This window comes from Urtica dioica, chromosome 5, assembly GCF_054948205.1.
Source record: "Urtica dioica subsp. dioica isolate 48M chromosome 5, U.dioica_male_clone48M_v1_H2, whole genome shotgun sequence".
Classification (NCBI taxonomy): Eukaryota; Viridiplantae; Streptophyta; class Magnoliopsida; order Rosales; family Urticaceae; genus Urtica; species Urtica dioica.
The window spans coordinates 40,726,819-40,796,455 of NC_142760.1; the positions used below are offsets into that span (position 1 = coordinate 40,726,819).

General features: G+C 36.7%; 7 protein-coding genes across 12 annotated transcripts; 3 read left to right on the top strand and 4 right to left on the bottom strand.

Annotated features, from left to right (window-relative positions):
* Positions 1-6,529: 6,529 nt before the first annotated feature.
* LOC149398528 (uncharacterized) lies at positions 6,530-11,538 on the top strand. The gene is made up of 7 exons (XM_089615569.1): positions 6,530-7,008; positions 8,188-8,328; positions 8,431-8,796; positions 9,128-9,373; positions 9,587-9,679; positions 10,029-10,229; positions 11,045-11,538. Exons 1-7 carry the CDS (start codon positions 6,667-6,669, stop codon positions 11,258-11,260), a joined length of 1,605 nt encoding a protein of 534 aa, XP_089471695.1. The 5' UTR covers positions 6,530-6,666; the 3' UTR covers positions 11,261-11,538.
* A 5,916-nt stretch (positions 11,539-17,454) lies between these two features.
* On the bottom strand, positions 17,455-19,608 carry LOC149398529 (Transmembrane proteins 14C). The gene is made up of 3 exons (XM_089615286.1): positions 19,289-19,608; positions 18,544-18,631; positions 17,455-17,829 (listed from the first exon to the last, which is right to left on the bottom strand). Exons 1-3 carry the CDS (start codon positions 19,485-19,487, stop codon positions 17,757-17,759), a joined length of 360 nt encoding a protein of 119 aa, XP_089471412.1. The 5' UTR covers positions 19,488-19,608; the 3' UTR covers positions 17,455-17,756.
* Positions 19,609-19,841: 233 nt separating this feature from the next.
* On the bottom strand, positions 19,842-30,473 carry EMB2788 (ribosome 60S biogenesis amino-terminal protein). The gene is made up of 13 exons (XM_089614755.1): positions 29,172-30,473; positions 28,205-28,916; positions 27,591-28,077; positions 26,929-27,077; positions 23,487-26,843; positions 23,187-23,399; positions 22,881-23,087; positions 22,593-22,796; positions 22,264-22,422; positions 21,792-22,145; positions 21,054-21,441; positions 20,388-20,463; positions 19,842-20,264 (listed from the first exon to the last, which is right to left on the bottom strand). The coding sequence occupies exons 1-13, from the start codon at positions 30,338-30,340 to the stop codon at positions 20,045-20,047; spliced, it is 7,695 nt and encodes a 2,564-aa protein (XP_089470881.1). The 5' UTR covers positions 30,341-30,473; the 3' UTR covers positions 19,842-20,044.
* A 318-nt stretch (positions 30,474-30,791) lies between these two features.
* Positions 30,792-35,169, top strand: ATRBP45C (RNA-binding (RRM/RBD/RNP motifs) family protein). Of its 4 annotated transcripts, XM_089614684.1 has the most exons (7): positions 30,793-31,127; positions 31,797-32,277; positions 33,587-33,645; positions 33,730-33,860; positions 33,953-34,049; positions 34,556-34,759; positions 34,830-35,169. In XM_089614684.1, the coding sequence occupies exons 1-7, from the start codon at positions 30,903-30,905 to the stop codon at positions 34,830-34,832; spliced, it is 1,200 nt and encodes a 399-aa protein (XP_089470810.1). In that variant the 5' UTR covers positions 30,793-30,902; the 3' UTR covers positions 34,833-35,169. The 4 variants fall into 4 exon arrangements, with proteins under 4 accessions (XP_089470811.1, XP_089470812.1, XP_089470810.1 ...); XM_089614683.1 differs by having other exon boundaries at positions 34,556-35,169; XM_089614685.1 differs by lacking the exons at positions 33,953-34,049; positions 34,556-34,759; positions 34,830-35,169 and having other exon boundaries at positions 30,792-31,127; positions 33,730-33,864.
* A 5,200-nt stretch (positions 35,170-40,369) lies between these two features.
* LOC149398532 (protein METABOLIC NETWORK MODULATOR 1-like) lies at positions 40,370-44,606 on the bottom strand. 3 transcript variants are annotated; one of them, XM_089614090.1, is made up of 4 exons: positions 44,450-44,606; positions 42,114-42,669; positions 41,086-41,585; positions 40,370-40,998 (listed from the first exon to the last, which is right to left on the bottom strand). In XM_089614090.1, the coding sequence occupies exons 2-4, from the start codon at positions 42,598-42,600 to the stop codon at positions 40,912-40,914; spliced, it is 1,074 nt and encodes a 357-aa protein (XP_089470216.1). In that variant the 5' UTR covers positions 42,601-42,669; positions 44,450-44,606; the 3' UTR covers positions 40,370-40,911. The 3 variants fall into 3 exon arrangements, with proteins under 3 accessions (XP_089470216.1, XP_089470215.1, XP_089470214.1); XM_089614089.1 differs by lacking the exon at positions 44,450-44,606 and adding an exon at positions 43,476-43,494 and having other exon boundaries at positions 40,382-41,007; XM_089614088.1 differs by having other exon boundaries at positions 40,383-41,007; positions 44,450-44,605.
* A 17,208-nt stretch (positions 44,607-61,814) lies between these two features.
* On the top strand, positions 61,815-64,251 carry LOC149398533 (uncharacterized). The gene is made up of 5 exons (XM_089614612.1): positions 61,815-62,133; positions 62,272-62,473; positions 62,548-62,623; positions 62,719-63,670; positions 64,242-64,251. Exons 1-5 carry the CDS (start codon positions 61,832-61,834, stop codon positions 64,249-64,251), a joined length of 1,542 nt encoding a protein of 513 aa, XP_089470738.1. The 5' UTR covers positions 61,815-61,831.
* Positions 64,252-65,170: 919 nt separating this feature from the next.
* Positions 65,171-69,066, bottom strand: LOC149398534 (actin cytoskeleton-regulatory complex pan-like protein). The gene is made up of 3 exons (XM_089615007.1): positions 68,391-69,066; positions 67,403-67,522; positions 65,171-66,994 (listed from the first exon to the last, which is right to left on the bottom strand). The coding sequence occupies exons 1-3, from the start codon at positions 68,850-68,852 to the stop codon at positions 65,582-65,584; spliced, it is 1,995 nt and encodes a 664-aa protein (XP_089471133.1). The 5' UTR covers positions 68,853-69,066; the 3' UTR covers positions 65,171-65,581.
* Between the last annotated feature and the right edge of the window lie 571 nt (positions 69,067-69,637).

The window sequence follows — 69,637 nt, forward strand, 5'->3', positions numbered from 1 at the left end:
TGACATTCTCGGGCTTTCTCCAAGCAGCATTGGCACGGCCGTTCCGTTCCCGAATCCCCTCTGCTTCCCAAATCTCTTTCCGGTCTCCATGATCTTCCCAAGCGCGTTGAATAAGTTTATAGAAAAGGTTTAGAAAGTAAGAAATACTGATAACAAATGGCATCATCATTCAAGTGATTACAACATGACCTTGTGCATTCAAGTAGAAGATATATACAAGGTGACTTTCAACCAAAAATTAGGAGTAAACCTCACCCAATAATATTTCAATACCTAACACCTTAAGTATCACAAGTGAACTTTTTCTTTAAAAAAAAAAAAACATGGTCCATTAGAAACGTCACTAAGTATCATTTTCGCTCAAACTCTATTCTCACTCCTTGGCTCTCCTATCTCCTCCACCACAATCTTCATCTCCATCGTAGAAATTAAAAAAGAAATAAAGAAAGAACAAAGAGCCACGAGTTTCTAATAACATAATAACACCCAAATGAGTACCTAATAACATCCAAAAGGAGTACATATAATATCATCCAAAAGATTCTCTCACTAAAGAAGAAACCAACCTCTTCATTAGGGCCTTTTTGTTTGTTGGTCATGTTCCTCCACTCTTCAACAGTGATCGAGGACCTCTTCGAATAATAAAAACACATAGATGGGCTGTTTCACACCGTAGGTATGGCTTCAAATTCCGTGGGCCAATATGAAGTCAGCATCTTCAACATCTTCCTCAAGTTGAAGCCGTAAACCCTGCCCACCCGCACAACAAAATTCGCTCGTTTATTTACTCAAACATGTTGATGTGAGGGTAAATAGCTACGCTCTAACCGTGGCGAGATGTCAAAAAATTTGATACATTCAAGAAGAGGTGGTAGAAATTGTTGTATAAACTATCACTTTCTACAACAGTTTATGTAAAGCCGTTGTAGAAAGTGAGTTTTTACAATGTTCTACTTTATCGATATAAAGAGTACCACATTATACAAGAGTTAAGAAAAACCGTTATAGAAACTAACTTTCTAAATTGATTTTTTGTAAACCATTGTAAAATTCATAGTTTATCGTAGTGTCCCCATGGACAGGCAAGAAGCCACTAGGTGCCCAGGGTGGGCTATAGCTCCGCCCAAAAAATATTATTTGTATTTTTACCAGCTTTTAATATATATTTTTTTTTACATTGTTTACCCCTCTAAACGTTTTTTTTTTTTGCATATTAGCCCCCTTACTTTAGATTTTTGGCTTCGTCCCTGCCCACAGATATGACGTGGAACAAATTAATGTGTCGTGGAGGTCTTCGAGGAAGATTATAAATTTATTTGTTTGTGAAAATATTTCGAGAACCGGTGTCAAAACAAATATACATCCTACAGTTTATTCAAATCAGTATGTGGTTCATGTTTTTTTTTTTTTTTTTTTTTTTTTTTTTTTTTTTTTTTTTTTTTTTTTTTATGTTTGTCGATGGCTGATTACTAGGCTGTAACACGTGGTTAATAAAGACTTACTTATAAAATTATAATTTAAAATTAATCAAGAATTCTTGGCTGATATATGCTGGGATTTTAATTGCCGAATTATCTCTCTAATCAGAAGACGAAATAAAGAATAACAAAGAACAAGACACAAGAACTTATAGTGATTTAATCTCAACGTGAGAACTACGTCCACTTTACTACTGTAAATTCACTATAAACTCAATTGAGAAATGTGTTTACAATACTCGTTCTCTCTTTTCTCTCTGTATCGACTCTCTCTTTTGTTTTTCTACACAAACAAAAGTGGCGGTTGCAATATATTTGAAATTCTGTGTGGTTAGAGAGACAAGATGTCGCACACAATGTATCTGACAACTTGCTTAACACAGACAATGAATAATTAACAAGAAGTGCGATAAAGAAAAGACACACAATATGGTTACTCAGTTCGGTGCAATGTCACCTACGTCTGGGGGCTCACAGCCAGTGGAAAGAAATTCACTATCACGTAGTCAATAGTACAAGCAAGGTCTTATATGATTACAACAACAAATCAAAGCCCTAGAAACTATTACCACGAGTGAATGCCAAGTGCAGGGACTCCCCCTGAATTTGAGACCCCTCTCAATTCCACTCTTCAAGCAAACGCCAATGCTTGGACGACTTTAGTCTTCAACGATCGTGAATCTTCAATCATGTAAGCACAGAACCCAAATCTCTCAAACACTCAATCTTCTCGAATAGTATTTGATGAATAACACCGCTCAAAACAAACCAACAAGTTTACCAATCCGCCAATCTTTCACGTCTAGGAACCCTAATTGTTTCGTCAAAAGTGTCAAGACTGCTAAAGGTGGAGCACTCGGATTTTATAGCAGTCATACAATTCTGGAAGAGAAACTATGGTTTCCTTACCCGAACTCACAAGAGAATCACTCAATAAAGTCACCAGCGAGGCAATCCAGCAAAACCGGAAACTTGAAGAAAAAAAAAACAGTTTGCGCACAAGAGGTAGGATGTCTAGACAGAGGCAGGAACATGAAGACTGACATATTTCCTCACAACTTGCGCTAAAAAATAAAACTAATGACGTAACAATAATATTTATAGAGAAACATCTGAGACAACAGATAGGCATGAATACCATAAATACCCTTGAACTAATTTCTTGACCAAAATGACATACACACTGTCATCTGGTCTCTAGTTCGATGCGGACTGCTCGGCGCATGATCAATCCCAGCTCGGTGATAAACCTCGGTATTCAACATTCCAACTCGTTAGCTTGGCGATCAATTAGGCTCCACACCTTCAACAATATAATCTAAAGCGTATGATCTACCTAATTTTAAAGTTCCTTATGGAACAAAAAATTAAAACCAAAGTTAAAAAAATAGTAGTGAAGTCTTTGTAAACACATTATCTTATCAAAAATAGAATACTCTCTCTCTCTCTCTCTCTCTCTCTCTCTCTCTCTCTCTCTCTCTCTCTCTCTCTCTTCGACTGATGGATCTGACGTGGAATGCCGCCTCTGCGAGGATGATGATCGACTACGCAAAGCCATTTAACAACTGTAGCGTGGAGATCGTCGAGGAAGATTATCAATTTAATGTATTTGAATTAATTATTTGTATTGCTTGGAGTGAAGCAAATATACATGCTAATTTTTATTATATTACATTTCTCTTTTAATGATGCATGTAGCCAATGCTTGAAATTCAAATCATTGTGTGGTTCATATATAATTTTTTTTTTTCGCTATGAAACTTTGGCTATATGCGACTCCAACCTGTGTTTTCATATTATTGCGTTTTAAATAGATAAAAGAAATAGTCAAATATTATAATATTTAGTTTGGTCTGGTGGTAATTTTAGACCATCTCCATAATGGAAGTCTTGGGTTCGATCTCCATCGGCAGCAAAATTTCTTAAAAAAAAAATTGGAGATCCAAATATGAAGAAAGTGCGCCGGTGTTGGTGATTGATATTATAAATATATAATATAATATGCTATTATTAAATTGTAGGTTTGAAATTTTGAATTAGATACAATTTTCTTAAGCTCGATACGCAATTATAAACAACTATAAATTATATATATATATATATATATATATATATATATATATATATATATGTTCTTTGTTCCGTTGACGAACTCATTAAGTTTAACCACCATATGATTTATAACAATGATATCAACCGTCATAAACCATTATAAACAAGGTTATGAATTCTATAATTTTTTTACATGATGTTTTGAAGAAGAAGAACATGGGAAGAAGAATAACAGGAAGAAGAATAACACGTAGAGAGGGGATATATATATATATATATATATATATATATATATATATATATATATATATATATATATATATTAGAAATAACTAATTTCTAAACTAAAGTAAAATGAAATCAGCAGTCAATTTATAAAACATCGAATAAAAAAAGTAATATACACTGCAAAGGTTAATTTCTAGATATAATTTTTATTTTTCTAAATATCACGTTCACGTATAGGTCATCTGATTGTTTTCTTAAAATTCGTCAAACAAACGTAGATTAATTTGCAAAACTTGAGTTTTAGATTGGCTAATTAGCTAGAGATAGAAATAATAAATTTGATTTTAAACAAAAAAAAACTACTTATTTTCTGAATAAATATATAAATCTACATTTTTTATTGGCACATTTATTTGCAATTCTAGTTTTTTATACTAATATTTAATACAATATTTTTTTGTATGTGAATCTATTACGAAGTAGGCTTAATTTGATGTCAAGCATCACAACAAGGGACACTAACATTTTTTGCATTGTCACACTAATGGCCTAGCTTGAATGGTACTACGTCGTTCTTATAAGGTTATTTATTGGTTTTGCTAATGATTGCTTAGATATTGTGACATGAATTCTAAGATCCCATATTTTTGACACTAGAGCCGGCTTGCATAGCCCTAAAGAGACGGCGAGTCGACATAGGTAGAAAAATTCCTGAAAATACCAAATCAAACTCACATCTTGTCTCCATCTCAAGAATTCACAACACAAGTGGAATCTTTTACGCAATACTCTATATGTCGATTCCAAGCCAGAACTATTGTTGAGACTTCCAAGTGTTTCTAAACCCCAAAACCGAAGAGGACGCCCGTTCACTGCGACCGAAGCAAACGCTAACCACAAAGTTGAATAATCACGATATGTCGGCAACATTGATGTCGACTTCACAATTGACATGGCGAATAACATGTTTGAGTCGTTGTGCTTGTTCAATGCTAATTTTGACAAATTGTATGATGTGGTGAAAATGTTCAATTCCCGTCATCTTTTCCTTTTTCAAACTGAGGAAGAGCTCACCAACAACGGACACATCCCAAAGATGTTGATTTGCAAAGTCAACCTTGTCATGTAGTCCATGGAAGTCGCCTAGGGAACGTATGGTCAAGCTAGACGAAGCTTTCTAGGACCTAGATCGACTCAAGGCACGGGTTTAATTAACAGGCTAAAAAAAAAATAGCAAATGGATGCGGCCGGAGGCAATATTTTTTTTGGTCTCTTAAATATATTTCAGTTTAACGAGTCATATTTTTTTAAAAAAATTATACTTTCAAAATGAAAGGAAAAAAAAAATCAAATTTAATATGTTATTAGTCATACTTTTTATGAAAAACATTTTAATTTACACGGTGCATTCTATTTTCGTGTTTCAAATGATAATTTTTTCAGACAATAGTATGATCATAAACTTCAACCAAATACATAAGAGAATATATAAAGCAGCATCAAATTTCGATTAAACTTAACTTATTATCAAAATATTTTATTTTATTTTCAGTAAATATGAAATCATTTTTATATGACATGAGTTCTCTTTTAATTTTAAAAGAGAACTGATTTTTCTTCAGTTAAAAATCATTTTTCGTTCCAAAAATGATATCCCATTCCCACCTTCTATATTATCTTTATCAAACATTTATTGTAATCATCTTCCCAATATACCTTGCCCCACATAATCTTGATAAAACGTGTGACCAAAAATCAACTTTATCTTAGAAGTACAAGGTAGATCAAATGATTCACGGAATTCCAAATAATAGAAAAGTCCTTGAGACAAGTTACAACGATAGGCTTCATATCACAAAGAAACAACGATTGACTTCATACAATTCTGAATGGAATTGATTTAACATCTGATTAATTATAGTGATACTTTTGACAATTTTTTAATTTTAACTTTTACAATTTTGAATCATCTTAATTACTCAAAAATAAATAACAAAATGTTAGCATATATATTTATTTGTATAGGATTAAGAATAGCCCATCTTAATTAAAAATACAATAATAAAAAGTATTTAACTCTTTACGAGTACATGAAGAAATCAGCAAAATCAGAGACAAGCTAGAAGGGAAACACTTATTTATTATTGAAAAATATTGTAATATACGAATGAGGAAAAGCATAATATTTTTGGAGTGTAGCATTTTTAAAATAATAAATATTTTAAATTTTAATTTATATAGTATTTTTATTTAACGATAACCAATTATTTGAGATTATTTTCTTATAAATAAAACGTGTAAACAATAAATGAAATTAAAAGACAATTAGTCCAATAATTCAATAATCCATCTTCCTTTTAAAAAATAGTCAAAATTTCATTTTGTTATAAAAAATAATTCATCAGGTACACAGTAAATTAATTAACTAAATTATAAATTTAATTAAATTTTCAATTAATTAAATTTACTATTTAGCTCATTAATTTATTACGAGCTTGATGTATTATTTTTTAAATAAAATAAAATTTTATCTAAAATCTTAAAAAGAGTTAAAAGAATGAAACAAATTTTTGCAACATTAAATAGACCCAAAAAAAAAATAGTTTTAAGAAAATCTAATTTGTCTTGAATTTCTCAAATTAAAGTTTTAAACGGCCAAAAAAACTAAAGAAAGATGGATTTATTTGTCCCTGGTATATTCCTAAGTTCCAAACATATATAGATATATAATATTGCGGTTATAATATGTTTTAGAGAAAAAAAAAAAAAAAAAAAAAAAAAAAAAAAAAAAAAAAAAAGTCGCTTCCATAGAAAGAAAGAAAAGGGAAATGAATATTGTGAAGAAACGAGTTCCACGTTGGGAGTGAGAGTTTGTTTCTCTCTCAGCTTCTTTCAAATCCATCCATCCATGGCTTCTTCTTCTTCATCGTCGTCGTCGTTTCGGTCTCGTTCTCTGATCGTCGTCTTCTTGTCAGCCATTGCTCTCGCTGCTCTGATTTCCGGCTCCTGGCGGCCGAAGCTTCCGATCGATCCTCGGGACGCGATTCCTCTGCTTCCGCGGAGACTCTCGCTTCCGATCATCAAATCGCTCAACACCGCCGTGGATATCCTGCCGAGCTTCGTCGGCTCCGCCGCGGAAGGAGGCGCCGAAGTCGAATGGAAAGGAGCGTGCTTCTACGAGAACACGGCATGGCTCGAGCTCCACAATAAATCCGGGACCGAGTTCGGTGGTGGAACTCTTCACATCAAGGTTGTGCATATATCTACAAATTTTTTATTTTTGTGTACGTTTGTTGTGTTTTTTGAGCTAGCTCAGTTTGTTGTTGAAAATGGAAAAGGACAATATGTTGGATTTGACTTTGAGTGTAGTGTACGTTGCTTTGTACTAGGGATACAAAAATACGTAGACTTGGCTCTATTGAATCATTATTCATTTTCTTTAACTGAAAATGAAAAGAAAGAAAAAAAAAATAACTTTGTTGAATTTGATTTGAGTGTAGTTTTTAGGATGTTTTATACTGATGATACTAGAATGGGGAACCTGGCTGTTTTGGATTATTATGAATACTGTAGCTGATATAGTACTTGAACTGTGTTTGAGTTGGATTGAAATCAGAGTTAAGTATTGGATATGTTATTAGTGCAAGATCAGGTTAGTGTTATTGATAGTACTTCTATTAGTTTGATTTTGTTATTTTCTGAAGTTTACAGTGTTTTGTACATGGAAAAGAAAAACAGATTTTTGTCTTTCCTGTGGCTGATATTTGTGGCGTTTCTTCTGTGAAAACCAGGCATGTTTTGCTGTGTTTGAGCTTGCTCAGTTTTTCTAGTATTGATACTGTCTAGTAAAGTATATGTTTTATTTGATTAGTTTTGATATTAGTTGGCCAGAAGTTTGAGATGTACCGTATTCAATAAAAAAAAAATGTTTTCTGAAATTTGAAGGTGGTGGTATTTGACTTTCTAAAGCAATAACTCAGTTTGATCTGTCATTATAAATACAAAACTTTTGCTTACTCTGACTCGTGGAATTGGAATTTGACTTCAATTAGTGAGGTTAAGTGTAATTCTACTTTTTTTCTACCTGGAAAGTTGAGATTTTTGTGGACCCTGTTCTGATATCTGACTTATGGAAGATTCTTGATGGGATGGTTTGTTGGTTTGTGGCTTTTGAGATTTCTAATTAGTCTTCGAAATTGTGATTATTGTTCCTTTTCCTTCCTACTGGCTAACCATGGTACAAAAATTTCAGCATAAATAATGGAAATTCGTAATCTCATAAATTATAGGGAATACATAATGGGACGTGATGTTCGTGAAATAGTTGCCTATAGGAAGAGTTGACCGAAACACATTTAATGCATTTTTTGAGAATCTCTTTCTATTATATGTCTAAAAGAAAATAAATATTATGTGTGTTCTGATTCAGGTAAGCAAGGCCCATAGTTGGACATGCATGGATTTATACGTCTTTGCAACTCCGTACCGTGTAACATGGGATTACTACTTTATATCCCGAGACCATACGTTGGAGCTCAAAGAATGGGAAGGGAAAGCCGAGTACGAATATGTGAGTATTTACTTCTTTTTTTTTTTTTAAGCAGACTTGTCCAAATATAAATTTAAGGCTTTCATTTTGTTGACATCCGATATTTGCCTTCATATATTTCAGGTTAAAAACAAGGGGGTTTCCATTTTTCTCATGCAAGCGGGGATGTTGGGAACACTTTCAGCGTTGTGGGATGTCTTTCCTTTGTTCACAAACACTCAATGGGGCGAGAACTCCAATGTCGCGTTTCTCAAGAAGCATATGGGGGCCACGTTCGATCAGCGTCCTAAGCCATGGATCACAGACATTAATACCGATGACATTCACTCAGGAGATTTCCTTGCACTATCAAAGATCCGTGGACGATGGGGTGGTTTCGAGTCCCTGGAGAAGTGGGTTAGTGGATCTTATGCCGGCCATTCCGCTGTTTGCTTGAGAGATTCGGAAGGAAAACTGTGGGTGGGTGAATCTGGGCATGACAACGATCAGGTAGCCATATCTAAATCCTAAAATAGTGGACAATGAATGAGTTAGGACCTTAAGGGTAGTATCGTAATTAGAAATCGATTGTTACGCAATTACTGAATGAAATTTTGGGATGTTTCCCGAGGGAGAGAACAAGCCTCACAAAAGCTTATGATACCTTGTATTTCCCTATTTGTGAGTAATGATAGATTCAGGGTCTTACCAGTGTGATAGTTGTTGTTGCATAAGTGTGGTATTTATGATTCAACGAGCCTTATCACCGTTTGTGTCGCTGGGGTTTGGTCCAAGGGAATGAGAAAACTGATTAAGATGGATCGTTCGTTGATGTTTATAGGGAGAAGATGTTATTGCTGTGCTACCATGGGATGAGTGGTGGGATTTCGAGGTGAATGAGGATGATTCCAATCCTCATATCGCATTGCTTCCTTTACACCCTGATTTGCGTGCGAAATTCAACGAGACCGCTGCTTGGGAGTACGCGAGGAGTATGGATGGAAAACCGTATGGATACCATAACTTGTTATTTGCATGGATCGATACAAAAAATGGAAACTATCCTCCTCCATTGGATGCACATTTGGTATGAATCTCTGATCTTGATTTTATAGTTGGTGCTGATTCTTTTTTTGTGCAATGATCCAATGCTAGAATCTTTTGTCGTAATTACTTGATTTTGACCTTGTTACATTTTGATTGTCTTTTATCACTTGCTCGCGACGGAGATCTAGATCTTAAAACCTTTTATTGTTCTACTGGGTCTCAGAGGTTTTTTTTTTTCTTTTCCAAATTGTAGATCGCATCATTTATGACAGTTTGGAACCAGATAAAGCCTTTATACGCTGCTAACTTGTGGAATGAAGCGTTGAACAAGAGACTTGGGACTCAGGTATTGCAAGTTGCAACTATCGAATTTGAATGCTGTAGCAATTTATTTAGGTATTGTTTGATGATGTTTTTGTCAACTCATTTTGTAAATGGTTCCTAAGTAACAGAAATGACCTTCACCTTCATTTTGTTTACAATAAAAAAATGATCTACCGGGACCTGATTTTCTGTGAAAAGGATTTGTACACCACATCCAAATGGCATCTACTGAGCAAACAATCTGAAAACTTATTTTTGGCTGAAAGAAAGAAAAAAAATTAAGGAAGGGATTCTCATCTTCGTAGGTATTCGTTTACTTTAATCCCTACTCCATTAAAGGCACATTCATATCTTGTATATATTTCATACAGGACCTCGATCTTCCTGAAATTCTGGTTGAAACAGAGAGACGCGGGTCCTCTTTTGATGAACTGTTGGCGCTTCCCGAGCAGGATGATTGGCTGTACACTGATGGGAGATCGACATCTTGTGTTGCCTACATTCTAGAAATGTATAAGGCAGCCGGACTTTTTGGTCCAATTTCTAGCTCTATCCAAGTCACAGAATTTACGGTTAGTTTACTTTATCCAGAATAACTCCAGGGTCATATATTTATATAATTCCGTATTGCTACTAGAAATGTTTGCGGAAACACACCCCCGTTCATTATTGTTGATTGTGTCAGCTGTCAATTGAGTAATCCTCATCATAATATTTGAGGATGTGCGAAAAAATCGGAAAAACCATAAGCCGGACCATACCACCGGTTTTTTAAATCCACCACTCCGGTTTAAAACGATTTTTATCCAATCCGGTCCGATTTTTTAGAGTGGTCTAAAATGTTCCGATCTGGTTTCAAAATATGAGACCGCGGTTTAGGCGACTGGACGGACCTCCTTAAATTTTTATGGATTTTTTTTTTTTTTTTTGTATGAAAAAAATCGAAGACATTTAAACCTACTCATTTTCGTTGGACATCTTAATTTATAGATATGTATTTTTTTTTTTTTTTTTTTTTTTTTTAAATTCCATTCTCTTATCAAATTAGGCCTAAAAAAAAACAATTCAAACCGGTCTAAAACGGTTTCGTCCTGTTTAGTTTATTTTCTTAAACGGTCTGGTCTAATCTAGCTTTTTTAACCTTTTTAAACGGTCTGGTCTGGTTTGGAGACTGGTTTTAAATTGGACTAGACCGTGCACACCATATCTAGCGCATCATACGAAAAACCCTAAAAAAGAAATTGATTTTGTAGATATCCAACAAATATATGCTACTTCTGATTCCTGAATATGTAGAAAAAGAATTTCATTCTAGTGAGATTTTTTATTTTTTTCTCCAGGAGACGGGTTTGTTTTTAGTACTGATTTATGGTTCCTAAAAATTCAGATAAAGGATGCGTACAGCCTCAAGTTCTTCGAGGACGATCCGAGCCGGTTGCCAAAGTGGTGCAATGACAATGACGATGTGAAAATGCCGTACTGTCAGATTCTCGGGAAGTATCGAATGGAATTACCTAAATACAACACCATGGAACCCTACCCGCACATGAACGAAAGATGTCCTTCACTGCCTCCAAAGTACACAAGACAACCAAATTGCTGAACCGATTGAAAACCCCTCGCGATGGTTATTTCTTTTTACTCATCGTCGTCGCCGATTCTGGTTCATTGATAATGATGCTATGTCCCTAAAACTGTTGCATAGTAGTTTGAACCTATTGTCCCTTGTAAATATGATAGTCAGTCATAGGGTTTGTAGTACTATTTTTCTTTATTAAAAGAACCCGGTTAAATAACTTCACGAGCCACGCTTATGCAATAGAAAGAAAGAACTGTGTTCTTTTCTTAGCAGATGGAGAATTGAATGCCCTTTTGTTTTCACTGTTCGCATTTTAATCTGAAACGTAGTTTGAGAGTAGAATTTTGTTGACATTTAGTTACAGAGACTGAGTTTCGGTGGGGGTTTTCTTCTTCCTCTTCTGTTTGATTTGACATTGCATTTCGTTGAAACGCTGTCGGTTTTCCATGGAAATTCCACAAAAAAGAGGCCAAATTTTGTCAAATTCGGTGGGTTTTTTTTTTTTTTTTAATCGACATTCAAACCACGAAAGAAACAAAATTACTGGCTTCGTACACGTATTTTGAGTATGTCTTCTCAAAAGTAATATTTTTTTTCTTGAGCAATCTTAAGCTTTCGTATGATTAAAGAAGAGAGAATTATTTACCAGTGATTCGTTGCTTGGATTCCCAATGTGTTTCGAGGTAAATTATGATCTCTTCTTTTTGCTTCGGCGACTCGGGCTTCAGGAACAGTATAAACGTGCTTCTGACCCGCGTATGGTCATCACCGCTAAGCTCCAACATACACCAATTTCCCAAAATCATCTTCTTGGAATTGGTTTGACTGTTTTCAGTGACGCTATCGTCGCCGGTGAATATGAACTTGGAAAGTACTTAATTCTCTCTCCGAGCCATTTCTCTGATGTGTTGCCCCGATAAAAGGAAGATAAAATGCTGAATAGAATACCGATGGTTCTTTGTGTGTATCGTATAGAGCTCGAAAGAGGGTCTTTAAGAGGATTGAACCCTCAAGTTACAAGAGCTGTATATTTTTATATAAGTCATTTCTGGGTTTTTTTTTTTTTTTTTTTTTCTTTTGGTACTAGGCAATGGTTTTTCTTGCTCCTTTTGGGCAGGAAGATTCCCTCTTTCTCTTGTTTGTGTCTGTTTTTATTCAAATCATTGGATTCTCGATGAACATTGTCATGGGGTCAGTTTGCTCAATCGAATTCGTCAAATGCTTGAAAGACTAGACATGTTGTCATCTTCTGGACCGAGTGTTTTCAGTTTTTGCTCGGTTAAGTTCGTTGTTTTGGAGGTATTCTAGACTTGTGTTTCTTTAACCGAAGTATTCGAGTTCATTCGACTGAAAAAAAAAAACTACACAACCATGTTTCTTTAAGAAAAAAAGAATGCTCATCTTATGGTTTGTGATTTTTGGTTTAACCTTTTCTCTCATATAATCCATGACACGTTCGAGCAATTCTTCTTTGTTCCAGTCTGTTCTTGGACTTCATTTGCCGGTCTGTGACAGTTTTATCGAAGCCTGATACTTCAAAATATGATCCTACTTTTATTTTTATTAATAAATATGATCCATGAAACTTGATGTAAAAAAGATCATATTAATAAATAAATAAAAGCTTGAAACGAATCTGTAAGACTCCTTGTTTGCCTATATGCTGAAAATTTATCCCTTCCCTTTTTATTATTATCATGCACCAGCTTCTTCCCATGTTATATTTTTCTTATTTTGAGGAATTCATGTTATATCTCTAAGAGAATGGGACTAGTTCAAAGTTCAAACTTCAAGGTGGGTTAGTTAATATAGACTACTAAGTATAGACCCCCTAAACAAACTCGAAAAAAAAAATATTGCTAGTGAATGTTCTACCAGCATTGAATAAATTTATAATTGCAATTAATCCGGAGTATTATGTATTTATGATTAATTTTTTTAATTGTATAATCTATTCTTCATTTTGTATAAACAATAAAACTAATTACCTAACATTATCAACTTCGTTTTTTTATATCTATAACATTATAAGTCTATATTAGTTTTAGCCCTCATTGACACGATAATTCATGACTTCATCCCTGTTTGCTTGTGTTTACTTTTCAAATCCTAAAAAAAGAAAAAGAAAAAGAAAAAAAAGACAAGATTGGCTACAGGGCCGGCCAAAACTCACCGGGGGCTCTCGGCGATTCAATATTTTGGGCCCTATAATAATAATAAAAATTTAAATTTTCAGGGTAAAAAATGTAAATTTTTTAGAAAATGGGTCAAAAATGTAAATTTTTAAGGTAAAAAATGTAAATTTTCTTAAAAATAGGCAAAAAGTATAAATGTTTTGGGGCTCATCCACATATGGGGCCCTAGGCCTGGGCCTAACGATGCATTTGTTGATAATAAACAGAGTGACATCTTTAATTTAATTTCTATGTTAGTCAAGAAAGACTTGCTTGTGTTTACTTTTCAAACCTAGAAAAGACTGGAGACTTGATGGAAAAATGTATTGGTTGGCTAGTGAATGTACTATATCAGCAATTAAGTAAAAATGTCGTTTCTTGATAATGGGTGTCATATCAGTTTAACAACTTGATAATGCCATACGACGACAATTTTGTCCGTAAGTGACCTATGAGTATAACTAAATTTATGTTGGTCACAGACTTGTTTGTGTTTACTTTTCAAATCCGAAAAACTTCATAGAAAATTGTTTTGGCTGGTTACTGACCGTTCAATAAGGATTAATATGACTTGGACCACATCTTTAACGTGATGATTACATGGTGATTAAAAACTTCATTCAAAACTAGACGTTTCAATACTTGCTTGTGTTAATTTTTTTGGCCAGCTCAGCTAAGACCAACGACTTCATAAATTTTTTTTTATTAATTGTCATGTCAGTTTCACAAGTTGATAGAAGAAAGACGGAAAAAAAAAACATCGTTATTGTGTAAACTTGACTGCGTCTATAAGACTATAACCACAATAAATAAGGAAGTATTTCATATTGTTTTTATTTTTATATACAAAATAAATATATTATGTGTGTTTTAATATTATCATTAATACCACAACACAGAAGTTGCACGCGTCAAATATAATTTAGAATTGAGCCCAGCTCTAAAATTTTTGAGGCTAAAGCAAATTTATTTTCATAAGTTTTTAAATTTTTATTTACACTATTTAATATATTCGGGCCTAAATAATATATATTTTAAACTTAAAATATATTAAATTTAGATATTTTTCTATATAATTTAAACCTAAAATATATTAAATTTAGATATAAACGTTTATTTAGAGGAGACTTAAAGCAATTGCTTGACTTCCCCTAGAGATTAAGTTGGACTTTTAGATTCCTGAGTAAAAACAAAAGACTAACTTTATTAGTTCCTTCATTTCTTATTATTGTTATATTGTAAATACTACCATTTTCGTTTATTTTTTACAAAAAAAATAATAATAATTTGAACTCCACAAAACACCCTTAATAGAATATATATTTATTTACTATTATATTAAAAAAATCAAAACTTCTCTTTAAAAAAAATCCTTAACTTTTTGTAAAGAAAGTTTTTTATTTAATTTTTTTTATATATGAATAGAAATTATAGAGTTCTTTCATTAAGGGTATTTTAGAGAGTTCAATTTTTTTTTTTTTTTGGTAAAAAATAAACGAAAAAGTGGTATTTGCAATATAACACATTTATGGGGGAGATATATGTCATTTATATTAAGCTGAAAGAATATGTCCGAAAAATTGAGAGTATAAATTGCGCACTTCGATTCAACAAAATACCAATGAAATTTCAAAAAAAATAGCTATATGAGCCACCTAAACTGTAGAAATTGTGAATTAGCCAACTTTTAGTAAATATTCCATAAATAGTCACTGTGCATACGTGGCATCTTATTAACTTCTTAATTTTTACATTTTTGCCCTTCTTAATTTCGGCCACCTGTTTTTTATTAGGCATTTAAAAAAAAATTGAATCAAATATGAAACCGATTAGGAAGTTTCAATTTGAATAACCAGCGATATTCAAAAATTTAACCGCTTGCTTAATTTGAATTAGTTTCTATTTTCAGAAATTAGCAGTAAATTGAGTTCCCGAATATTTTCCCATTTATTAGCAATCTGTTATTTATTTTCGGAATAGTTATTGATACCTTTTGAAATTCAAATTGAATTCCTTTTCAGCGTTCTTCCTAAAATTCCAGAATTTTAGGACGTCCAAAATAATCTACTTTATTTTACGACTTATTTACTATAAAGTATCCTGAATAGGGGGAGTATATGTTGAGCATTCTTGTTAATTGCTATAATTTCCTGCTATAATTTACTGATTTACATCTACCCAAGCATAACGATTGCAAGTTGTTATGTTCTGTAAATAATAGATTTACTGAGCATAACGTCATATTTCAACCAACAAAAATTACACCATTCCTACATACAGGTTAATCTATGCATCCAAAAAATTTCCTACACGCTCGTGTCGGCCGATCTTTTGACGGGGTGCGGAATCGGCACCTTCTTTGGTATCTTTTTTTGGCAGAGTAGGATCAACTTCGGGCTTGTCAAGGGCATGTCCATTCACAATTTATTAACAGTTAATAACTGGAAAAAAAAAATTTCAAGACCAACAATTTTTCAGAATTACAAACCCATACCGAAACAAAATTTATAAACTCATTTCAATCTTTCACTCGAAACTGATTTTCACACCTTTAAACGACAGCCATTTCTATTTTCTATTTCGTCCCCAAACAATCGTAACCCAAAACTGTAACCCACTTCCCGAAATAAAGCAAATGGTTTTTCGATGAATAAAAATCTCGGAACAACCAAAATTCTTAAAAATTGTTGTCGCATGTAAGTAAATCGTTCATGCATACCTTCTTCTGAGCCGTCTGGTTTGAACTCGGTCTTAGATCTTCAAACGCCGGTCAGATTTTTCCTTTGATTTCGAATCGCCGCTTAGGGTTTGTCTCTGGGGTTTTTTTTTTTTTTTTTTTTTTATAGAGATTCGGGTTACGTGTGATGGTTTATTTCTGGTGTAAATGAATATCCCTCGATATCCGCGCGAGCAGTTAAGGCCGAAATTTGATTTTCTTTTTTAATTAATGGGCTAATAATATCGGGTGGGAAACGCCTGAGATATAAGTGTCTTTTCGTCTATTGTAAATAAGTGACTCTGGCTATTTACAGCATATTAACGAAAGGTGTGCTGTTTTAGAAAACCACTATAGCGCTATGGCTATATAGCTTAATAACCTTAAAAATAAACTAATTATACATAAAATTTCATATTCTACAACTAATTTAACAAAAAAAAAGTAAAAGACACATTCAAATCTAAATCCTAGTTTCCAATGTTACAAAAAAAATTGAAAAAAATTGGATGCAAACTCCAATTAAAGTTTAAATGCAATAATGAAGTTAGAAAACTAAGAATTTGAATTAAATCATCAAAAACTAATGACAAATTTCGTGAGGAACACTAAATATCATCATATTTTAAGAATTATCGGTATTTGACCACTTACCGATAAGTTTTCGTCGGAATGCGTGAAAATTTGCCTAAAGACAACCGAAAAGTTGACGGTTTCCTCGGAATCCAAGAAAAAACGGAAAGTGAACGGTTTTGTACATACCGGTACCGGGACTTTGAAAAAACGATTTCTAGACCGGTTTCTTCTCTTTTTATTTATTTTAATTAATGCCGTTTGTTTCTATTTTATTTGTTTGGAAACGACAAAAGGACCTAACTTTGCGTCCCCCCACGTCTCTATACTTTTTTGAAAGGACCTACACGTCTCTATACACTCCAATGATTCGTTGACTCATTTTCAGCTTTCTGTTGGGGATTTAGAAACTTTTTTTTTTTTTTTTTTTTTTGAAATGCATGTTGATCTGGTACATCTGGTTATAGTCCATTTTTTTTAATGAAGTGGTTATGTTATACATGAAAGACTTAAATGCTGGGACGGTCCCAACTTAATTATAAGTTTTCTAATTTTAGTGTCTATTTCTTTTTTGTTGCTGAAATTGTTCGATCCATGATTTTTCTTTATAGCTGAAACAGTTTCATCTAGTTTTTATTTTTAGTAACAATATGGTCTTTAAAGTTGGTGACTACATGCATATCACTTGACTTAAAAATCACTAAAGAAGAAGCCAAAATTTCGGCAATACGTAAATTGGAAATAAGGGAAAACTCTCGTCCAAGGAAGATGATATATAACATATTGTCAACAAGACGACAGGACAGGTTAATACAGAAAAAAAAAAAATATCAAATCAAATTGACTACAAACTTCGAGTTAAATATCCTATCATTAACACCTATCACTTGTATAGGTTCATAGAAAATTACAGAAGAATTTCGGCATACAACAGCAAAGCCGCGTGTAGTGTAACAGAAAAAAAAAAAAAAAAAAAAAGCCATTATCGGCTGTTTTTCACGGAGCTAAGAGCAGTGCATGAACGTTAGAAAGTGTGATAGATTTGCTGAGAGTCGTATCACTCGGCTTTGGCCGGAAAATGGTTGCCACCAGTTGCGATTTTGAATAAGTAAAATGCAGTCATGACACCACTGCAAAATAAATAAACAAAATCATATGGGGTTGTAAATGCAAATTAAAAGAAATTTTTTTCTGAGTCCATCTAGTTCATGTCCCTCATTGAGTTAATAAACCTCATTCAAAACACTTCAAATGCCTCAAAATCGAAATGAGTTTTTTTTTTCTTCTATGATTTAGCATGTTGGTGAACATTTATTGGCTGGGTCAATAGGCAAAACAATTTAGAAATATAAAACAAAAGGTTAAGCGATTGTTACAGAATCCACCTGAAACTAATTCTGTAACGAACGCGCAGATTAAGTAATTTCATAGTATATACAGGTGAGCTGGTTAAAAAAAATATTATCTTTATATCTAGGCTTTTTAACGCAAATAGTTTCTAGAACTATTTAGCAGGTGGCATTTTGGTCCTTGAACAAGTTTTCTTATCGAAATAGTCTTAAGCAATTAAATTTGTAGGATTTTAGTCATTTAAAAAAATAATAATAATATTTCTAAAATGCAACAAAATTAATAGTTTGAGTACCGTTTTTGCTCGAAAATTTTTTTCAGGAACCAAAGTGAGACCACACACACTAAGAACCCATATTTAGGAAAATCAAAAGGCAAACCAGAGTGAGAACAAAGATATTAGAGTTCTAACTTAATGTTCTATGTTTCTCTAAAAGAGGGTTATGCTAAGAAACAGTGTGTCGGAGAAGAATAATAAGAACGATTCAAATTACCTGATACCAGCAACGATACCAGCCGGCATAATCTTGGAACTCTGCAAATAACGCTGTCCCATCACTATCGCCAACGCTGCTGCACAAACTGGTTTTTTTTTTTTTTTTTTTTTTTTTTTTTTTTTTTTTTTGTTTACCAAAGATAATAAATTTAGTGTTGTAATTAGATAAAATTGTAGTAACAAGAATGAACGAACCAGGGAAGCTGTACAAGCAACTTGAATTGCAATAACCTTTTTAATTAGTTGTTGTTCAATGTACAATATTAAATACAAATAAACTGTATAACTCATCATAGGCACTTTTTTCTGAAATGAAAAGTTTATAGCAGAGCTATGATTCCCCAGATTGTGCCATGAAAACAAACTCTACATTATCAGATCTCCTTTGAGCTAAAATAAAAAACCAAAGAAAACGTTTTTTTTTTGTTTTTTTCAGTTGAATTTTAGAATTTTGACTAGTAAAGAAAATGAAAACCTTTCAAAAAGTCAAAAGCATTTAAAGGAAAACAATAATCAGGATATTCTATTGTTAACAGAACAAAATCAGTTTTAAGCTACAAAACTACGCAAACAGAATTATCGATTTCAGAAGACAAATCAAATACGATTAAAAAAAAGAAAAAAAAAAAAAAAAAAAAAAAAAAACAAACAAACAAACAAACAAACTAAACTAAACTCAAATTTTGAAGCACGTTAATGCCGATCGAATCAAAGGAGAGTAAGAGATGCGAATTCAGATTTACCGGTCTCGAGAATGAAAGCGAAGTAGGAATTCTTCCGCTTCTTGAAGGCGTTGAGGCTGAGATAACCGGCGAGAATGAGAGCGAAGCCGGTGCCGAGACCTCCGCCGAGAGAAGCCGCGCTTCCTTTCTTCAGGAATCCGATCAGTCCTCCGACCGCCACAATCAGGCCGTACGGGATCGTGAAGCAGAAATCGTGCATTTTTTTTTTCTTTTCGCTTCTGTTTGGTTCCCGGGAAAATTCTCAGATTTTCTCAGGGAATATGGATCAGAAACGCAGATAGAGAGAGAGAGAGAGAGAGAGAGAGGGATTTTGGTCAAAAGTTTCACGAGTCAACGACTATTTGGCGCGTGGAAAGAGTGCTCTGGTCAAAAGGGGCTACTTTTAGTCTGGATTTCCGATTATGCCCCTCGTAATTTAATCTCAGAAATGCCCTTTCACTGGTGGAAATACCGACTAAAATATGGTAAGAATCTGAAAGGCCGGCAAAAAGTCACCGGGAATTTAAAATGCCAGCAATATATCGACAGTTTTTTTGTTGCTCGAATAATTAAAATTTCTTAGAGAACCAACAATAATTAAGAAGTTCAAGAATGATTTTCACGGAGAAAAATATAAATAAATAAAAATTGAACGTATAATACAGCTTTGATCTAAATTCTATGAAATTTATATGTACAGTTTCATCCAAAATTGCTAAATTAATCAAAACTTCTTTTCAGTTAATTTTTGTTTTTCTTTAGTTTTCTTTTGGGTCCCTAATCTTCGTGACATTCTTCAGCCAAAATACGGCTTTCCCATTCAAAGGCAGTAATTTTCTGAACATCTTCTACGGTCAAACTCGGCAACAATCGTGATCCTGTGCTTCCGAGAGTATTTGAAACGAAAAAAAGAATGGCTTGACAAGCGTTGATTTCGTCGATCCTCTGCGGATCGGATTGATCCAATGTGTGATCTTTCCATGCTTGGTAATATGTCCTGCAAAAGAATAAAGAGACAACATTTACTTAACGTCTTTTTCTCTTCTCAAATTCTCTAAAATTTGTAGTCGCAGTGAAACAATATCCGATGATATAAAAAGAACATGAAAATATGTTTTACCATCTCCAAGAAGGATTGGCCTCTGCAACGCAGCGTACGTTCGACCATAGTGAACCCAAGTTACTGTTAAGACCATCTATCGCACACAAAAAATATAAATAAATAAATAATATATATATTTATAGAACTTTACACTATGTTGAGGTAATTACCATGGAAAGAGAAGTAGAATGAAAGAAAAGACAATGGAAATGATAGAAATATAAATTAGTTTTCTTTTGTCTCTTCTGTATGAAAAGAAAAATATGCGATATACATAATTATGATAAATAATAAAATACTTTAAATTTTGAACTATAGTAATTGATAGAATTAAAAAAATTAGTGCTGTGATGGAAAATAAAAGTATACATGTTTGGCAGACTAAGAAATTGGATGGAAAAAAAAAATTGATGGAAAAAGATCTTAACTTTCTGGGCACTTTCTTAGCAAAGATATATAAACACAATAACTATGACTAATTAAAATCTGCATGGTTATGATAAATAATTAAATATTCTATATTTGAAACTATGAATAAACGAGTAATTGATAAAATAGTAATTGATAAAATTTTCTTTTCCATACACCATTTTCAATTTTTTTTGTTCATTTCCACTCTATCAAACATAGTGTACGCTTGAATTTATTGAGCATCATTAATCGAGCGAATCGAATTTTTTTTACCTGAAGTTGAGGCATTATGAAGTAGAATACTGAGAGCAGACACAACCGATGGCAGAGCGTCGTAATTTGTGGTGACAAGCTGTTGGAGAAAGAGAATCACCGAAGCTAAAAACTCCTCGCAACCGACTCTATCTTGGCTTCTTTTTTCTTGGGCCAATGAACTCATCAGGTCCTCGAGGCTCGAACCCGTCTTCAGATCTGAGCCGTCGGATCGTTTGGCAAGGCTTCCAAGGATCACAGAAGCAGAGAGCCAGCGGAGGAGTTTGGACACTAGAGATTCATCGAGCTGTTCTTCCCCTGATGCTTTGCTTCGAGGCGGTTTCGCAGATTCTGCTCGCAGAGCAGACGAGATCGCCCATAGGAGAAAAGTTCGAAGCTTTTCTTGTCCCTGGAACACATCAGAACACGTTTCAATAGATCATCAGAGAAACACAATCAAATTGGTTCTCTCAATTTATGCACATTTGCAAGAAATTCTTTAAAAAAAAAATTATGCAAGTAGCATTTTAGTCCCTAAACTATTTTTTTTAGCAAAATGGTCTCCAAATTAATGATTTTGTAGCATTTCAGTCCCCTTTTTCATGAAAACATTCGACCCATTTCTGCTTACTATCTATTTGCAGTAAAAGGGCAAAGAAAAAATTGATAACGGGTCATTTAGTTCTCAAAAGTGGGTAATAATTGAAGAGTTGCTAGTACACACAGTAATATATAACATTTACGGAGAGATGAGAGTACCAGTGAGAAAATTTCCGATGAGGGTATGCTCATGAGTACGGCTTTGAGCCCGAACTTGAAAGTACTACCGTAATTTGCAGAACCATCGTCCTCGCTGATAACCTCACACATTCGATACAAGCCATCAATTGAGATGTTGAAATGGGGCTGATATACCTTCCTTTTATGCGATAGCTTCAGCGTCGATGCTATTATTTCGAGAATGTAATCGACCAATTTAGTGTGCTCATTCGCCGATACTACACCGTCGACCAAGAATCTATAGAGGTGAGAGGTGAGTTCCGTGAGCTGCTCAAGTGCCTCTTTTTGCAGCCACTCATTGACGTTTCGCAAGGAAATGGCATCATCGACAATCTATAACAAGCTCAAAAGTTGGACAATGGAGTAATTAGACCTCGACTTTTAGGAAGAAAAAAGAAAGTACAACAGAGTAGAGTGTACAAGAAAAAAGGGGGTTTATTTGTTTATTAACCTGTAGCAGCAAAGTCAATTGCGTAATGGAAAATTCTTTTTCCTCTGTAGAACTCGTCTTATTTGAGATCAAGAGAACGGATGAGAGCCATGAAAAGAGACCACAGTTTTCAACCAGATGCCGAGTCAATTTATATGACTTGATGGACTTTTTCACCACCTGAAGAAAATAAAAGTATATTTACTTATTTACAATCCTTGAAAGCTTGCCGCAATAATGTGTCAAACTATATTTATGCACAATATTAAATTAAGAATCACATAAGAGGCCGAGTGATGTTCTAAATAACTAAATTAACTCGTCATGACAAGCTAAGAAGTGATTATTACCTGAAGAATGAGATGGTTCGACTCATTTTCTGACAGTGGAGAGAAGTAAAAGCCCATTAATGTCTCGAGAATGGAGTTCCTGATGTAAATATGGGCATCATCGTCCAAGTTTAGTCCGACATAAAGTAAGCGAAGTATCCACAACCTTTCTGCTTTAAAATTAACAGACACACTCCAGAAAAATTCATTGAACACCGGAACATTCTGAAATAATGAAAAGAAAAAGGATAATGAGAACCCAATAAAAAAAAAAAAAAACCGGGGGAGTACTCTAGTTCATACACATACCTTCATACTCATCTTAGATAGATTCATCAAATGCCTACTTAAGGTTGCATAATGGTCGTGTGAAGAATCCAACAGAATAAACGATGCCTCAGCAGCAAAAACTGCAACAATTGAGGGAACCCTCTGCCACGGCTCTTCTATTCCGTTTTGCAAAGAAGTCAACAAAAGTCGAATGTGTGTAACGTCTTTCTTCTTTTTCTTACATTGCTGCCAAAGACAGTTTAAACCTCGGTTAGGAAAAAAAATGCTCAACAGAGATGTGAAAGCAATATGTCAAGACAGAACCTTAAGAGTATCATTTATTACCTCTAATGCATTTTTAAATTTCTCGAGCGTGCTATAGGCCAATCTTCTTATCCCCTCATCGGGCGACGATATGCTAACAAATGCAACGGCAAGCAAGCCTAGACCAGCGAACTCCATGGGTTCGATATAACCCACCGACAAACAATATAGTGAGAAGCGCAAAATGAAAACAGGATCATATCGTTCTGGGTCTCCAACCGCAAGAGATTGTGCCTGTGTATTATTCATCAGTTGATCAGTGGGAACGTATTGGATCAAATAAGACACAAGAAAGATTACAATATTACTAAATACACGTACCTCAAGTGAAGAGGTAAAAGTTCCAGACTGAAACTTGTCAAAAGAGACTTGCTTGGGAGATGTGGTTCTGTCATAGGGAAAATATAGAACCGTAGATGCACAAATTTTCGGGTCAATGGGAAGGTTGTCTCTAAATTGACTCCTGCGACGCTCTCTAATAGCTTCAGCATCGTTCATGATATTAGCCGTATCACGTTCCAGAACTTGTTCTTTTTCAATTTTTGAAGCAGCATTACCCCAAAGGCAATCCAATCCACAGATATTCTCAGCCTCCACACCGTCTATAGATTCAATTGCAGACAAAAGATTGTACATTTCCAGATCCAGCGCGCTGAGAGTTGCACCGTAAGATGACAAAAGCAACAAATGCAAAGTTCGGAACTTTATACCTAAACTGTTTCCAAACTCCAGAGCGGATTGATCAGATTCGAACGAAAAGAGTGTCCGCAGTAATTTAATAACGCCCAACTGCTTTAAGTATGGATTGGAATCACTGGCTGATGCCTTCTCGTCAGCTGTGCGGAAAGAAATATATCTCAGGATTCCAGGCATTGGCTTCAGAACTACCCCGATGCCACAAGATCGTTTTGAAGCCGAGACCGAGCGAATGGTAGACTCAAACTGAGAGTGAGCAAGTAGGAGCTGAAGATAGAAGTCACGAGCAAATTTCCCTTCGACCAATACAGTTAGGATGTCCTGAAGCACTTTCAAAGTTTCGGGATCTTCGTATCTATATCTGAGGGCTGATTTTGTCAACTGCTCTAAGAAGGGAATATTTTCCTGCTGTACAAGAATACCGCGCAGCTCTGTGGCTAGTTCAAGGATACTTCTCAGTACGTAATCTTCCAAGTATCTGTACAGAGAGAAATTGCTTGTGCTTTTCTCAGAGTTATCAGACACTGAAGGAAATTTCTGAATAACTAATTGCCAAATATCCACTAGAACTTTTATAAACTGTATACGTGAGCATGCCTCTTTGCTAGTATCTTTCAAATCATCGTCTTCTTTTGGCAGAGATTTTATTCGATTAGAGTTGGGAAACAACAACATCCTGCAAAATGATATCTTCGCAACAAGTCTATTCAAATGGTTCAGTGACTGGTTGAGTGAAAAAGATTCAAGCGCACCAAAATCACAGTCTAGCAGATCATCATCTGCACCAGAAATCGGGAATATGGAGATATATAGCTTCAAACGTTTCTTCATTTTCATTGAATCTCCCTCAAAAGCAAAGTGACGTTGCAACATTCGAATAGACTTTCCAAGAAGGCTATCATTTACAAGATTGAGGAGTTCTTGGCAAGATTTCGGCAAGAAGTTCCCGTATTGCTCTTCAAACATCTCACTATGTGCAAAGCTCTTCCATTGACTGAAGCCCTCGATAATAATGGCCGAATAAAATGAAGGTATCCTTTTGAAATTCTCGTAATACTTCGTCCCGAATTTTGAGAAAGCATAATTTAAGTACGACAAAGCAGCAGGTAGAAGCATCATATAGTCTTCGTCAGAGAGAGTAATCTGCAAATTCTTTTCCTCCATCATTTTGTCTCTCTGAAGTAGATCATTGCTCACAGAACCCAAAAATAAGTCCCCGAACTTTGAAAGATGAATAGAACTCAAATCACTTAAAAGATATAATAACTTGGCTTTGGTCCTGCTTGTTCCGCTAATGCAATGGGAAACCATTTCCACACAAGTCTTTGAAACAATTCTCGACAACACCAAACTCAGTTGATGAAAATTATGATGCAGCGTTTGATTTTGTCTCTGTGCAGTATTTACGGCTTCAAGCAGGCACACATTCACATAATCATTTTCAGAAATCAAGGCAAGCCGAGTCATTTGAATGTAGATTTCCTCAACAATGTTAAAATCCTTAAATTCTTCTATTCTCCAAAACATGTCGTACGTCCTTCTCTTCGAGAGAGGTTGCATCAGATAACTTGACAGATTTCTAAAAGCCCCAATAGCAATACGAACCCCAAACGAAGCAGCTGCCTTTTCGCTTGATTCCTGATTTGTAAATTTCTCGATTTCAACTTCCTTGAAAACCCACTTCACCAGTTCAAGCAGCTCGAAAGGGGATATAGAACGAATCATCGCTTGTAAGGCATGGTATGGTGGGAGGAGAAGCATCAGATCTCCCGAGCGAATCCCTTCCTTGAATTTTTCCTTCACTTCGCTAAGAACCCGCTGCGTCAGCGAATTGAAAACCTTCACAAGCTTTTTACTGGCGCCATTATCAGCTTTGATCTTAAAACTGGGATCACCACAAAGAGAAAATAGGAACTCAGTGGTTGTTCCTAAAATATCCCAAACATGTTGATCTAGCTTATGGACGCCCAGACTGGAGTTGATGACTGCCTCCAAGTCATCGACCGAGTTTGACTTTGTGAAGCCCGTGTCACAGCCCAAAGGATGAGAGATCGATGTTACCAGAACTGGATGACAGAAGATAGTCTCGACCACTTCTTGAATTTCTTGGGTCGACAAGTTTCGAGCCTGTGAGTCAAACAGCTGAACCAGTAGCTCCTTTAAGAGAATGAAGCAAATCTCAGAAAGTTCCTCTAATTTTGTTGATGTATCAACTCTGTTAGATGATTGTATCTTATGAACCCAGAATAGTAAAAGGGATAGATAGGAGATATGACTGTGATCGAATTTCCACTCTGACAGCTTAGCCAAAAGCAGGTGTTTCATCTTCATGGGCTCGGGTGAATATGGGCCGTCGATGCTCATAATGGAGTGTAATAAAACATGGAAAGGTGTCTCCTTTAAAATGAAGCTAAAGATATCAGTAGCTGAAGCAGCTTCTTTCGTGGAAAAATCTTTGTTACCCATTTCTTTTTGGGCAACCAAAGCAACATCTTTTCCATCTTCGCAAAATGTACGAGACACAGCCATTTCCAAGCCGTCGATAAATACCTCTGGACAGGAATGAGAAACACAATTCAGGAGCCCTTGTTGAAGAAACAATACTGAAGGCATAAGATATGCGAGAACGCCGGGAAGCTTCTGTGAAGTGGTCATTACTGATGGAAATCTTTTTACTATCTCTTCAGGCATTGCACAAATGAGTGAGGAAGAGAAGGCATTGATTATTTCCCCGGTTTCACTGCCATGGACACCCTCAAGTGAACTTTCGATATCACTCAGTGCAAGCTCAAGAGACCCATCGCCTAAAATGGCCTTCTTATCCGTAGGAAATACACATATCTGTGATTGCAAAATGCTTCGAGTAAAAAGAGCCAGATTCTTCAAAGGTATCCACTCACAGAGAGGGGCCTCGGAATTTGTTTCACCAAGTCTCTCAGATAAGATTAAATCGATTACTGAAGCTAGCAATCTCGCTTCTACCTACCAAATATCAAATTAAGTTCACATATCAGATAAATTTTAAAACACAATAAAAATTAAGACAAAGTTCCGAAACTCTTGTTACCTGAGTTTGCAATATATATGTTAACGTATTACTGACATATAACGATATCATGGATTTTTCGGGTGAGCCAGTTTCAGATTTTGAGTCAAGCAACCTTAGACACTTCTGCAGAATGCACACTACTAGTGGGCTGAAACCAAGTGACGCATCTGCAAGCAAAAATATATATTTATAAAAAAATAAAATAAATGGGTGATAAAGAAATGGAAACAAACGCATCCATGGTTTTATTCCTTTTTAATTGCATTCACGTAAAGGAAAGACGCTTTGTTTTCCTTTCATATGAATCAGAACAATCAAGCAATTATGCATCCAAGTAACAGAAATCATAATAAAAGGACATGAGAAGTTTCAGCATAAAGATACTTCTTTTACTTTTAATGACAAAAAGAAATACGGCAAAGTATTGCATCCACTATTTACACATAACAGTATAAACATATTTGGCCGAGCGTTAGTAGAAACCAAATATGTAAAGCTTCATATTTTGTAATGAATCTACAAGCTTCTGTAAACTGAAAGTTCAACGAAACAAACATGAAAATATTCAAAATTCCAACAAAACTATGAAATGATTCATATACATTATCCTTTAACCTAGAAAACCTCTAGGATATGATCTAGTGGATAAAAGTATTACGTTTCATGTAAATCATGGTTACCTTTAAGATCTTTTGAATTGCGGGTATGACTCCTCACGATGTCCCAATACTTGAATAAACTATTTCCCACGGTAGAAACTGCATCACAAAAGAATTTGACAACTTGGAAGCTCTGAAACAATTCCAACCCTTGAACATGAGATGAAGATTTTCTTCTATCATAACCCGGTAGAAACAAGAACCATGATCCAATTTCATGATGATTTCTATCGAATGCACCGGTACTCAACATAGCTGCTCGTGCCAGATAATATGCTTTACTCTTTACATCGCTGATTGGTGAAAAAATCAGCAAGTTTATGAACGATTGAAGATGTTTATACATCAATGGTGGCACGCTAATGGGGATTCCAGTTGGGGACCATCCAACATATTCAACTAAATAAGATAGTAGAGATTTCTGTAAATTAGTATGAAGTGCCAACGGATCTTTCAAGAGTTTTGTAAGGAACATGAACAATTTCTCCAACTCAGCTGGCATTATTTTCTGCAACATAAAAAAAAAACATAAATTCAATAAACGAAAATAATAGTCATTAAAAACAGCGCAGTTATTCTAATTGATACTTCAATTTAAGTAAGATAAACTTAAAATAATGGAAGGGTTAACTTACGAAATAAGTTTTGAGTGCATCAAGAAGCTTAGACTGAAAATATATCTCTGCTTCCTCTGCACATAAGGCCGAGCCCCAGATATCATGAAGAACATTCTCAAATTCCTTCGCAGTGTCAAGATCATCAGCCTCAGTTGTATTTCCAACTTTTTCACTGTCCTCGTGCTCCGCAATGTCCATTAAATCACTGATTCCACCTATAACAATGTCCGAGTCCTTATCGTCGAGTTTTTCTTTCTTTAATCTTTTCCCACCATCCCTACCTCGCTCGGTGGAGCTTTCGGACTCTGCTTTCCTCTTTAGACTCGTGTCCCGAGTTTTCGATTGACTACTCAAGGACGAGAGCAGAGTCACCAGAACTTGAGGATCGGGAAGAGAGGTTCTAATCTCATTCAGAATTTCTTGCTTAAGAGACACGTAAGAAGATTGCGAGCCGATTTGACTATCTAAGGAACCAATCAACGGATCCAACAACTTCAATGCCTCCAAAAGAAGCCGCAAAGTTCCATGCTTCACCAGAAAATCTGAATGTAGCAAACCCCTAGTGATCACCGACTGGGAAAACGAACGAGGAAACGAGCACTTCATTAAACTCTCTATAGATGCGCTACACTCCGAACTCGGATCGTGATGATGAGAAACGACGGAATCGAAATCGACGCCCCTCCCCACCGAGGAAAGCAAGTTCGCCGCAAGAGTCGCAATAGCAAACCTAAAAAAAAAAAAAAAATAATAAAAACACCATCAATCACAAAAAGTAAACGACGAGCCGACATTAATTACAAATAAATAGCCAACGTTTTATAAGTTTTAGGTAAATAGCCAATGTTTTGATAGAGTATTTCAGTCAATCTACGCATATAAATACTTGGCCATGGCTATTTACCAAAAAATTTACTAAAAGGTTGGTTAAATGGCAAACCAAAATTGTAAATAAGGCTATATATCTAATGGACTCTGATCTAACCAGTTAGGCGACGTGAAATCTTCTAGGCTGTAAGGAAAATCCTCCATGTACGCTGCCCCGAGAGCCGGCCTCCCACAAACGATAGCCAAAAGAAGATCTCGATGATACGCCGAGTCCGTTGCCTTGAGCTTATTCATCAACCCCAAGAGCCTTCTCTGATTACCCCTCAGCGGGCTCGGGCGTCTCGTGAGATCGGGCATCAACCCGTTGGAAGGGTCGGTACAAACCGAAACGAGAACGTTATAGGCCAACTCCGAAGCGTAGCCCCCGTTTTCCCTCCCCGAAATCTCCACGAGCCGTTCCAGAGTCGCGCTCCCGAAGAGGACGCTCCTGAGCCCCGGCGGGACCAGAGACTCCTCCACGAGAACCTTGTCCCTCAGAACGGACAGAACGAGAATGACGATCTCGTCCTCGTCTTCTTCTTCTTCTTCCTCGTCCCCGAGGGCACGGAGGACCCCGGAATACATTTCCCTCTGCTGCAAAACCCACCTCAGCAATCCCGGCTTTCCGACTTCTAAAAACGACATCGCGAATTTCACGAAAGCCTTCCTCGGAGACCGACTCTTCGCTCTCTTCTTCATATTCTTCTTCTCGTCCCGTCTCTTCTTGATCGCGGCCATGTTCGCGAAGCCCTTGAGCTTGAAATCGAAGCTCTTCGCGACCTCCGACGCCAGAACCGAACCCCGTCTCACGATCGAAGCCAAGAGCAAGAGAGCCGCTCTTTGGCTCCTCAATTCCCTGCCGTTTATCTCCTTGTACACGTCCTGCAAGTGATTCTCGACGATCGACCTAGCGAACTTATCCAAAACCCTACTGATAGTGATCCCGTTCTTGTCGTTCGGTCTATATATACCATCGGGATGATTCAAAACAGCGGAGATTAACTTAAATACGTACGAAATCCCGGTCTTTCCTTGCCGAAGCTTCCAAGCGCCGAGAAGCTCGGAGCACTGCGACGAACTTGTGACGTAATGACGGAGCAATTCGCCGCCGGAACCTCCTTTTAGCAACTTTATGAACTCTTTCGTAGCGTCTGAACATAGCTTGATTTCGACCGAATTGATTCTGTGCAATAGCTCGTTGAGCTTCGCTTCGTAGTTTACTTTAATCTCTAGATTTGGAACCTGCTTATCTTCGACCTCGCTGTCGTAATCTCCATCGTCAACCATGGCTGCAAAATATAAATTAAATAGCAGTTAAGAAACAAATTCGGCGAAGATTTTCGCGGAGCTTTGCGGCGGCGAACGGCATACAGTGAGAGTGAGATGGTGCGAGAGAGAGAGAGAGAAATAAAATATGTTTGGCAACGGAATTTTCTTAATTTTTCTTGCTGTCTTCTTTCTAAAATAGTTTGGCTCTACTTAACTAAAAATATGTTTTTACCATTTATAAATAGTTATTTTATGAAGGATTTAAAATAGAAGTTATTTTTGAAATCCCCCAGAAATAACCACGCCCCTTCGGCCAAGCCCAAACCAACTACGTGACCGGACTAGGTCACCGTATCAAAAACCCATAGCCCAATACTCTATCTACACGTGTCACTATCGCACAAAAAAGAACTCAAAACTAAATCAATTAAATAAATAAAAAAAGACATAGCCTTATATATAAATCCCCTCATTATCATTACATCTCTCTCTCTCTCTCTCTCATCAGAGCCCATTCCTCTGAAGAAGAAATCAGAGGTTTCTCTTTTTTTATTTCGTTCTCTCTCCTAGGGTTTCGACGATGATGCAACAACCAGGAGATCAGCAACAGTACGGACAGGCTCAGCAGCAACAGTGGATGATGCAGCCTCAAGGAGGAGCGCCGCCGCAGCAAGGCGGAGCCGGTTGGGCTGCTCCGGCGGCGGCGGCCGGAGGCTCCGAGGAGATCCGGTCGCTGTGGATCGGAGACTTGCAACAGTGGATGGACGAGAACTACCTCATGAATGTCTTCGCTCAGTCCGGAGAGGTACGCGAATCGATGATAATTATTTGGTTTTTTTTTTTTGGAGTGCTTTTGTTTTTCGATTTCGTCTAGGGTTTCTCTATGGAAGTTATTGATGAATTTGTGTCGTGTTTGTGTTTTTATTTATTTATAAATCTGGAAAATGAAATCGTGGAGTGTCGTATTTTATTGTGATGTAACAGCAAAGACTGTGTTTTTTTATATTGTGTTTTGTTCGGAATCATATTACCTGTATACGACTTTGCTCCCATGCGTTGCAGATTGTTTGTAATGATTTGAACTTAACCATATAAAGACCTAGAAAGAAGGGGATAGGATTTACCTTATCTTCAGGAAAACTTAATCTTGTTTTGTAAATCCTCGATTAGTACTATAAAGATAGTTACTTTCCAGTAAATAGGGTTCGGTTCATTTTTCGGCTATTAATGCCTGCATTGATAACAATGTATAACAACCCAACAATTGGGCATTCTATCCTGGAATGTAAAGGGTTTATGCCATCTGTCTTACACACTTCTTAACAATATATGAGTTAACCAGGTAGTCTTTCTGTGAAAATGATGTTTCGTTTTATTTTATTTTACTGAAGTAATTCCATCGCACACTGTACTGTGTCACATAGTAAATTGTTATTCCCTTGTCTGATTGTTTTTGGGCCTCATGCATTGGCAGGCTGTCACGGCGAAGGTCATTCGTAGTAAGCAAACGGGTCTGCCAGAAGGATATGGTTTTATTGAGTTTGCTTCTCGGGCTTCAGCGGATAGGGCATTGCAAACATATAACGGCTCACTTATGCCAAACACCGATCAGAATTTCCGGTTGAACTGGGCCACGCTTGGCGCTGGTGAGAGGCGTCAAGATGACGGGCCCGAGCACACGATTTTTGTTGGTGATCTGGCGGCCGATGTCACCGATTACACACTTCAAGAGACGTTTAGGGCCGTGTATCAGTCTGTTAAGGGTGCCAAAGTCGTTACCGATAGAACCACTGGTCGCTCAAAAGGATATGGGTTTGTTAGGTTTGGTGACGAGAGTGAACAAATGCGTGCGATGACTGAAATGAATGGTCAATATTGTTCAACTAGGCCCATGAGAGTCGGTCCTGCTGCTACTAAGAAACCTATCGGAGGAGGCGGACAGCAATACCAGAAAGGTATATATAGATGTATATTATGGGTAGTTCTTCTAGCTAACTCTTGTGTGATAAATGCTTTTTTTTGTTTGGAGTGAACCTTGCTTAATTGTTTTTGTTATGCTTTATGTCTTTTCTTTCATGCTCTTGGTCTTGTTATGTTTGAATAAGCTATGGAATTGTAAGTTAATGTTTTCTAGACTAGATTGCAGAGCTTAAAACTTAAAATCCTTCTCAGTCCTTCACTTGAAGATGGGCGGCACTAGAGTCATTTCCTTCCGCTATTTACCTTTGTAAACTTCGGCACATTTAATTCTGATAAAACTCTAAACAATCAAAACTCATATAAAACTCATGTTGTAGCAGGATGCCAAGAGGCTCTCATATTCGGGGGCCTGGAAATGATTCCCGCTGAAATGATTCCACTTTAATGCGTGGCCTCATTTTAGGTCAGTCATTTTGTATATGTCATAAGCTCATTACGCTACTTAAACGAATTTCAGTTTCCAGTTCCTTCGCTTTGAAGAGTTACCCTATAGTATTAATATATATTTCTTTACTTACAAAGTCTATATTACTTCTCCGCATACCCTTTAAGCGTACGTTAGTCGTTGAAGAACCTTTTTATTATTTTTCCTTCACAGTGGATGAGTTCCCATGTCTTCTGAACATAGATTTAAGTTACTTTCCAAGTCATGAGTGTGGCTTTTGTGTCAGAGTTTCAATATTTCCATAATTTTCCTATCTTTTTGTTTTCTTATATTCCATGTCTGTGACATATGTCAATCCCGGCTGAAGGACTGACATCTCCGGGACGGATCAGCTACCTCAGTCAAACTTCTGTATATTTGATGTTCCTAGTGTTCTTCTTCTTATTATTAATTATTATTATTATTATTACAATAATAATAAAAAAAATACCGTGTTTGAATGTTACATGATTTTATTTTATTCCCATGGAATTTAGATTTAAAATTACACAAGGTAGAGTCTTTGTTTTAGGGAGTGTTATTTAGTTTATCTAGTTTGAGCTGTATAGATTTCTAGTTTACTTTGACTTGCATTTTTTGTGTATTCCACTTTTGCAGACTGACTCTAATTGTGTTTTATCAGAACCACATTCTGAAATTCTCTCTGGTCGATTTCCTATCATTCTGCTTGATGATTAGTATTCTTTTCTGACCTAGTAATTCAATATGTTGTTTATGTTGAATCGTATGGAACTAACTACACATGAAGGAGAGTGGAAGTTTCTCTAATTCCTGTTGGATCGTCGGTGACTGGTCTTTATAATTGCATAAGCTTATTCTCATGCATTTATTATTTGCAGCTGCCTATGGTACAAGCAGTGAAGGAAACCAGGGCGAGTCCGATCCAAACAACACAACCGTGCGTAGCATTTTCAAATCGCCGATAAAACTTATTTTTCTTTATTATGTTGGTGTGACTTCATACATACATTCTTGAGTGCAGATTTTTGTAGGGGGTTTAGACGCTAGCATCAACGATGATATGCTAAGACAAGTGTTTGGTCAATTTGGCGACCTAGTACATGTGAAAATACCCTTGGGCAAGCGCTGTGGGTTTGTTCAATATGTTAACAGGTAAATCTAATAACGTAAAAAATATCACTCGCTGCCTCTAAACAACGACTCGTCTCACACTCTCGTTTCTATCTTCTTTATTCCCACTTCAGGGCTCACGCGGAGCAAGCAATATCGGTCTTAAACGGAACCCAGCTAGGAGGTCAGAGTATCCGACTCTCGTGGGGTCGTAGTCCTACAAACAAGCAGGTACTTCATTTGCAACGGGATCTGATACAATCTAACTTGAACATTAAAGGCTCAAGTATTCTTTGTTGAAAAATAATTTATTAATAAAAGAAAAGACCTATTCATATAGTCATATGAGTAAACCAGGCTTTTCTCAAATGGGCGGCTATAACTAATTAATCCTAAAAATAAAAAGGAAAATTGTACAAAATAGCCATTTGAAGTAGCCAAATTTACGTTCCAAGATTAAAATTTATGACAACTATTATAAGCAATTTTTCTTGGGGTCAAAAAAAAAATTTGAAACCAGATTGCAGCATATTTTTGCTATTTCACTAAATTAAGACATATCTTGGCTATTTTTGCAAATTCATAACTTTAAATTGGATATTTAGCTACATCACCCAAATAAAAAATACATAGAAGCGGGCTTTTGCAATCTTTTCGTTGGTAATGTTTACCAAGGAGTATCTCTATTATGGATTTCCTTTAAGCATAATATACGTTTTTTTTTTTATTCTGTTTAGGGTGCGTCGGAACAGAGCCAGTGGAACGGCGGCGGGGGCGGTGGAGCCGGAGGTGGTTACTATGGTTACGCTCCTCAAGGGTACGAGGCATATGGGTACGGAGCTCCACCGGCCCAAGACCCGAGCATGTACTATGGAGGCTATCCGGGCTATGGGGGATATCAGCAACCCGGCGCTTACCAACAGCCTCAACAGCCACAACAGGTAAAAAGGTTCTCTCCCTTTTGATTGTTGCGGCGGCTGAAACAACAACGCGTTTCTTTACAATTTGTAGTGAAATCTCCTGCCGAGGCTCATCTCCATGGTGGTGTGATATTTTAGCCGTCGTCTTGCTCTTTCGGTGGAAGAGCTTTTTGATGTTTTATCTGTAACCAGAGTTTTCATTACTGTCTCTGTCCACATTAATTTGGTGGTGTTTATGTTTATCTCTCTCTCTCTCTCTCTCTCTCTCTCTCTCTCTCTCTGTCAATCTCTCTCGAACAATGTCCGTGACCTCCTTTGACTGTGCTATGAGGCCACTAGACTTGGGATTTCAATTTGTGTTATTTTTCTTTCTTTCAAATGCAAACAACCGAATTATTATGATATAATGCCCAATCTTGTGTGTTTTGCTCTCTCTTATTATTGATGCTTTTCTTGACTTTGCGCAAATGACCTGTTTATGAGTCGTAGACGTGAACAAAAAATGATTGAATAGTCTGACATACTTGGACAGATTGGTCTAGAATATTGATACTTGCAAAATATTAGGGAAGAGCAAACATGGGTCAAAATTCACTAAAACCTAAGTTTGATAATTTTATGTTTTTGAGCATTATGTCCCTTGGAAATTGGGTTCAAACTTGAGCAGTAGTGTTTTGGTACATGCAAGTCCGTTGGAATCCTATTCTTCGTGCACACAATCTCGACCTTGCCTCTGCAAAGTGAGACACGATGATCTACAACTTGTTCGGTATTGAAGATACAGAGAGGTCATCGTGTGACCATGAACTCCAAATCTTCAAGCGCGCCTCTTGGGCAGACGAGGCTTTAGGTACACCATCCAAGTTGTAGAGAGTTTTAATTCGTGCGAGCATGAACGCCGTGGGCTCGGTTTGCTGCCGAATTCATAATAACCACTTGGGGACCTCGTCTTCTCTTGCCTCGACAGGCTTTGGTCCCCTTGTGAGTTCGAGTTTTTGTTGGCATGTATGGAATAACATGACAAATATGGCGATTGGGAAAAATATGGCGATTTGGTCACTCCTCATGAGTTTGAAGGTTCGGAATCACCGAGAGAGGGTTCCTCTTCTTCCCCGACGGAGCTGATGTTGTCGTACTTGTGAGTTTCGAAGCCGATGTGCGTCCTTTGAGGTGGGATGTGTTGCCCGGGATTACAACGGGAATGTCCTATGCTCTCAAATTGATGCCGACCGGACAGAATCTCTTACTAACATTTGGTCTGAGTTTGCGAAAATAAAAATAAATAAATGACATATTTTATAGAAAATGTGAAATTTCTTAAGATGTGTGGACAGTATTATTGTCTCTTTAAATCCTATGATTTAGTTGTACTTATTATGTTGTTCAAATGTGAGTATGTATGAAGTATGAACCGACTTGATAAATTAAGAAACATTAAAAACTTCTTTTTTATTTTTTAAAAAATTAAATTTTATATGCCTCTAGCTCTCTCTCTCTCTCTCTACCACGCCAGAAGTGTATTCTAATTGAGAAATTTCATTTTCTAGATCCTAAAGTAATGAAAATATCTCAATTAGACCCACTAGTTAAGAAATATCCAAAATTGGACTTTTGTATCAATTTTGAACAAAAATACCCTCAATTCAAATATACCCTCTCTCTCACTTCATCTCTTTCACTCTCACTTTCTCTCTTTCTCTCCCCAAATCCGACCGAACAAACCCAAATCCGACCGAGACAAGAAAAATCCGACCTTCTCCATCAAAATCCGACCGGCCCACCTTCCAAATCCGACCGTCTCCTTCCGGCGTTGGTGGTTGTCAAGCTCTCAAAGTGCTATAACTCAAAATGACAAAAAATGCTAGATTTTTATGTTTTTTTCATTGTTTGATTAGTGTAGGATTGATAGGATACATGATTTTAGTGCTTATTAGTGATTTTAAGTTGATTTGAATGGGATTTTGACGAAGAAATAGGTTTTAGGGCTCTTAAAAATTCTGAAAGTTTTTTATGAATATCATCTAATTCCATCGGATTTGGTCGGATTTGGTTGGATTTTAAAGGATTTGGTCGGAGTCGTCGGATTTGGTCGGATTTTATCGGATTTGGTCGGATTTCCATAGTGAATGAACTTTTGTCAAAAGAGGTTATATGGTCTTGCAATGGTATTTCCATCTGAAATTGGTACAAAAATCCAATTTTTTATTTTTTAAACTAATGGGTCTAATTGAGATATTTTCATAACTATTAGGTCTAAAAAATGAAATTTCTCTTCTAATTTCTATCAAAGAGAAAAAGAAAGCTATCCTTGCTATAGTCTGACTAAACCTAGCTTAGCGGGAGATACCGTCACTCCCGCTACCGCGTGTGTCCCACTCCCGTTAATTGACCAAACGGGAGTCCCGTCCCGTTAAGTAATAGGATGGGAACGAGACTTGGCCTAACGGGAATTCGGGACCCTGTTAGGTATTAAATATATATATATATATATATATATATATATATATATATATATATATATAAGTTTTGAAAAGGTTTTAAATAATTATATAGAATGATTTAATTGAAAGGATTTTAAACTAAATTACTAGAAATAAATAATAAAGAAGAAAGTCAATTTAAAAATGGGCCTCCGAAAAAACCTCACCGACCCCTAAAAAGGTGCGACAGCGAGGAAAAAGAGCACTCCTTACCTCGTTAATTATTTGAAAAATTATCCCGGACAAGGGCCGGGATATCCATTTGTTATACAAGTTACACTAACCATTGATGTTTACATTTGCAAAATCAACTTCAAAATCGTCAAGAACATCAAAGCACATGAATGTTTCTTGTGCTCGATTACTGTGTTGAATCCAATCTTTACCACATGTCAATGCTTCGACCATCTCCGGTTTCAAGTTTCATCTTCTATCTTCGATGATGCGTCTCGCGCTACTAAAAGTCGCCTCAGATGACACGGTTGAAACAGAGATGGTGAAGATGTCTTGAGCCATAGATGACAACACCGGGAACCACCTTGCTTTCTGTCTCCACCAAATCAAGAGGTCGATGGCTTCGTCATCCGGTTTGACTCATTCGTTCCGGTCGTACTCTTGTATCTCGAGATAGGAACGTGTGTCGGCTGAGCTCGACCTCGTTTGACTTGTCCCACCTTCCTGTTGTTGAGGAGATGGGCTATAAGCAGGCGCATTGACGAACACATTCGTGTATTGGTGTTTTCTTGGATATTGCGTTTGTGATTGACTTGGCTACGTTCGATATTGCGGTAGGAGTTTCGCTTCGTAAACCCTGAAAAGATCATAAAAAGCTTGCACGATCCTCGCAAGATCAAGTGCAATGTAATCTTGATCCTCGAAATGATTTCTAATGTACTTAAGAAACTTTTTTAATCCACCAATTTAACATCGGCAGTATAGAATGGCTCCAAAACCGTATAATAATGGAACCTTTCCAGCCCCCCAATATTTTAGAAACTTGGCTCTCATTGCTTGAATTCAATCGTCAAAAATTGCTTGTTTTTATACCTATCAAAATGCACAGCAATTGCGGTCATAGTATGAAGACCGAGAAAAGAAGTAGGAGTGTAAACAGCGGAAAGATAACAAGTTTCTTTGTAAAAAAATTCAAGAAAAGAAACATATGATTCAACCATCTTAATATCATATTCGGAAATAGCGTCATCGCCATGTTCACTGTTAATGTAAGAAATAATAATATTGACATAATGCTCGGATAAAATGTTGGTCAACATAAGAAAGGTAGAATTCCACCTAATTTTGTTATCTAGATGAAAGGTGCGTTCTTGGAGACCGTTGTGTCTAAGGCGTCTCTTAAGCTCGTCTAGTCTAGAGGTCGAACTATTGATCCAACTAATGTAACTCCTAATTTTGTTGATGGAAGAGTCGTAACTAGCTGCTCCGGCTTGAACTATAAGGTTTATGATATGGGTTGCGCATCGTTGATGCAAAAGGGTATCGTCACAATGTAGTCGGTCTTTTAATTCTCTAATCATAGCATTGTTGCTTGTGGTAAGGTTACGGAGATAATCCTATCGTCAAACCCCACTCATCTATAACACTAACTATGATATCTAAGATGTTTTGACTAGTATGAGAACCTTCTATCCTCTTAAAGGCTATGATACGTTTGTTGAGATTCCAATCATCGTCTATGTTATGCACTACAACACTCATGAAATCCATCTTTGATTGACCAGTCCATATATCCGAGGTTAAGGCTACACTATATCTACCAGATGATATTGTGGCTTTCATTTGTTCCTTTTCTTCTAAAAACCATTTTAGGATATCGGATCTCAAGACTTTCCTAGACATAATTTGAACGTTTGGAATTAAATAACTTATGAATCTAACAAAACCTTGAGATTCGATATGACTAAAAGATTAATCGGTCGAAACAAAGTATTCTACTATTGACATCTAAAGAGTAGAGGATCGATATTACTTACAGCGCTTGACGAGGCTCCAGATTGCGTCCCGCGGCAGTGCTTGTGATGACTCCACAAGAGCGACGTCCCGACTCTTGTGTTGTGAGCGCTGAAGATTTTGCCACAATTGTAACATTTTTTGGCTTTTTCGTCGTTCGCAATCACCTCTTCAAACCACGTCCACACAACGGACCTAGTTCGACGTCGTGGTGGTTGTACTTGTTGTTGTTGAGGTAGTTGTTGTTATTGTTGTTGTCGTGCTCGTCGTTGTCGTCGTTGTTGTGTCTCATCTTGTTGTTCACGTTGTCAATGTCGTGACACTCTAACGGCATGATCGCTTTGACTTTGACTTCGACGTCGAGATGGTGGTGGTGGTAGGTCATCTTCTTCCTCCTCCTCCTCATTCTCCTCTTCTTCATTTGGATTTTGGGTTTCATCGTCGTCTTCTTCTTCATTTGGATTTTGGGATTCACGCATATGTTGCTCATATTCTTGAAATGTTTCATAAGCCACTTCGGATGGCGGAATTTGAGCTTGATAGGCGCTTGCTCGGGATCCATTTGAGGGTAGTATGGTACTTGGGTGTTTGGAATTTCGGTGAATTCAGAACGGGCGAAAGTAGGAGCAACATAATTTGGATCGAAACTGTATTCGGTGTTTTGGTCCGGGGGGTTTTGAGACAAGTGCAACCAATTTTCTTCAAATTGGTGCATATGTTGACCTCGGGAAGCTCTTCCCCTTCGACCTCCTCGGTTGTGGGATAAAGATGCCATGAAAAATTGATATTGAGAGCTTGAGAGTTTGAGACTGAGATTGAGAGAGTTTGAGAGAAAAGTGTGAAGAAAATGAATGAAATGGAGGGATATTTATAGATTTTAGAAATAAATTGGTTAAAAAAAAATTTAAAATTTTCGGTGATATTGAGAGCAACGACTCTATTTTAACGGGAAAAAAAACGGCTAACTTTTTTAGGCCGTTGGTTCAAAGATCCAACGGCCAGAATTTAAAAAAAAAATAAATGTACAGGACTAACGGGACCACCGCGTCCCGTTAGCCAAATTAACGGGACTCACGTCCCGCTACCGTTAGGGTAACGGGAGTCCCTTAACGTTTATTTAACTAACGGTAGCGGGGATTCCGTCCCGTCCCGCTACCCTTACGCCGGGTTTAAGTATGACCTTTAAAGTCAACAAATCACAATGTAGAGGGAACAACTTTTTGGGATACCACAGTCAAACCACTTTTGATAAATACAGAGTAAGAACAAAAAATAAAGTTCTGACAGATCACATAAATGGTTCCATATGACATGAGTTCAGCACCAACAATCGCCGCATAAAAGTACAGTAAAGGTGTTCTGCAACATGTCAAAAGGCAAAAAAGGATAATAGTGTGCATTTTTACCAACAGATATAGAATAATCTCAAAATTACAAAAGAAAAAAAATAAAAAATAAGTTAACAGTAAAACAATTCTTGGTTACTTGCTTCAACTACAAGATGGACAATCCAAAAAACCTTAAAAAAAACATATTAAAGATTTGCAAGATTCTCCACCTTCTTCTCCTGTGTCTAAACCTAAGAATTAAGATCACCAGTAATTCCTTCTACAACATATTTAATTAAACTAAAAAAGAACAAGTCAAGAACAAGAAGATGACTTGGGTGTGTAGTTCCTTCTTCCCTAATAATGAAAAAAAAAAAAAAAAAAAAAAAAAAAAAAATCAGAAAAGCGAAGCTCGGTTGCTCGGTGTTCCTTCCTCTTGCTCAGTCACTACGTCTTGAGCCGCCGGAGTCTCCGAAATGTTTCCCTGTAGAACCTAGTCAAGGAGTTACAAGTTAAAGCAAGCACAATAAAGTTTCGATTTATCAAAATAGAAAGCCCTGCTGCGAATTACCTCCAAGAGCTGGGACATTTTGCTGGTTCGGTCAACCTCCATCGGCTTCGCTTCGTTGATCATAACAGCTTGGAGAGGCTCGACGTCGAGGGCTCGATCGCCTTCACTGGTTTCGCCGTTCTTCGCCGCCGAAGTGTCGGTGTCCTCGGTCGGGGTCTCGATTCGCTTGATCACCTCCGTCACCAGATTCTCAAAGGGCATGGCCGCCGGGTTCGGGGGCTTCGCTCCGGGCTCGGCCGGCGCACCGTTTTCTTTACGGGAAGAGATTTCGGGGACCAGAGAGAGCGGCGGAACTTGGGTCGTCGACGAAGAGACCGACCCGTTTGGCGGGCGAGCAGTGATTACCGCCTCGTCTTGGGGCTGTTTCCCCTTCGAGGCTTGGTGGGTCCCGGCGAGAGGGTTCGGTTCAGTCGCGACCGGTAATCCGTTCTTCGCGGGTTCGAGCACGACGGGCACGAGGTTGCCTCTCGGAATCATCGGCGCCGGAGAAACCGATAGGCCTTTAGGCAATAAAGTAAATTAGTTAATCGTTAGGGTCGGAATTAGTATTGGCCTATAGATGAATACATTCAGGAAATAATCATTTTGAGTTTAAGCTTTGCCTTTTTGAAATAGTTGTGACAGGGACTGAGCTATACAAGTATATCAGGGGCCCCTAGATGAATTATTTTTTATTTTATTTATAAAAAAAAAAAAGCTAAACTGGAAACAAATTGATAGCAAAATCGCCAAACTTATGTTTTCTAATTCTTGTTTACACGTTCGATAAAATATAAAAAAATATTGACCCTGGTATAAGTAATTGTCAAAAAATACATTTTTGTAAACATCAACTATTTCACAAATTTTGAAAATTCATTAGTTTCAATTGGCTATTTCGCTAAAACACCCTTTTATCTTACTTGAAAAAGTTGTTTGAATTATATAAAAAAAAACTATTAAAAAAAATGACAATTTAGGGGGAGCTTCACGACTCGAAAATTATATTTTCGTAATTTCTATCGTCCAAAAAATTCTTATGTTCTTACCTTTCGGGAACAAGGTACTCGCTTGTTGAGCTTGGACTTCTTTCCTCTCCCTCGGCCGGGCAGGATTATAGTTCTCGGGCGGGACGGGAATCTCGGCCCTCTTGATCATCTGAACGTTGGGCGCCACGTCATTCTCCGTCGAGACCGGGACGAACCGCCCCGGCCTGAACACGACTCCCCTCAGAGTGGTCTCCGAGTTCGCGACCCTCACGTTGAGAAGATACCCCGCGTCGAAGACCGCCTCGATCACCCCCGAGACCGCCCGCCCCACCATGGCCTCGGCTGCCACGTCACCGCCCCCGCTGGGCCCCACGGGACGTGGGCCCGGGCCTCCCGCGAAGCCCGGAGGACTCTCTTCCCAGCGAGCCCTCGGGACCCGGGACCCGTCGTCGGGGCTCGTCTTCGGGTACTTCCTTGGGCGGCCGCGTTTGCGCTTCCCTGAAGACTCGGGGTTTGTGTTAGCTTCGATGACTTGGTTCATGTTCATCGTCGGTGTGTCGCGAGTTATATAAGCCAAATGTTTTTCGGGGGGTTTTGCACGGGGATTCAATCTTACCTATTAACATTGACAGAAAAAACAAAAAAATTAACGTTTTGAAATTCGGTAACCTATAGTAGATTTCAAACCCATACCACGTTTTGCTATTCGTGGCCAACAATGATGAACTTCAGTAAATAAATAAATAAACAAAACAATAGAAACAAACAGAGTTTTACGAGTATTTTTATATACATATATATATATATATATACATAAGTTAATAACATTTTCTAAATTTTACAAATAGTGAATTGTCCGAATATGCAGGAAACAAAGAAAATGGAATTTTACACGAACCTAAGATCCGATTTTGGGTTCTTTTGCATTGACAGAAGAAAAAAAAAAAAATATATATATATATATATATATATATATATATATATATATATATTTGAAATTCGGTAACCCATAGTAGAACTCATACCCAACCCATACCAAGGTTTGCTATTCGTTGCCAACAACAATGAACTTCAATAAATAAATAAACAAACAAATAATTTGGTTCATGTTCATCGTCGCTGTTGCAAGTTATATAAGCCAAATGCTTTTCAGGGGTTTTCGCATGGGATTCAATCTGCCTATTAACATCGACAAAAATTAAAAAATAAAAAAAAATAATAATGTTTGAAATTCGGTAACCTATAGTAGAACTCAAACCCATACCACGTCTTGCTATTCGCATCCAACAATGATGAACTTCAATAAATAAATTAACAAAAAAAAAAATCTTTAAAGTAGTTCATACAAAAGATTTCTAAATTTTACAAATAGTGATTTGTCTAAATATGCAGGAAACAAATAAAAAGATCTTTTACACGAACCTAAGATCCGATTTCGGTTCTTTAACAGATTGAAATCTTTCTATATAATAAGTGAATAAACGTTTCGGTTTTGATGTCGCTAGTTGAGCTGGAAAACTTGTTTTTGTCGTATCTAAGAGTGCGAAATCGAGATCGAATCCCGCAGATGCTAGTTCAGCGTTTAAATAAATTACCTTTTGTTTTTCCAAACAATAAGGAAACAAAATGAATATCACAGTGACATCGAAAAAAAGCCGGTACAAATGAAATTTTACCATTCTAATCAAGATTTCCATTCGACAAAAATAAATATTCAAACCCGGAAATAAAAGAATTTAAGTGAGGCGTGAATAAATCGTCTAAGCAATTTTGAGACACTAAAGAAGCAATTTTCATAGTTTCACACAAGGAAATGTAAACAAGCTAAATACCTGAAATTTCTCTGCATCAAACAACGATTGAAAAAAAAAATCGGCAAGTAAAAAAAAAAAAATTACTAGCAATGAATCAATAAAACCCTCGTGTCATGAAACCATAAAACCTGGCTAAAATCACATTCGTAACAGAAATAAATCAGATTACGAACAACATGAATATCGAAATTTTCAATTTATATAAAACGAACAAAGAAATCCACTCACATTTCTCTCACTAACCCTAAAGTTCATCTTTTTGCCGCCAAAAACGTCAAGAAAAGCATCCAAAGAGCGTTTTTATTCAATCAGAAAATCATCATCCAAACAAATCCCAACAATTTCAGGATATTTCAGTTAACAAAGCTAAATAACGAAAATCTAATATCCAAAAACTAAACTGATTAACAACAACCTAAAATTATTTAAAATAAATAAATTAAATTAAAATCTCGATCAAAATAGAGAAAATGACGATGATAATAAAATGCATGTATTTAATCATATAAAATAAAATAAATAAAATAGGCAAACTAGAGTTAGGGATTTGATTTTGAGAGATTGAGCGAGTTCAAGACATACCTCGGAACTGTTTTCCGTCTATGCGTTTCGAAAAAACCAAAAAATAAAAATAAAGAAAAAGAAAATTGAAATATTTGATAATGTCTTGTAAATGTGCGCATACATATACATTTATGTATACGATAGTTTCTGGAAGAAATATATATGTATATATATTTTCTCTGTAGAAATTATTTTTTTTCTATTTTTTGTGCGGAAATGACGAGAAGGGAAAGATGCTACTGTGAGCGTAAGGAGTGATAGAATTACCCTCACAGCAAACGACAATTCTGAAACACTAATGTGAAACTGACACGTGGTATTTATTATGTCTTCCCGCTAATTTTGGACGTTATACGAAACGTGTCAATATGTGAATGGATTGATGTCTGTAACGTCTGTGTGAGATAGAAACCTCGGACGGACACGTGGCCGTCGTGTCGGTCCCACTTGGTATAACGCATGGTATTGGCAATGGTCTCGTTTTTTTTTCATATTGTGTCGTTTTATTTGTTTTATAAGAATATATTATGTTGTTTTTAAGTTGCTGTCTTTCTTGTCTTGTGTCGTTTTGGATTTTTTTTTTTTTTTTTTAATTTTCTTCAAACTATCATCGTTATATTGTCCCAATAAATAAAAAGTATCATCTTTATAACTTCTTGATTTCCACTTTATTCATTTTACTTTTCAATGATGTTGGATGTATAATTTTAATATTTCGTTTGAAAATTATCTTTGATGAACTTCGTTAGCTAGTTTTGGAGAGAATTGTGCCCTTTTTGGTAGATTTTTATGCCTTATTTTATATAGTAGGCTTTTATGCCTTGTTTAAAGTTTGCTGTCAAATTAATATTACATTCAATGAGAAATTATATATAAATGTAATTTATTAATATGAACAAGACATATAAGCAATGTAAATCCATCACCATAATTAAAGGCCTTTAATATTATTTTTCTACATAAAATGACATTAATTGTGCTATTCTTTTAGAGTGACAAGTTTTTGTGCCCATTATATTTATTTTTCTTTTATTAATACACTACAAGTACTCAAAATTGCATGAAACTTTTATTATTAAATTTTGGTATTAATTTGGTAGCAAACATTGAAATTGCTCATAAAAGCCTATCGTAAAACAAATAGATAATTAGGTCAGTAACCTAATAGTTCACTATATTTTTGAAAAATAGCTAAAATTTTATTTTATTAAAAAAATAATTCAACAGGATGAAATAAATTAAATTCATTGTTTTAGTTAATTAAATTTACTTCACTCTGACCGAAATAAATTCAATAAAATATTTTAGTTAATTTAATTTAATTCGGCTTAGAATCTTAAAAGAAGTTAGAGGATTATCTAGTTGCAACAAATTCTTCTAAAATAAATAGGGCAAATATGTCCAAAAACCGTTTTTTAAACAGTTTTGATGTTGTTTTATAGATTTTATTGATTTTTTAAACTATGTCGTTTTTCCAAAACTCAAGAAAAAATTGCATTAACTGCCCTTGTTTAGCGATAAACTTCATGTCATATTTATGGTTTTCTTCAATTAACATCTCACAATTAGATATAACGTAACATCGAATATTTGCATTGGTTGGTAACAAACTTAAAATAGGACATAAAAGTCTATCTATTTAAAAAGAATGTGACAAACTTGTACGAAAACCAATTCATATGCTACAAATGCCGTCCCAAACATGCTAGAGATTTGAGATTTGGACAAAACTGCGCTATTGTTTTAAGCTGTAGACTTGATTCATTCCAAAGAGATTCGTAAGTAACTAGGCCACTTTAAACATGTGATTTTGGATCTAGCCTATGTTTGACAATTTTTAGGAATATAGCCAAATGACTTATGTGGCAATAATTAAGGTCTTATTTGCCCTTATTTATTAACAAATTCGTCACTTTCTCTCTCCTATTTTTTTCAAATAATTTTTTTTGTATCAAAACTTCAAAAATTCATATCTTTCCCATACGAACTCGAAATTGAGTGATTTCAGATCCTACAAGTTCGTGGCGTCGAGATCTTCAAAAATAGACTCATTGTGTTTGATGAAAAATTATGTTTAATGCATCATAGTTACGTTTCCATTTATTTTTTTGATAATTTCAAAAAATTTCAGTTATTTCCATATTTAAGGTAATAACGTGATTTTTCTACATTTATGGGATTAAACATGATTTTCCATCGAACACAATTGATCTATTTTTTAAGATATCGGCGTCACGAATCCGTAGGATTTGGAATCACTCAATTTCGAGTTCATATGAGATAGATATGGTTTTTTGAAGTTTTTATGTAAAAAAAAATGTAGGAAAAAAGTAGGAGAGAGAAAGTGACGAATTTGTTAATAAATAAGGGTAAATCATACATTAATTATTGCCACGTAAGTCTGTTGGTTATTTCACTAAAAATTGTTAAACATAGGCTAAAAACAAATTTCATAGTTTCATTTTGGCTATTTCGCTACACTGCCCCCAAACCAAATTTGTTGTCAAATCAATAATGTTTTTAGTATATGTAAACATAATATATTAATACCAAAAAATTAAAGAGAATAGAAACCTATCATGATATATACAAACGTTTTCTTTTTCGGTCTATGTCGTTTTATAAATCCTACAGATATCATTTTAACTTGATATTGTCGTTTATGGGCCTCGTGCAAGACTTGAATATGTAGAATTCGTAGACCACTTGAGAATGGCTTGGTCATTAATTTTCTTCTGTCAAAAAGGAAGAGGATGCCAGCTCAGCTGCATTGAGAATCATACGTGGCAAATAATGAGAGGCTGTTTGGAATAAATCAAAATCACAATCCTCAATAGAATGTCGTTTTCATTGTACTGGCAATTGCTCGAATTTAAAACACTGGACTATGAAATCTCACTAAAAGAATCACCTTTCTCAAAGTTCCACGAACATTCAAATAATAAAATAAATAAAAAAAAGCCTCGATAATATGCGCCATCAATTTGAATTTGTTACAAAAATTACTCTCTCTTGATTTTTTCGCATGTTATACCTTCCGTCAATATATATATATATATATATATATATATATATATATATATATATATATATATATGTTATCTTCAAAATTTTGCTGTCGTATTACTCACATGTGACTAAAAACATGGGCAATTATCAAAATGCCATCATCTATAATTAGTATTATTATTTAATAAATTAAATAACTTTAAATAAAATAAATGACAATAAGGTCCGAGCTCTGACATGGACGCTCTGCTTCAAGTCATCTTCTCACCGTCGCCATTTTCGAACCTGAGACATACACCCTCACCATTTTTTATTTTTTATTTAATCCAATTTCAAATTTAAGGGAGGGTTTGTTTTTGTTGTTGCGGATTTGTAATTGTGTGTGTGATGTTTTGAAGGGCTTGATTTTGTTGCCACATTTTTGCTTTTCTCTGCGAAATCAAATAGCAAGCATCAATTTTTTCTAGGAAGTTAAATGCCTTCAATGCGTCTATTGTTGGTGGGAGAGTTTTTTAAAATTATAAATTAAATAAATTTATCCTAATATATTTTTTGGAAAATAACACATTTATACCCTGTGTTTTAGTGAAATGTCCAGTTTAACATTCGGTTTTAAAAAATATCGAGTTCATACCCTCTGTTTAACTAAAATGATGAAATTATACTATTTGTTTAACTAAAATGACGAAATTATACCCTGAAATGAATAACAGCGTCACAAATCTCCCTTTCATTGATATTAACTCTTATATAAGAAAAACCAAATCAAATCTAAATCAGTGCCCTAACTTCCAAATTCTCAATTTTGAAATAAAAATAGCCTTAAATTGAAATTAAATAATAAAACTCATACCTCCTAAGAAATGACTTCATTCCGTGTTCGAATTGTAACTCTAAATCCTAGATTCTCTGTTCGAATATGCGATTTTGATGACTATCAATTATCGATGTCTACCCCTTTGCCTATTTCTGTGTTCTTCACGATTAAGAGACTGTTATTTATTTGTTAGTTTTTAAATAAATTACATATATAGCGCGAATGAATAAAGATAATTGGTGTTTATATATAACTATTATAATCAACGTCAATGAAAAGTCAATAAAAAGAATATTCGTGACACTGTTGTCTATTTCAGGGTATAATTTTGTCATTTTAGTTAAACAGAAGGTATAATTTCGTCATTTTAGTTAAACAGAGGGTATGAACTCGACATTTTTGAAAACCGAGGGTTAAACTCGACATTTCACTAAAACACAGGGTATAAATGTGTTATTTTCCCTATATTTTTTCTAGTGAATAATTGTCACTTAACAACTTTTTTGACGACCATGATGACAGAAGGGCCAAAGAGTGATATGGATCACAAAGGGGTGCAAATGCAATTTTAAAATTTTTGAGAGTCATGCCGTGGTTCAGGAGGCAAAATGTAATTAATCATAGTTTTTCTTTACTTTTTTTTATTTTATTTGTTTTAAAAATATTTTTTATTTATTTATTTTAGTAAAATTACTAATGTGCCCTCCAAATATTGGTCATGCGAGAGTTACATGCTCAAAAATTGGATGATAACGAAATGTTTTGGATGGAATGAGCAACAATGCAGTAAAACAAGAGTTTAGAGTAATTCCTGTAATAAATTAAAATTGGAGGTGCAAATTGCTGTCGAGCATTGAGTTAAGAAGGAATCGTGTAATTTATCCTAAAAAAATCACACAAAATATATACCATATATTATATATTGTAAAATTTTTGACATTGAGTCACCGGTGAGTAAGAAGTTGAGTAATTATTTAAAGATGATCAGATTTGTCGGTTCATGGGCAAAAGCATTTAAAGCTTATGGATCAGTATTTGTGTCATATTTATGTTTATATGAAAGCACTGTTTTATACACTGTACCTCAAACATTTAAAGATAAATAAGTAAATGTGTCATGAGATCATTATACACAATGCAAAAGGTAATATTAGATCGTCAGAAGATATCTAGCTTTATAGATGATTTGTCAGTTTCGAATGACATTATGTATGGATATTTGAATATTAAATTACTTGAAAATGAGTTTGTTTATTTATAAAATAAATAAAAAATTGCAATTTTTATTTGCTCCCCAAAATACAGAGCCACACAACAGTAATTTATTATCAAGATTTCCCAGGCAGCATTCAAATTATTTGACTTGTGTTGTTTTTATACTTGAATAGCTTACCTAAGATTATTTGCAACTCTTTTTCCAATCCGTTTGGTGAATATATATGTTTAATTTGAACATAAGAATGACCATACAAATTGGCTTTTTAAGTTAAACCCTCTCACAAGGTCCATGGCAAATACCACCGATGCCGGTATGGGTCCTCGTGCGAATTTCTCGATGCCAAGAGCTAGGCGACGACCACCGGCTGCGGCGATGTTATCGTTTTCGTCATCCTCTCATGTTTTCTCTGCAATAAAATGTGATATTGATAACTATATTTATTTTTCTTTTTTTATTTTTTTTAATGGTTTTTCAGATCGTTGGATAACTGTTGGTGTTGTATTATGTTTTGGCTTGGAGATAGGTTAGTTGTCGTCCAACTTCCCGCTCGGGGAATTCTGTTAGACTTTTGTCTATGCAGATTGAAGAAATGTCTTCTTCCTGGTTAATGGACTACGGTTAGTTGGATTCTCTTCACCATCCATAAGTGGATATTTGAAAGATCTGATGTTCGCTCTATTTTTTATTGTGTATCTTATGCACAAATTGAACTTTTACCTGTATTTGATGTTAACGTTAGCGGTCGATCTTCTCCGATCTAAGTCTCTTTTGTTCTTTGAATCAAGAAAGTTTAAACCTGTATTTGTGGGTATTATACCCATATTATAATAGATGGCCTTGGGCCTTTTTCCTCAAAAAAAAAAAAAAGGTCCATATCAAATACACGATCAAGCTCATTGACGTCCCAAAACGAATTAAAAGGGTACCGATCCATAGCTAAGTAGTGAAGGAATTAATTGTAAACCATAACGATGCATTTTTCAAAAAGCATTAATACATTTTTTTTAATGATTTTTCCCATACCATATTTAGACTTAGTAATCTAATTATTTTTTTTTACCTTAAATTTGGACTTTTTCGTCTAACGGGATTATTAGTGGTTCATTGGATTTATTTTGAACATTTATCATTACACATTAGTACGACATTGTACTTTTGTGAAGTACGTTAATGTGTAAATGTTGACATGAGTAATCACACCAAACAGTCGCCACACGACATATATTCCTCAATCCGTAATGTCCCAAGTGGTTTGAATGGTTGATTTCACCAATTTCGGTCTTCCACGGAGCTCGCTCTCCTCTATATTTTATTCTCAACTCGTAATCCATGACTTGAAGCGTTTGAATCCGAACTTGGGAGTCGCGATGTTAACCTCCACTGGGTCCCTCAGGTTCTTCATGGATAGCCTTTCTACAACCTAAGGCATGGTGGTGTTGAACTAGGGTAATTTGAAGTTAGAGGAGATCTGCGTGAGAGTGGTGCAAACAAATTTATTGCATTTACCTCTAAGATCTCTGAATCTCTTGATTCTGCCTCCAAGAGAAAAATGCTATGTCTGTTGTCTCACAAATCAGTTCTTCTAGTGTCCCTCACTTGGCTTTCCCTGATGATGAGGATCTGAGTGATGAAGTGCTTCTTGAAGCATACAATCTCTCTTTGTAAAATGGGCAGATGAATCGAATGTTTTTATGAGGCAGAAAAGAGAATTGAAGATCTTGAGGCTAGTAGGATCAGTCTGCTTGAGACCATTGCAAAATTGAAGGACTCACTTGATTCCCTAAAAGAAAGGATTGAGTCTTTTCTTACTAAAAAGACAAATCTCTTCGAAGTGAATAGTGACTTGAAGAAGCAAGTTGTGAAACTCTCAAGTGATCTCGTTGTCATGACAAAGTCTGTCCAGATGCTCAATTAAGGAACGTCCCATTTAAATGATATTCTGAAGATGGGTTAGTCACACATAAAATTTGTGAATACCACTTATCTAATAAGCTAGAATTACTTCATATTAAGAGTCCGATTTTTTACATAAGTAAAATATAAATAAAAAATTAATCAATAAATTTCTACAAAAAAAAGACGAAGTATACCTTCGATGTATAAGTGTCCTCGCAATCCCACAGTTTGCAAAGACAATTGGTTCTGAACATTTTTCTTCTCCGCCTGCCTAACTATAAAGCCGTGCATTATCCTACATCTACCCATTTAGGGAAGTTCGTTATCCTCGTCACCGGAGAGTAGATAGTATTTTATCTCATATATTCCTATGGTGCGACAGATTCACTAAACGTATCTTTTTCTTAGAAGAAATAGACCTTTTTATTGAAGCCCTCAAGAGCCAGAGACTAGACATTATGGTGGGCACAATGATGAGCCATTTAATATTAATATTTTAGTATTAACATACAAAAATCCCAAAAACCAAATATAAATTGTCGGTATTTTCTCTTTAGAGCATCTCCAATGCAAGCAACTAAAGTTGCTTTACACATCATAAAAAAATAATATTGTTTATTTATTTTTTTATCCACATCAATATTTGTGGTATCTTACATAAAAATACTCAAATGATGGTAGCACCAAAAGTTGCTAAAAGTGGGTCCCACTCTATTCAAGACATTGGTGTGTTTAGTATTTTATTATTTTTTATATTAAAAAATAGTTGGCATTGATGCCAGAATAGACTACTTTGTCATAATCATTACAACTCATAATATTAATATGCAAAAATGAAAATGACATGATATTGCCAAATAAGCAATAAAGTAACTTTAGTTGCTTACATTGGAGATGCTCTTACTCGCCACGGATAAACACAATTACAGGTAAATTTAAATAGAAGCACAAAAAAAAAATAACAAAAAAACAAAAAACAAAAGTAGAGAAAGGCAACCAAATTGATGTGTAACTATATAAACAAAAACATAAATAAAAAAGGTCCAGTGACTATCTAGTCATATGAAACGTTAGAAATTTTGAAATAACCAACGTTTCGTTAATTTTTTGTAAATAGACACGTAAATCTATTTACGCTATCAAAATAATAATAATAAAAAAACAGAGTAAATTTCTAGTAAATATGACTATTTACGAAATATTTACAAATTTTTTTTGTTATTTATAAAAAATTTACAAAACGTTGGCTAAAACGTAAATGTTTATGTTTATGTGGCTTATATCGCTAAATTTTTTAATAAAAAAAACACCAAAATGAAAGAAACACTTACCCAGCGAATAGAAACTACTTCGAGAAACTCAACCAACACAAATATCTACTGCAAATTTGTATTGAGAGACAATTGGGAATGGGTACTATAAGAACAATGTTCGGATATTTATACCGTGTTTCGTTCTGATTTATTCGTTTTCTTTCAATATTTTTACCACTCTATATCTAGATAAGCAATCTTTGACATAAAGAAAAGGGATCATTGGACATTAATAAATAATATTAAACTCAAAAGGAAAGACATGTCAAAACGAAAACTATAGCATTAGAGCACGAGGGATATATGAGATGAATTATTGAAAAAAATATCAATTTTGATAATCCCAATAGTTATTTTGATTTTGCTAAAAATATCTCTAACGAAGCTTATCCAAAATCTGTATTTCATGTGAAGTCTTTGCCTATCTATACATATATATTCATGATCCGGGCAAAATCTAGAACATTTAATATTTGCTTAATGATGACAATAAAATAAAGATACCGAATATGAAAATGGTGTTAAAAATCCTTGTGTGATTCCCATCCATTGCGTTACCCTAAATGCATTCAATTAAAAAATCTGATATTAAAAACACTGAAGATTACGCGCGTGGAATAACTCAGGCTGATGTTGAGGATATTAATCATTTTTTTGGGCCATTTCAGGATAAGCCCATTATTCTAAGTGTATCTCACTATATTGCTGGGCCACTTCAGAATAGTGGGTCGGTGCAAGGTTTTTCCTTCAAAACCGCGTGGAAATTATGGGCACATGCCATTGTTCACAAAGAAACCCAAATTATTGACCGGTAAGGCTATGACCTGCATACAATTCGGCCAAGGCAAGCTGACTCGATCTTTGAGGAGGTACAAGGGTTCGAAATAAAAGCGTGAATATCATAAGCTAATGGTCTCTTCGATGTTAAGATTTTCGTATTCACAAATCACTGCCTAAAAATAATGGACCTTCGAAAAGCGACTACGAAGCCTCGACTGGACTTTCGGTCTGCCCAGACAACTAGTTCTTATTTTAGAGGACGACGGAGTAATCCTATCAAATGCATCTCAACATCTTGTTGGTGCTTATTATTGATGTTGGACTTCGTCCTCCATTAATGTACAATGATTGGGCCCGAATAGCTAATTTAGTCCAGGCCCAGAGAAGAATCTCGAATCTCGGATGAGAGCCCACGAAAGGTATCGATTTGAAATCTCTTTTCAGAATACTCTAATCGAGCTCGCCCTCGTGTCAACTCGCATCGACATTTTCCGAGCTTGTCATCGCATTAAGACCAGCTCACCTTCGCGTTAAGTCCAACTCGCCGCTCACACAGTCCTTCAACGGCCTCTCCGACGACCCAGATAATGCATATCATTCAACAACATGTTATGCCCTAAACTGCTCTTATAAGACCAGGTCAAAGATGAGACTTGGCTATCTGACAAGCAGCGAAGACCGTTTCTGACGCGCGACGTGTTAATATTAACAGTCAAACAGTTAAGAGAAAAACGATATTATAATACTTCTAAAGCCTAAGACAGTCAAACAGCTAAGAGAGAAACGATATTACAACATTAACAATCAAACAACTAAGAGATAAATGATATTAACAGTCAAACAACTAAGAGAGAAACGATATTACAATACTACTAAAGCCTAAGAGATAAATCAAGGCTATCGTTCTTATAAGAGCAACTAATTAAATGAGAGTCAATATCACTTTGATTTTTTCTAATTTTAAATGATTTTTTTGCCATTTTTAAATGATTAGTTTTCCATTTTCTTCAGCTTAAGAGACTTGAGAGAAAAAGATACTGACACGACGTGAAGCTTATAATTCGTGTACGATTTGCTAGTGCCAAAAATGATGAAGTTATTTACTGATTATATGTAATAACTCAGAAGGTGATTGGAAGTTTAGGATCAAAATAAATGACTACAAGTACTTGAACGATTCAAATCTCACTCATCAACTTTGGGATTGATTATTCAAACTCAATTAGGTCGGGCCGTCTCTGGGCTAACCGGCCCGGGCCTCTTTTTTGAGATTTTGGGCCGGCCCGACCCTTCTCGGAAAAAGATCGGGCCAAATCAGATTTATTGAAGGGCATGCGTTGGTCCAAGGGTATAGGGCCTGAGTTGGGCCTAGGGTATAGAACCTTAAGCCTGGGCCTCTCGAAGATGCTAAAAAAAGTCCAATCTAAGCCCGACTCGGGCCATAATTAGGCCCGGTTCGGGCTCAACCCTTTTAAATCAAATAATTTTTTTTTTATTTTTGTTTAAAATTTGTATTTCAAAACGCCGGCGAAAATCCAGGAAAATTGCCAGAAAATTCATTTTCGGACAGCTGACGGCCGAAGAAAAGAAGAATGTCGTTTCTTGTCGTTTTGTCATTCGAAAATTGGCGACATCGATATGTCGTTTCCATGAACGAACGCCGGTCATTTCTCCACAATGAAGACTAAAAAAATTTTGGTTTCGGCGAAAGTGAAGCATTTTCAGACGAAAAGAAAAAATTTGGGAGCGAGTCACGGCAACTATTGAAGACAGCAAGCACCGGCGAGTTTCTTCGTCAATCGGCGAATTTTGGAAGAGCACAGTCACTTTTCCACAATATCTCGGCGAGAATCTGTGACGAAATGACGAAACTCGTTTTTGTTTTTATACCCTTAAACCCAGATTTTATTTTTCGTCATTTTGATAATTAAGTTAATTTGTTTTCATATGATCGCCTTCATTAATGTTGTTTATAATTTGACAATCTATCATATATATTTTTTTCAGATTTTTTGGAGAACTTTCGGTGAACCAACATTTTTTTCCGGCGAACCACCATTTTTTTCCGGCGACCCACCATTTTTTACGGTGACTCAAAAATCAGATTTTCAACTATTTATTTCTGTATTTGTAAGTAAGATTATGTCTTTAAATTTTAAATTACATATACTTATGTTTTGAATTGAATTGGTGTATGTTGAATTGAATTGATGGTGTTAGATTTTGAATTTAAATTGAAATTGTTAGACTTTGAATTGAAAATAATTTATCATGTATGCTAGAAATGAAATTGTTAGAGTAAGAATTGAAATTGTTAAATTTTGAATTGAAATTAAATACCTTTGAATAGAATTTATTGACATGTTGAAATGAAAATTTGTTGACATATTGAAATGAAAATTTGTTTAAAAATTTGTTAGCATTTTTTTGTTGTTGTTAATGGTCAAATATTTGAGCGGAGACAGAAGTTTACATATTGTTACCATGTTTTATAGTTCTTGATTTCATTTGGTTTAATATCGTCACAAAAGCTGACCTACCTGCCAAATTTGTGGCCGTGTTGGCCATCTCGTAATCAAGTGCTTCGATCGATTTGATACGTATTTTCAAGGATCACAAATAAGCGCAAATCAAGTAAGTCCTATAATCAATCACAAAAATATAGGTGGAGTTCAAGCCGATGTCTCAGCAATCCAGGACCAATCACGAGATTTTGATTGGTACTTGGACATCGAAGCAACGAACCACGTCACAATCTGATTTGTGCAACCTCAACATCCACCAGGACTACAAAGGCAGAGACAAGCTAACAGTTGATAACGGCTCTAAACTTCCAATTTACATATTGGTGACTCGTATTTACATACTCAAGCTGGCTCACTCTTACTAAAAAATAATGGCTATATACCTAATGAACCCTTATTTAATTTTTTTTTTAAATCTTCCAAAGCTGTAAAACTTTGAAACTTAGTTAGAAAAAACGCTTTTTGTGCTTGTTGAAAAAATCGCCTTGCTTAGTTAAGAATGAAATAAAAACATAAGGAGAAAGTGAAAATGAGAGTACAATACAATGATAATAGTACACCTAATGTACATATTAATATTGAAATATTTATAATTATATGATACTTAATTTAGATAAAACTGAGCTAGAGAGGTATTAATAGCATGTTCAGCTAGAATCCGATTGGTCTTTTCCGTGGGATGGAAGGAATCCCAAATTTGGCTAACAAATTTGGACCAGCTAATATGATATCATCCACATATGACACGGCATCGACAAAATTACTTCCATCATCTTTAGTAAAAAGAGAATAATCTGATTTTGACTGTAAAAAAAAAAAACCAAAGTTTAGAAGAATCTGAGTGAACTTAATGTTCCATTGCCGAGAAACTTGCTTAAGCACATAAATTGATTTATGAAACTTGCAAACTGGGTTTCCTGTTGGTAGCTCCGCCTGATGATGATATCCTAGAGGCAGGTCCATGTAGACATCTTCTTATAAATCTCCGTTTAAAAACACATTGTTCACATCCATTTGAACAAGATGCCAATTATGAGAAGCAGAGAGAGAGCTAATAAAAGTTTGACAGTGACTAATTTAGCCACCGGAGAAAAGGTGTCTAAATAGTCTAAGCCCTCTTGTTGTGTGTAGCCTTTGGCTACAAGACGTGATTTTCTCCGAGATAAAGTACCATCGGAATTAAACTTATTTTTGTAGATCCATCTACAACCAATAGCCTTTTTCTCAGCTGGTAGACACGCAACAGACCATGTCTCATTTTCAAGCATGGCATTCAGTTCTTCACTCATAGCATCACGTCAATGACCATGTTTGGACGCTTGGTGGTAATACTGTGGTTCATACCAAGGTTTGAAAAACCGGGGGAACCGGACGGGAACCGGTCCGGTTCCCCCTTTTTGGAGCTAACCGGCACCGGAACCACCAAAACCGGATTTTTCCGGTGGTTCCGGGGGAACCGGACCGGGATCCGGGGGAACCGGACCGGGATCCGGGTGGGAACCCGGTTCCCACTTCCCGGTCCGGTCCAAGTAAAAAAAAAAAAAAAACCGGGTATAAATACCCGGATCCCGTTTGGAAAGCTTCATTTGGTTCGGTTTTAGGTCAACAACTTCCCGACGCCGCTCAGCCCAAATTCTCCCAGATCCCGGTCGGATCCCACCAAAACGTCATCTTCCCGACGCGAACAAGGCCACTTCTCACTATTTCCCGCCGGTTCCCGCCCGTCCCGGTGAGGATCCCGTCATTTTTGAGTTTTTTTATGATTTTGAGTTTAAATCTTGAAATTTGTTGATGATTCTTGAAGATTAACTATAATTTGATAGTTATGACTACTTAGTGAGCATGAATGTAGTTTTTATTTAGAGTTTGTGTTGATGTTTGTAATTTTTTTGTATTTAATGATTTAATCCGAATTATTTATTAATTTTGTGATTAGTTAGTGATGATTAAGCTTATGTAAACTTGTTTATTGATATATGAAGAAATTGTTATGAATTGTTTTTAATTTTAGAGTTTGTGTTGATGTTTGTAATTTTTTTGGATTTAATCCGAATTATTTGATAATTATGTGATTAGTTAGTGATGATTAAGGTTATGGATTATGATGAACTTGTTTATTGATGTATGAAGAAATTTTGTGACTTGTTTTTAATTTTAGAGTTTTTGTGTTGATGTTTGTAATTTTTTTGGATTTCATCCGAATTATTTGATAATTATGTGATTAGTTAGTGATGATTAAGGTTATGGATTATGATGAACTTGTTTATTGATGTATGAAGAAATTTTGTGACTTGTTTTTAATTTTAGAGTTTTTGTGTTGATGTTTGTAATTTTTTTGGATTTAATCCGAATTATTTGATAATTATGTGATTAGTTAGTGATGATTAAGGTTATGGATTATGATGAACTTGTTTATTGATTTATGAAGAAATTTTGTGACTTGTTTTTAATTTTAGAAATTTTGTGACTTGTTTTTAATTTTAGAAATTTTGTGTATATTACAAGTTGATAATTAGTTAGTGATATTGTGTAAATGTTATTTGTTCATTTGTAGATTACAAGTTGCAAGAATGTCGGCCCCCGACCCAGTTAGGAAGTATTGCACACCTATTCCCGGGAAAAGTAGCGGCCACAAGTGCATATTTTGCGAGCACAATATGGGAGGTGGCGGCATCACGAGAGTGAAAAACCACCTAGCCCATGTAGACCCAACGAGGAGTGTCAAATTCTGTAAGAAAGTCCCTCCTGAAGTGAGAGAAGAGATGCAAGCTTTACTTCAAGGCAACGTCGTAAAAAAGAAGAACAAAAAGTCGTTGGACGCTACGCTTCAAAAGACATTGACTAAAAATGTTGGCGGGGAAGAATCAAGCGAAGAAGCATACGAAGCGCAATTACGAGCAGTTATGAAGAGGTCAAGACAAGAGGCGGCGCAGACGGAATAGGAGGCTCGGATGATGTCGGGGCCCGGCAGTGGTTCTACGGCAAAATCTCCACCAGTTGCTCCGTCATTATATAAGTCAGCGAGTGCGAAGCAAACAAAAATCGATGAGATCGTGGATCCGAAGAAGAGAACGTGGCTTGGAAGACACATAACAAAATTCTTTGTTCACCAACATGTGCCGGCGAGTAAGGCCGCCTCGCATGAGTTCAAAAACATGATAGCGTCCGCTCAAGACTTGGGTAATCCTCAATTTGTGATAAGTAATTTTATTTTCATATTGTCGAATCGCATGTGTTCTTGAAACGTTAACATGATGTATATTGGCATATTGCAGGTCCAGGCATTCCTATACCAACTCCGTATGAAATTCATAACAAATACCTCGATATGGAGGTTGCAGATGCGGAGAACTACCTTGACGAACAAAAGAAGCGGTGGGTAAAATACGGCTGCACCATACTCACTGATGGTTGGACGGGGCCGACCAGACTGAGCATCATAAACATTATGGTTTATTGTGCTGGTGCAACAGTGTTTTAAAGTCCGTTGATGCATCAAAGCATACGAAAACAGGGGAGTACATCTACGGAATACTGAGGTCAGCGCTCAAAGAAATCGGAAAAGAGAATGTCGTCCAAGTTGTGACCGACAACGGTTCGAACTACAGGAGTGCCGGGTTGAAATTACAACGCAAGTACCATGTATACTGGACACCTTGTTGGAATCGATCTAGGGTTTAAGAAAAAGTTTAACGCTTCGTTAAGCGGCGGAATTTTAAAAATTTTCTTTTTAAGTAAAACTAGTTTTTACTAACCTAGACAAGAGCATGTGCATGTAAATAAAAACTAATATGAGCTAGAAGTTTACTAACCTTTCTTGAAGCTTGAACCTTGTAGAAGCTTTTGGAAAGTTGCAACGCTCGTCTCCCCTCGCAGCACGTCTCTCTTTCTTTCCTCGGCACCTCGAGCAACCACGAAAGTTTCTATCACTAAATCACTCGAAAAGAAGGAATCAGTGAGTGGGCACTTTTAAACACTACGACTTAAGAACGAGTCTCGAAGTCGCAGAGCTAAACACTAGGTCGAGTGAGGACCTAGGTGCCAAGACAAGAAATAATCGAAAATAAACTAGAGAGAGAGAGAGGATTTCGGCCACAAGTTCTAGAGAGAGAGTCTCTCAAATCTCTTAAACTTGGATGAATGAAAATGAGAAGAATGAGGCTCCTATTTATAGGAGAGGTCTCACCTTCAATAAGGTAGTTTCCTCTTCTATAAAATGAGCCAATTTCCTCTTTCTTTTCCTTGAGGAGCTCGGCCAAAATAGACTTCATTAAGTCTTGGAATAGTTTCCTATTTTGTTCCATGCCTTGCCTTGTCTCTCTCTTGGCCGAATTCCATATAGCATCCTCATGCAAATTTGTTTCCTCTTTTTCTTTTGGCAAGTATCTTGATACATTTATGCACAAAATATTCTCTCTTGGTTGGGTATGTTGGGCGCCTATGTCCTTCTAGAATGGGCTTCTAGAAGCTTTTCCATTTGTTCATGACAACATGAAAAAGGCCCAATAAGGATTTTCAATAAAATTCTTATGAAATGAAATTAATTCACAAGGCCCAATGATCAAGTCATGGCCGAGTGAAACATGTCATAAAATGACATTGTCAAAAATTTATTGACATTCATTTCATCGTTTGTCTCAAAAGACAAAAATACCATTTTCACTATTTTCGTTCTTGTTTTGACTTAGCTTCCAGTTTAACTATTCCTATCGATGTGATTCGTGACAGTGACCTCATGGACCCAAATGAACAAAGCTTTAGCTAAACACTTGGACTCAAAAGTTCACAAACCTTTTCCAAGTTTAGCTTAATGCCAACTGACTCCACTAAAGAGCTGACACTGAAAATCTCTCGGTTCAAATGAATTTATTTTCTACTCAAGAATTCGACCTAATTTTGATGAGCGGATCCACTGAATATTATCTATGTTTACCCTTCATGAATGTCATCAGCTAGTCGGGATTTACTAAATTACCATTTTACCCTTCTAGCTGTTATTTCCTCAACTCCTTTGTCGCTTGTGAATAAGTTAGAAACAATGTATTGACGAGGAGCTAACAAGTCACATTGTTTCATCCAAAAGAGTCGGGACTCAATTTGGACACTGGCCAGTTCATTTATTCACACTCCAAGGAACAAAGCATGAGGTGACATACATTGCATTTCAGCAATCTTGTACATGAATTCCATATCTATGAGAACTTCACAAAGTTACTCATGACAGACTCACAACTTAGTACCTCACCAATAGGCCTAAATCACATAGTGAGTCCGAAATTTGACTTTCTCAAATGAGAATACTAAGGTGTGAAATGGCATGTCTCATTTCAGGATTAAGGTAAGCATGATGCAATTCATACATAGTGACTTCGAGACATAAGAGGTTAAATGGTTTGTTCTTATATTGTCTCTTGAAGTGCACTGGTCAATTCAGTACCTTCGGAAGATACCTAGAAGAACTATAGAGTCTCCAACTCTCAATGCCTCATAACCAGACATCATAGATTCTTCTAACAATCATACTGAGGTCAATAGTCCTTTGACCCTAAGATTGCGAATATGTCGTTTTAAGCAAACTACGAAGAGTTTGTTCATGCAAATCTACATTTGTCTCTTCGTAAGTTGTTTAGTTTGTTTATGGACTAAAAGACTATGGTTTTATCATAAAGCTTCAGACAAGGAAGATTGAATGAACGTTTCAACTTTTTATTAATGAATAAGCAATTACAAGCAAGAGTCTTCGTAAGACTATATGACATCAAATGTACATAAATAGACACTACTACTCTTCTTGTGGGCACCATTGACAACACACCTTGCGCTGCACATTGTCTAGATCTGATGTTTGAAGATATTGGGAAGAGAGATAGTGTTAAGCAAACTATCAAATCTGCGAGGGATGCGACTAAGTTCATCTACAACCACGGCACTGTGTTGTCCAAGTTACGGGAGACATCCCCAGGTGAAATCATCCGTCCCGGCGCAACAAGATTTGCCACAAACTACCTAGCTCTCAGAAGTCTCCGAGAGAAGAGAGCTGCGTTGAGGACGATGTTCAGTAGTCAATGGTGGGATGATTCCAAATTGAGTGCAACTCCTACAGGTACATCCATAGCCGAGACTTGTTTAAATCCCAGATTCTAGCATTCGGTGGACGAAGTGTGTGCCATATTCGAGCCGATGTACACCACTCTTCGATTAGTGGACACTGAGGTGCATCCCACGATGGGATTACTATACTACGTCTTCCACGAGATGAGAAAGAAGTTGGAAGCGATGAGTGGGAAGAAATGGGTTGTCGACATCGTCAACCACAGATGGAGTACTCAAATGGAACATCCACTACACATTGCAGCTTTCTTCCTAAATCCAAAGTTGCTGTTTAATCCGGATATCCACATGGACAATACCCACATGGCCGCTGTGACAAGGGTGTTCGACTTCTTGCATCAGGATCTTGATGGGTCAACTCTTGGGAGAGAGGTATAAAACTATAAATTGTTACAAGCTATATCACATTATGAATATACGAGTCTTATTTGATTTTCTAATTACAGTTAATCGCATTTCGAGACGCTCGAGGGGACTTCTCACAACGAAGTGCTGTTTCGGCACGAGGCACCCTTTGTGCAAGTAAGCTTGTGAGATGAATTGTATGCATTAAGCCATTAACTATGTCATGAAATGGTAATAAATGACATGATATGATTTATGTCACATGATTGCAGGTGAGTGGTGGGAGCTTTACGGAAATTGGACCCCGACTTTACAGACGTTGGCTATTCGAATTTTGTCACAAACTGCATCCGCCTCCGCTTGTGAGAGGAATTGGAGTACATTTTCCCTCGTCCACACAAAACAAAGGAACCGTCTAGCGTACGGCAGACTCGAGAAGCTTGTTTTCTGCTCGTACAACATGAAGTTGCAGCTCCGAGAAGCAACTCGGATTCACGACAACAACCTCAACCCCCTGGATCCTTTGGATATCATCGAACGAGCTTTCGAACGCTCGGGGAACGACAATGAGGGAGACGACGAAATGCTCCGCTGGATTGACGAAGTTCACATGGACGACGTCAACCAGAACCCGGATCCGGCAGTAGCTGAAGCGGCTCGAGATATTGGACTTGATCCGGAGCGAGTGCTGAACGAGGACGTCCAACCTCAACGCGGATCCGGAGACAGTTCGGGTTCAGATGGCGGAGGTTCAAGCCGTAGATCAAGCGGAGCAGGTGGAGGTGCAGGTGACGGTGATCAGGGGGAGGTGCTGGAGGTTCCTATCGGTCTGGGGGGTTCCTTTACTGCTGGAGGCACCTCATTTGGTGATGTCGGCGGTTCTCAGCTTGGATACGCACCATCGCAAGAAGATTTTGATCGTCTTCATCACCCTGCCTTTTTTGATTCAGGATACGGGCGCGGAGGTCAGGGCGGAGGTATGAATGATGCCATGTCATTTACGTCTAGCAATGACGTTGATGACTTGTCCTACAACTTCGGATCGGTATCAATTGGTCCTCAAGGTACAGAGTCATCTTATGATGACGGATCTTCCAGTTACAACTACCAGGACTCCTATGCATCAAGTTACGCTCCAGAAACGGTGCAACCAGTTCCAGGTTATCCCCTCCACTCCATGATTGTTGGTTCATCTCAGTATGAGTACGACTATCACTTGAACAGGTACTTTAGTGCATATGCTCATTACATGACTTGGTATGATTACTGTATGACCGCTGCATACGGTCACTTTGAGTAGTCATTTGTATCCCTCCTATGTTGAATTTGTTGAACAATAGTATTTGGTGGATTGTGTTGAACTTTATCATTTTGGTTATTAAACTTACTTTTTGTTGTGTTTGTAATTTCTTATTGTGTTGAAAACATTCTACACTATTTTTTATTTTATGAATTTTATCCTACGTACTTTGTATGTTTTTTTGTATATTTCTTTTCTGAATTCCCCTCGGTAAATACCGGTATTTGACGGTATTCCTTTACGGTAACGGTAAGTTCAACGGTACCGGTTTCCTTTTTTTCTCGCTTCCCCCGGTATTCCTTTACGGTACGGGCGGTTACCAGTAAATTCGAAGGCTCGGAACGGTAACGGTAACGGTATTTCGATCCTTGGTTCATACTCAATAGACACAGCCAAAATATAACTTCTATAAGAGTCAGATAAGTGCTCACACAGCTAAGCATTTTATGCAATTGATGATGAGAAGTTATACCTGTGTTATGACTGTCAATGAAGTTATATCTAAAAAAAAACATTGGTTTGAAGAATCTGGAAATTTGTATGAAGATTTATTGACATGAATGTCAATAAATTGTCAATGCGAAGTCGAACTATCACTGCGATGACGGTAGTGGCGCGGTGCGCAATTGTGTGGCGATTAGGTGAGTAAGACGACAAGGTTGGAGTTTGGGCTTTGGAGCGGAGTGTTTCGAGACGACAAGATTAGGGTTTGGGCTTGAGTTTGAGTCATCGGAAATTCGTTTTAAGCGTGGAACGGTTGAAGTTGTAATAGGGGTATTATCGTCCAAAATTGCTGACTTCCGTTATTTATTTTTAAAACGCTGCAATAGTTTATATAAGACGTCTATTTTAGTTAGTCATGTAATTTCCCCTTTCATTTGTTGGGCAAATAAGGTATGTTCTTTTATGTTGGGAAAATTGTTTCAATAGCCATATTCTTTATTCATTTTGTTACATTTTATTATGGGAGAAAAACAATTAAAAAGAGTTTTTTTTTTAAGGATATAAAATAGTAGCAATTATTTTAAATATTACACTTAAAAAATGTTAGTTTTGTAATTTCCCGTTTCTCTTTTCTAAATTTTGCGACTTTTTTTAAGAGAAAATAGAAGTCAGTGTGACTTGTTTCACGTAGATCAAGAAATGAGAATCACACATTGATGAACTCTTTCGTATAACCCAGTGGACAAAGTTGCACTAGGAGTTTATTATGCATTAATGTATCAATCAACATTTATTGGCCAATTATTATTCGTGGGGTATATATTATTATTTCAATAGGCCGGAACAATATTATTCCTTTTCATCATGCTAATATTAGAGGTCACGTGTTCCTTTCCTAGTTTCCTTGGCATCATATGACTTTGAGTGAGATTGGCAAATTGCTACTTAAGCTAATCTGAGTAAATAAATACACAAAAGTATATGAAATAATTAGCCATGACATAAACCTGACTTCACTATTTATTTATTTATTAATTTATTTTTTTTGTTTGCCTTAGCCAAAACAAACATTGAAACCTGAAAGAAAATATATATTTGTATGACAACTTGATCTATAAATATTTCCTTCCTGAAAATCTCTAGAATTTGACTTAAATAATACAAATTACAGACAAGAGAACGTTCCTATCATATCATTTCAGTCTTTTCCCAGCTTGAATTTTTGTTATCTCCTCACTGGATTTTGGCAAATAAATGATACAAAGATACAAATAAGTACTGCCTTTTTTTTTTTCCCCCCTTATCAGAGACCCCATAAAATCAACTTGCTTGCTATCTTTTATGACAACAAACAAGCTAAGCAAATAGACCATTATTTTTCGCCGATCCGACTAGTACTTCTGCTTGAGGACGTGGCGTAGTTGTACTTTTTGGCTCTCCATCCTCGCCTCGAGAAGCTTGGCCTTCAAGCTGTGCTTCTGCCCCGGCCTCGGAATGCACCGGTTGATCCCCCGAGCTCCGGTGCCGGAATCCGGCGAGCTCCACTGCCCGGGAAGCTCCGACGGGCTGAGCTCCGGCGACATCGTCCCCGCGTTCGAGATTCTTCCTCCTCCGTTATCCACCACCGACACGATCTTGTACCCTTCCCCGCCGTTGTTGGACCGTGACCGCCACAGCCTCGCGATCGACGAGCCCTTCTTGAACTGCTTCGCCGGGACCGAGCAGACCTCGGTGATCTCGGTGATATCGTCGTCTTCGTCTTCGTCTTCATCGTCGTCCTCGCTCCTCGAGACGTAGTTCTTGTTGTTGACCGACTCCGGGGAAAAGCTCGAGCCTTGGTCCTCGGCGTGGCTCACGGTCTCCCAACCGCTCTCGTCCTCGTCCCGGTCCCGGTGCTTATTCATCGTCGTCTCGGGGCTCACCGTGTGAACCCTCTCTCCCGGGCGCTCGCCGAAGTTGACCTCCTCGAAGACGGCGAAGATATCGTCCGAGTTCGGCGGCTCGTAGCTGAACTCCTTCACGTCCCCGACGCTCACCGCCCCGGCGACCCGCCGGAGCTTCTCCGCCTCTCTCTCCTCCTTCGGGTCCGCCTCCCTCGAGGCCATGAACCGACCCAATTCCCCGACGAGCCGGTTCATCTCCGAGTACTTCTCCTCGAGAGCGACCTTGGCGTCGACGAGCTTCATCTGAACCCGTTCCTCGCGCCAGACCTCGGCCATCTGAAGCATTTTCCTCTCGTCGTCCACTTCCTCTCTGACCCTCATCGAGTCTCGCCTCAGAGCCTCGACCTCGGCTTTGTCGTCCCCGATCTCCCTCGCCAGCTCGTCGCAGACCTCCTCGATCAGCTCCCTCGCCTTCCGCTCCTTCTCGAGCTCCTGCGAGAACCGCTTCGCCGAGAGCTTCGCGTCCGCGAGCTCGTTCACGAGCTTCGAGTTCAGCGCCTCGGCTCTCTGCCGGGCTTTCCTCTCGCGGCCCAGCTCGGACTTCGTGTCGTCGATGTACATACGGACTTTCTCGTGCTCTCTGCTCCGCCACGCGGCTTTCTCCTCGCTCACCTTCCTCAGGAAGTGGTCGAGCTTCTTCTTCGACGATTTTCGCTCGGCCTCGAGCTCGTGGATTCGGGACCGGGCCTGGTCCAGCTCCGCCTCGAGCGCCGCCACCACCGTCACCGCGCTCACTTGCTGGTCCGCGAGCTTCATTTGCCGGTAAATCACGTGCGAATCGTCCGGCGCTTTCAGCCCCACCGGGTCCCACTTCGTCACCCCTTCCATCGCAGAGTTCGATAACTGCAACGAAGGTCGAACCTAAAAACCAGAAGGAAAAAAAAATAGAGCTCTTTAGATATATATATATATATATAACCATATGAAAACCCAAGTTTTATCATATAACCAACTTTTGGTAAATCAAGTTATAGTCACGAGATTTTATTAACAAATCCAAAAAGACAGTAATAGTTATAAATACTCGTCTAAGGGGCATAAATGGCATGCTAAAAACGTCTAAACAATGTCACATCACCATAACAGCTATTTACTTTAACTTTAGCAAATCTCTAAACTTTAGTGGTTTAGTTATTCAATTATTTGAAGAAAAAAAATTATCAAATATTAGAAACTGTGACGAGAGATAAATTCTCTCTTTCTACATTGACCCGGAACAATATCCTGAAAGAATCCATAATGAACACCAGATATATTATAGATTCATACCTTTGCGTAGCCATTCCTAGAACTCGAACCAGGACTCTGTAGAAACTCCTTAGCTTCGGAGCCGTACAATTTCGTACTCCGATGATGGGTAAGAGGAACCCTTTCATGCCCAATCCCATACTGCAAAGAAAGAACTCAAAATTCAGGATCTCGAACTACAAAAAAATAATTAATTTGAGACCATGACGGCGTTACAGATTTCGAAAGAAAAAAAAACAGCGGCGTTAGAGAATTGGAGCACAAACCGTTGTTTTTCATTATATCTAAGTTCTAACACATGTTATCATTTCTGAGGATCTAGATTTGATCCTAGTAACGCATCGATCGATATATGCGACAAAAACTCTAACGAATATTTCGAACATTGATGCGTAGTAATGGGAATGATACAAACTAGCTCGATTCTCCATTGCTCGAAATAGGAAGGAGAATAATTGGAATACTGATACAACAAACAGATTAAGGAAAAAAAAAAAAAAAAAGCAAAGCTTGTATGTGATGATCTAATAGATAGATATGTAACTATATCCCAAAACTAACAGAGCGAAGAATATCAACCAAGCATAGCAAACTCTTTTTAGGTAATTTTATGATCACCCTAAAACCTCAAATAAATTAGCCATCCATAATTAACATGAGAACTTTACTCTTATGAAAAAAAAAAAAAAAAAAAAAAAAAAAAAAAAAAAACTAAATTTCTTGAGAAAATAAAATCAAGCAACCGTGAGCAAAATACATTAAAACAGTAACAAAGCTTTGATCTTTAATTAAATGCTCATTAATTAAGCAACGGATTACAAGAAATGCTAAGAAGAGCTTAAATCACAAAACCAAGCTCAAAGTTCAATCTTTATTTCATAAGCCATTCCTTCAGGATCATAAATTAACCAAAAATAACTCAAAAGCAGAAAGCTCAGATCTTCAAAAACGCTGACAAGACTCAGTTTTTTTTTCCATCAATTTTTTCTCAGTTCCCAAACACACTCACCTCGAACCCTAGCTTTGCGCTTCTCTTTCCATCGCCACCGCTCACCGCCGTCTCCGGAATCTGCAGCCGCCATAGCCCCGCGGCGAGCTTCCTAGCGGACACGGTCGTCGCCGCCGCCGCCGCCGATCCTCTCCTTCCTCTCCGGCGATCTCTCCGTTCAGTTTCCTGCTCTTCCTCCGCCGCCGCGGCGGAGCTAACCTCCTCTCCATTGATGACCTCGCTCTTATCGACTTTCCACTTCAGCAGCGGTGTCTCCGGCCGGCTCCGGCGTCCGTTAGAAGCTCCGGCGCGCTTAAGCCGCCCCAATCCCGGCGTCCGCGGCCTCTTCCGGGCCGGCTTTCGCGGCCTGAGCCCCGCCTGAAGATCCGAGTCGGTTCTAGGGTTCAGAGAAGCCTTGGCCTTGGACGCGATTATCTCCGGGAGAGCCAGCTCAGTGTTGGACTTGTTCCTCGATACCTTCATCTTCTCCGGCGAAAATTGGCCATTGAGAGAGATCGAGAGAGAAAAACGAGGGTTTTGGTGATGTGAGACTGTGAGAGGAAACTATTGAAACTACAGTCGAGAGGAGAGAGAAAACTGAGAGCTGAGGAGAGAGAGTGAGAGAGGTGATGTGTGTTTTCTTTTTCTCAGGGATTTTGAGGAAAGCAAATATTACAGAAACGTCCAAATGAATACGTGTGTACATTACATTGTAAATTATTTGTGCGACTATATCTCTGTATTATTATAAATTGGGCTAGATAATAAATATGATATTGTTACATGGGTCTCAAAGTTTCCGTGTGATAGCGTTTTCAGCACTTAAATATTCTTTTATAGCTAATGTATCTAAAAACAAGAAACAATTCTTTTTTTTTTTTTATGTTAAAGGTTGCTTTATGTGACAACACTAAAAGAATATAGAACTCCAACATTTTTGTGTTTAATCTGGCATGGAAGCTTGCATTTCTTTCTATTGAGCCAAAGATTTGTGTGGCTTGCAATATGACTTTCATGTTGCTTCGACAAAGTTCGTGTTGCGGGACCCTGGCTAAGTCGTGGTTGGTCAACCTCATTATCGACCAATATGACTCCAATCATCCAAAGCCAATATAATTTAAACTTCTACAAATCAATCTCAGTTCAGCCTTACAATTCTACCCGACCTCGTCCATCACCATCCAATCCGACATCAATCATGACTCATCTTAACATCTATCCATGCTTGTACTCACTTCATCGATGCAAGTTTTAAGATTAAATTCATT

Excerpts from the sequence above, each read along its gene's own strand:
- LOC149398528 (XM_089615569.1), top strand. The coding sequence starts at position 6,667 with ATGGCTTCTTCTTCTTCATCGTCGTCGTCGTTTCGGTCTCGTTCTCTG. Across the intron at positions 8,329-8,430 it reads GGAAAGCCGAGTACGAATAT|GTTAAAAACAAGGGGGTTTC; the intron begins GTGAGTATTTAC and ends CATATATTTCAG. Across the intron at positions 8,797-9,127 it reads CTGGGCATGACAACGATCAG|GGAGAAGATGTTATTGCTGT; the intron begins GTAGCCATATCT and ends TGATGTTTATAG.
- LOC149398529 (XM_089615286.1), bottom strand. The coding sequence starts at position 19,487 with ATGCACGATTTCTGCTTCACGATCCCGTACGGCCTGATTGTGGCGGTC. Across the intron at positions 18,632-19,288 it reads CGCTTTCATTCTCGAGACCG|TTTGTGCAGCAGCGTTGGCG; the intron begins GTAAATCTGAAT and ends AAAAAAAACCAG. Across the intron at positions 17,830-18,543 it reads GGTATCGTTGCTGGTATCAG|TGGTGTCATGACTGCATTTT; the intron begins GTAATTTGAATC and ends TTTATTTTGCAG.
- EMB2788 (XM_089614755.1), bottom strand. The coding sequence starts at position 30,340 with ATGGTTGACGATGGAGATTACGACAGCGAGGTCGAAGATAAGCAGGTT. Across the intron at positions 28,917-29,171 it reads GATTTCACGTCGCCTAACTG|GTTTGCTATTGCGACTCTTG; the intron begins GTTAGATCAGAG and ends TTTTTTTTTTAG. Across the intron at positions 21,442-21,791 it reads CATCGGAAATTTTCTCACTG|GGACAAGAAAAGCTTCGAAC; the intron begins GTACTCTCATCT and ends GATGTGTTCCAG.
- ATRBP45C (XM_089614683.1), top strand. The coding sequence starts at position 30,903 with ATGATGCAACAACCAGGAGATCAGCAACAGTACGGACAGGCTCAGCAG. Across the intron at positions 33,646-33,729 it reads CCGATCCAAACAACACAACC|ATTTTTGTAGGGGGTTTAGA; the intron begins GTGCGTAGCATT and ends TCTTGAGTGCAG. Across the intron at positions 34,050-34,555 it reads GTAGTCCTACAAACAAGCAG|GGTGCGTCGGAACAGAGCCA; the intron begins GTACTTCATTTG and ends TATTCTGTTTAG.
- LOC149398532 (XM_089614089.1), bottom strand. The coding sequence starts at position 42,600 with ATGAACATGAACCAAGTCATCGAAGCTAACACAAACCCCGAGTCTTCA. Across the intron at positions 41,586-42,113 it reads GAGTACCTTGTTCCCGAAAG|GCCTATCGGTTTCTCCGGCG; the intron begins GTAAGAACATAA and ends TATTGCCTAAAG. Across the intron at positions 41,008-41,085 it reads AAATGTCCCAGCTCTTGGAG|GTTCTACAGGGAAACATTTC; the intron begins GTAATTCGCAGC and ends CTCCTTGACTAG.
- LOC149398533 (XM_089614612.1), top strand. The coding sequence starts at position 61,832 with ATGTTTGAAGATATTGGGAAGAGAGATAGTGTTAAGCAAACTATCAAA. Across the intron at positions 62,134-62,271 it reads TGTTTAAATCCCAGATTCTA|TGGGAAGAAATGGGTTGTCG; the intron begins GCATTCGGTGGA and ends GGAAGCGATGAG. Across the intron at positions 62,624-62,718 it reads ACGAGGCACCCTTTGTGCAA|GTGAGTGGTGGGAGCTTTAC; the intron begins GTAAGCTTGTGA and ends ACATGATTGCAG.
- LOC149398534 (XM_089615007.1), bottom strand. The coding sequence starts at position 68,852 with ATGAAGGTATCGAGGAACAAGTCCAACACTGAGCTGGCTCTCCCGGAG. Across the intron at positions 67,523-68,390 it reads GCGCAAAGCTAGGGTTCGAG|TATGGGATTGGGCATGAAAG; the intron begins GTGAGTGTGTTT and ends CTTTCTTTGCAG. Across the intron at positions 66,995-67,402 it reads CTAGGAATGGCTACGCAAAG|GTTCGACCTTCGTTGCAGTT; the intron begins GTATGAATCTAT and ends TCTGGTTTTTAG.